At 40.9% G+C, this 72,089-nt stretch overlaps 5 protein-coding genes across 7 annotated transcripts; 3 read left to right on the forward strand and 2 right to left on the reverse strand.

Moving 5' to 3' along the window:
* The first annotated feature begins 16,109 nt into the window (after positions 1–16,109).
* On the forward strand, positions 16,110–22,969 carry LOC135623428 (CDPK-related kinase 3-like). Of its 3 annotated transcripts, XR_010491378.1 has the most exons (12): positions 16,112–16,853; positions 17,489–17,619; positions 17,995–18,036; positions 18,143–18,251; positions 18,381–18,459; positions 18,663–18,959; positions 19,134–19,243; positions 21,527–21,634; positions 21,812–21,874; positions 22,369–22,536; positions 22,617–22,804; positions 22,892–22,969. XR_010491378.1 is itself a non-coding variant. In XM_065126386.1 (11 exons), the coding sequence occupies exons 1-11, from the start codon at positions 16,299–16,301 to the stop codon at positions 22,752–22,754; spliced, it is 1,800 nt and encodes a 599-aa protein (XP_064982458.1). In that variant the 5' UTR covers positions 16,112–16,298; the 3' UTR covers positions 22,755–22,969. The 3 variants fall into 3 exon arrangements, 1 of the variants encoding a protein (XP_064982458.1); XR_010491379.1 differs by lacking the exon at positions 22,892–22,969 and having other exon boundaries at positions 16,110–16,853; positions 21,812–21,879; positions 22,617–22,756; XM_065126386.1 differs by having other exon boundaries at positions 22,617–22,969.
* Positions 22,970–26,093: 3,124 nt separating this feature from the next.
* LOC135623429 (uncharacterized) lies at positions 26,094–36,353 on the forward strand. The gene is made up of 3 exons (XM_065126387.1): positions 26,094–26,513; positions 27,676–27,824; positions 35,963–36,353. The coding sequence occupies exons 1-3, from the start codon at positions 26,328–26,330 to the stop codon at positions 36,093–36,095; spliced, it is 468 nt and encodes a 155-aa protein (XP_064982459.1). The 5' UTR covers positions 26,094–26,327; the 3' UTR covers positions 36,096–36,353.
* A 6,319-nt stretch (positions 36,354–42,672) lies between these two features.
* LOC135623581 (RHOMBOID-like protein 3) lies at positions 42,673–45,425 on the forward strand. The gene is made up of 5 exons (XM_065126718.1): positions 42,673–43,067; positions 43,801–43,964; positions 44,280–44,443; positions 44,525–44,775; positions 45,122–45,425. Exons 1-5 carry the CDS (start codon positions 42,790–42,792, stop codon positions 45,231–45,233), a joined length of 969 nt encoding a protein of 322 aa, XP_064982790.1. The 5' UTR covers positions 42,673–42,789; the 3' UTR covers positions 45,234–45,425.
* Positions 45,426–47,058: 1,633 nt separating this feature from the next.
* LOC135623430 (histone H3.3) lies at positions 47,059–47,789 on the reverse strand. The gene is made up of 2 exons (XM_065126388.1): positions 47,630–47,789; positions 47,059–47,540 (listed from the first exon to the last, which is right to left on the reverse strand). Exons 1-2 carry the CDS (start codon positions 47,699–47,701, stop codon positions 47,202–47,204), a joined length of 411 nt encoding a protein of 136 aa, XP_064982460.1. The 5' UTR covers positions 47,702–47,789; the 3' UTR covers positions 47,059–47,201.
* Positions 47,790–49,797: 2,008 nt separating this feature from the next.
* On the reverse strand, positions 49,798–52,648 carry LOC103998556 (arginine decarboxylase-like). The gene has a single exon (XM_009420048.3). It carries the CDS (start codon positions 52,198–52,200, stop codon positions 50,044–50,046), a length of 2,157 nt encoding a protein of 718 aa, XP_009418323.2. The 5' UTR covers positions 52,201–52,648; the 3' UTR covers positions 49,798–50,043.
* Between the last annotated feature and the right edge of the window lie 19,441 nt (positions 52,649–72,089).

Genomic DNA, 72,089 nt, shown 5'->3' on the forward strand with positions numbered 1-72,089 from the left:
TTCATGGATTGAAACATTGTATGCCTAAATTAATCATTCTTCTATGTTTCAAAAATTCCTTAAAAGCCTTATGTGATGATTGAAAACTAACTTGCTTTATGATGAATCACGAATCATGACTTGATTTATGATGTAAATGCTTTGAAATGATTGAAATATTTAACACTTTTATGCTCTTCCCCCTACTTTCTTCTTGTTTTCAATGATAAAATGGGGAGATGTTTTGATCATGCATGGTAGGATATAATTTGACAAAATTGATACCATCATGATATGAAACATTTATGATGTGCAATTATGCATGCAATACTTGTGCTTTCTAATTATGATGTGATGTATTGCATATAATGTAAATCATGATTTAAAATTCTATGAGTGCCAAGTTACACATTTTGAGAAGAAATTGTTATATTGAAACATTAATGTAATTATGAATGGTGATATGATATCATGCATGTAATACTTCAATAATGATGCATGCAATGATAAAATATTCATGATGAAAAATTGTGTTGACATTCATAACTTGATTATTCATCATTTGTCATGATTTTGAAATCGTTGTAAAAGGAAAAGAGAACTACAAAACTGTATTCTCTCTTTCTTTTTTACAATGACAAAGGGGGAGATAGCTAGCTTGTACAAGTCAAGAAGATGCAAAAACTTGATTGCTAGCTTGCCTATTTTAAGTAGCAAAGATTGCTAACTTGCTTATTTCAAGAAGAAAAATTGTCTTCTTGAACATCACTATCTTGAATATCTCAAGAAGCAAAACTTGCAATTTGCACATTGCAATAGGAAGCAAGAATCATGAGCTTACACAAGAAAGCTATCTTGCATTTTGCTTTCGAAATTTTTGCTAGCTTATATATTGTGAAACTTGTATATCGTAAAAATTGCTAGCTTGTTGGTCTAAAGAGAAGCAAAAAGTTGCTATCTCAAAAGAAGCAAATGTGTTATCTTGCCTATCTCAAGAGGCAAAAATGCTAACTTGCGCATCTAGCAAAGTGAGCAAAATTTTCAAGAAGCAAGAGTTGCCTTCTTGAACATCTCTAATTTGCTAGCTTGCATGATGTAGAACTTGCTATCTTGAACATTACCAAAAGTGCTATCTTATATGCTATAAAACTTGCATATCTAAAACTTGATAGCATGAATGTTCTAAGCATGATGTAACACTTGCTAAATCTTCTAGCTACAAGATTGCATGATGATAAAACTTGATATTATGATTTTCATGCAATGAGTTGAACCAATATCACACACAAACGATTAATTGTGATACTTCTCCTTTTTGTTGATGACAAAGGGGGAGAAGTATGTTGATGACATGACATGTGATGCATAAAGTTTATGCATATGTTCATGTTGACGTGTTGCAAGTATTCATGATGAATATTGCAATGACTTGAATTCAGTTTGAATTCAATGTTCTATCAATATGGCATATTGATAGGGGGAGTTTGTTTAAACTCCGGGAGTTAAGTTTAACTCCGTCATCAAGTGGTTGTCATCATCAAAAAGGGGGAGATTATTGAATCTCGTATTTTGATGATGAAACTACTTGATATATGTTTATGATTTAATCTGCGTTTTGAGTGACGCAGGATGCTTCGATCAGGATGAGACAATTAAAGCAGGAAAATCATGTTGTGCCGAAGGAACATGTCAGAAGATTGGACGTCGGGCCGGTGGATCGGTCGACGTATCGACAGAAGGCTTCGGGCCATGGAATCGGGCATCGGGCCAAGAAGAGCGGGTATTATGCCAAGGATATCGGAGTTGCGGAGTCAACTGGCCGATTGGGCAATAGGCTGCAGAAGAGGACGATGCGCCGAAGAATCGGACGAAGCGTCGAGGGACCAATGACATATCGGACAACTTGGTTAATTGCTTAGGATTAATTGTCTCAATCGAAGTTTTGTTTTAATTGTGCAGGATTGACTATGATAACGATGAAGACAAGCAGCAAGTGTTGCGCCGGAGTCAAGATCATGATCACGTTGGGAGTTCGAGAGTTCGACGGAAGTTCGGACGGTCGTCGGAGGTTCAGCGAGAACAGATCCGAGAAGTCCAGAAGCTTGCCAAGCGAAGCTCGTCGGAACTCGCCAAGTGGATCGTCGCAAAGTCCAGGAGTATGCCGGATGTCCGCAGAAGGATCACCGAGGGTTTATCGGATGATCGACGGAAGTTCGCCGGAAACTCGCAGGAAGAAGCGATTGACGCATCGGAGCATAGCTGCAGAAGTTGTCTTAGGTTTAATCGTAGTTAGCATGATGATTAAGCTTGAAAATGGGAGGTGATCCCATTAGCTTAATCTTGGGGCAATTGGGCCCCTGAAAAGATTCAAATTGGGCCGAATGGAGTGAACCATTCGGACCCTGATTGCACCAGGCGGTGCAACCGCCTAGGCCAGGAGGTGCAACCGCCAGGGCTGCGAGACTGGGCGGTGCAGACGCCCCAGCCAGGCGGTGCAACCGCCCAGAGCTCAGTCTTCGAGCTAGACTGGGCGGTGGAACCGCTCTGACAGAGAGGTAGCACCGCCTGAGCTCGGTCTTCGAGCTAGACTGGGCGGTGGAACCGCCCTGACAGAGAGGTAGCACCGCCTGAGCTCGGTCTTCGAGCTCTGGCAGAGCGGTGCAACCGCCTCAATCAAGAGGTGGCACCGCCGGGGGCTCTGTCTTCGAGCCAGACTCAGGCGGTGCAACCGCCTCTGACAGAGAGGTGCAACCGCCTGGGCTCAGTCTCCGAGCTCTGCCAGGCGGTGCAACCTCTCCAGTCAAGAGGTGCAACCGCCTGATCCCGGAATTCTGGGATTTGATCGATTTGATCGTTTTGAGCTCCAAATTTGAACTGGGATGGGGCCTATAAATACCCCACCCATTCAGCACTGAAAAGATACAGATCCACACCGAATTCTTGATCTTTTCAATGATTCTAAGAGCTCAAATTTGTGTAAAGTCCTAAAGTTCTCCTCCTTCTGTTCTTCAAGTCTTGAGTTGTAAAGAGAGGAGAGAAAGGATCTATAAAGGTTGTCTCCTGAGCCTGTCAAAAGGAGAGAAACTGTAAAGGGCAGTTAGCCTTCGCCCATTGAAGGAAGGCAGCTAGTTGACGTCGGTGACCTCGTCGGAGAAGGAAGCCAAAAGTGGAGTAGGTCAAGACTGACCGAACCACTCTAAATCTCTGGTTTGTTTTTACCTTGAGCACTTTATCATTACTGCAAACCTCCTACATTGCTACTGCCCTCTGCGCCTTTACGAACGAGTTTCTAAGCTCTGATCTTTCAGAATCTGCATTCAAACGTAAATCGTGTTTTCGTACGATCTTCACACTGCAGTTTACGCTTACATTCGGATTCCATTTATAACTGCAAATTGCTTTCTACGTAAAACGCTTTTCAAGGTTCAAAACTACTTTTAGACGCAAAACTACATTTAGACGTAAAATTACGTTTAGACGTAAAACTGCGTTTAGACGCAAAACTGCGTTTAGACGAAAACTACGTTTAGACGTAAAACTGCGTTTAGACGTAAAACTGTGTTTAGACGCAAAACTGCGTTTAGATGTAAAACTGCGTTTAGACGTAAAACTGCGTTTGGACGTAAAACTGAGTTTAGACGCAAACTGCGCTTAGACGCAAACTGTGCTTAAACGCAAACTGTGCTTAGACGCAAACTGCGCTTAGACGCAAACTGTGTTTAGACGCAAACTGTGCTTAGACGCAAAACTGCGCTTAGACGCAAACTGCACTGTGATTCTGCTTTTATATCGAAATCGTTTTTTATCGGACGAACGCAGCTTTCGTTTTTAAAATCGCTGTAAGATTTCCGCTGCACTAATTCACCCCCCCCCTCTTAGTGCTCTCGATCCTAACAAGTTTAACTCCGTCATCAAGTGGTTGTCATCATCAAAAAGGGGGAGATTGTTGAATCTCGTATTTTGATGATGAAACTACTTGATATATGTTTATGATTTAATCTGCGTTTTGAGTGACGCGGGATGCTTCGATCAGGATGAGACAATTAAAGCAGGAAAATCATGTTGTGCCGAAGGAACATGTCAGAAGATTGGACGTCGGGCCGGTGGATCGGTCGGCGTATCGACAGAAGGCTTCGGGCCGTGGATTCGGGCATCGGGCCAAGAAGAGCGGGTATTGTGCCAAGGATATCGGAGTTGCGGAGTCAACTGGCCGATTGGGCAATAGGCTGCAGGAGAGGACGATGCGCCGAAGAATCGGACGAAGCGTCGAGGGACCAATGACATGTCGGACAACTTGGTTAATTGCTTAGGATTAATTGTCTCGATCGACGTTTTATTTTGTTGTGCAGGATTAACTATGATAACGATGAAGACATAAAGCGAAACAAATTGTCGGAGTCAAGCGCGAAGGATTTGTTGCGACTTCGAGAGTTCGACGGATGTCCGAAGGTTCGTCGGGAATGCTACCGGAACTAGCCGAGAATGAGTTGGGAGCTTGCCGAAGGGTTTTTCGGAAGCTCGCCGGAAGGTTCGTTGGAAGTTCGCGGAGCTCGCCGAGAAAGATCGGAGCTTGCCGACGAAGCTCGTTGAAACTCGCTAAGATCAAATCGTGAAGTCTAGGAGCTTGCCGGGAGTCCGCAGAATGGTTTCTGAGAGTTCATCGAAAGACCGCCGAAAGTTTGCCGGAAGCTCGCCAGAAGAAGTCTTGACTTGCGGACTTTGTAATAGCTTAGAAAATGTCTTTAAATTTATAGTTAGCACGTTAATTAGGGTTAGGATTAGGTGTTAATCCTATAACCCAAGTATGGGCCAATTAGGCCCAAGTTCAGACTGGTTTGGACCAAGTTTGGAGCCAAACCAAGTGAGCTGGAATAGTGAAAGAGGTGGCACCGCCAGGGTTGGAGGTAGCACCGCCCAGGCTATGTCTTCCAGCGAGACTGGGAGGTGCAACCGCCCCAGCCAAGAGGTGCAACCGCCCAGGGCTCAGTCTTCGAGCGAGACTGGGCGGTGCAACCTCCTCTGTCAAGAGGTAGCACCGCCAGAGCTCAAGTTTCGAGCCCTGCTAGGCGGTGCAACCTCTCTAGTCAGGCGGTGCAACCGCCTGAGCTTGGTCTTCGAGCTCTGGCAGAGAGGTGCAACCGCCTCTGACAGAGGTGGCACCGCCCAGAGGCTCAGTCTTCGAGCTCTGCCAGGCGGTGCAACCTCTCCAGTCAGGAGGTGCAACCGCCTGATCCCGGAATTCCGGGATTTGATCGTTTTGAGCTCCAAATTTGAACTGGGTTGGGGCCTATAAATACCCCACCCATTCAGCACTGAAAAGATACAAATCCACACCGAATTCCTGATATTTTCTGTGATTCTAAGAGCTCAAATTTGTGTAAAGTCCAAAAGTTCTCCTCTTTCTATTCTTCAAGTCTTGAGTTGTAAAGAGAGGAGAGAAAGGATCTGTAAGGGTTGTCTCCTAAGCCTGTCAAAAGGAGAGAAACTGTAAAAGGGCAGTTGGCCTTCGCCTATTGAAGGAAGGCCTCTAGTTGACGTCGGCAACCTCATCGGTGGAGGAAGCCAAAAGTGGAGTAGGTCAAGACTGACCGAACCACTCTAAATCTCTGGTTTGCATTTATTTTTAGCACTTTATCATTACTACAAACCTCCTACATAGCTACTGCCCTCTACGCTTTTACGAACGATTCTCTAAATTCAGATCTTTCCGAATCTGCATTAAGACGTAAATCAGTGTTTTCGTACGATCTTTACATTGCAGTTTACGTTAACGTATTGATTTCATTTATAACTGCAAACTGCTTTCTGCGCATTCATAAAAACGCTTTTCAAAGTTCAGAATCTGCGTTTAGACGTAAAACTGCGTTTAGACGCAAAACTGCGTTTAGACGTAAAACTGCGTTTAGACGTAAAACTGCGTTCAGACGCAAAACTGCGTTTAGACCTAAAACTGTGTTTAGACGTAAAACTGTGTTTAGACGTAAAACTGAGTTTAGACGTAAAACTGCGTTCAGACGCAAAACTGCGTTTAGACGTAAAACTGCGTTTAGACTTAAAACTGCGTTTAGACGTAAAAATGCGTTTAGACGTAAAACTGAGTTTAGACGTAAACTGAACTTGGACGCAATCTGCGCTTAGTCGCAAACTGCGATTAAATACAAACTGTGAATCGACTTTTGCATCATAATAGATTTTATCGAACGAACGCACCTTTCGGTTTTAAATTGCTGTATGATTTCCGCTGCACTAATTCACCCCCCCCCCCCCCCCCCCCCGCCCTCTTAGTGCTCTCGATCCTAACACAACCTGGCTCTGATACCACTGTTGGGAAATCATAGGGGGCGACATCATATGCGTAGCGGAAGAACAAGAAAACAAAAATCCCCGATTCCCAAAAAGATGTTCGTCGTCGTGCGAAGATTGGTGCGCAAAAAATCCGCAAAACACAAAACTGCGTATAGAGATTGTGTTACCTAGGGAGATCGTATATCCTTGTTTCCTTGCAGATCCTTAGGAGAGGGTGAAGGAGGTCAAGCGTCCTCCTCTCTAGCGGTGATCCACACAGCAGGGTTGCGACGACGCTCCTCAAAACTCCAGGCCTACTCTGAGGTGGAGAGGGAGAGGAGAATAGGAAGGGCAAGCAAAGACTCTAGCCTATAAGGCTGTGAATCCCTCCTATTTATAGAGATCCCGTGTCAAACCCTAATGGGTCCTTCCCTAGTGGGTATTGGATCTGCATCCAATAAGACAAGGGCTCCGTCGGATATCTCATATCCGAACTTCTACTCATCGCAATGCCTACCATATATGTGTGACCCTCTAGGCCCAATATCGAGCTGGCCGTGAGTCATACCTGTTAGAACTCCTTCTAACTTAGTGAATTATTATCTCTGTAATAATTCACTCGACTCATCGACTACGGACGTACTAGGCCACTACGCCGTAGTCCCCAAACGATACAGGGGAATCCAATCGATTGGACCTGTCTGTCCTCAGTTACCATGTACCTATAGTCCCTCATCCATCTAATATCCCAGAGATCGTATATCGAGCATGGTGCTGTCAGACCCATACGGTTTCTACTCAAGTCTCGCTCTAATTGGATTCTCCCGAAGAACTCTTTCTCTCTCAACCCGAATGACCCTGGCCAGGGATTTGTCTGAGCAAGAACACAAGGGATATTCCTCTCATGACGCCGAGAGTGGATGATCCTCTGTCGACACTCAATAGCCCTCGTAAGGTCGACTACCACTCCCAATGACCAGCTGTACTAGATCTGGGACAACCAAACCTATAAGTCTGGTATCAAAGAGTGGAGCACTCATACAGGACATCCTTGGTGTCTCAAGTCTAAGGACCAGATACACCACTAGGACTACGGAATCGCTGTCTGACAATAAGGCATCATCAACCATCCAGCATTCCATAAGCGGATCAATCAGTGAACTCATTCTCCAATGAGCACCTGTACTGTATCCCTAGTGTCCCTACACGAGCAGCTATGAGACCAGCTGCATCCATCATATGGACGGGTATACAGCACACCAGTCTATTCGGTTATCACGATGTCCCTCTCGAATAACCTATGACCGGGATTATTTAGGATATGTGTTTAAAGGTGAATCGATCTCATTATCGTGATCTCATCACGATCCGATTCCCATTGCACAAATCCAAGGATATCACAATATATATATATATATGCATTTATGCAATAGTTATAAAGTGATATACGCCAAAATATAATAAGCAAAAAGATTATGTATCAAGTCACACGTGTCATCACTCACGTGATTGGCTTGCTGGACACCTATGACTAGCAATAGCCCCCTAGGCGTGGCCTCTACCTCTAGCGACTGCAGCAATATTGGTCCTGCTGCCGTCATTTTCTACGGCAACTACAGTACCTCTTCGGTGAATAGCACCTGTCTTCTCCCACTACCACTCTACACCGGTGCCTCACCTGTTGCTGTTGATGCTGTGCCAAAATCTACTGCATCACTCGGGTCTTCTCTCTGCTCATCTTCCCCTACTTCGTTGATGTCAGATCTCTATAGTTTTTCCTCTCGCTACTTCAGATCACATCCTTCACCACCGCTATCTCTCACTGTAGGCTGTCACTGCTTGCTCTTACCCCCATTGCTACCCGTCACTATTATCACTGTAGCAACAACAGCATCCAGCGACAGTAATCCAAAACTTCTACAAACCAAGTAGACAGCTTTCTGGTGAAGTCGAAGTTCTCAAAGAGCACATCAGTGCCCCCACCTTCTTCCTACATAAGCAGAGCCAAACCTTCTCCCTCGATCTCACTCGCGACCGCGTAGAAATCCATCTGCAGAAAACCATTGTCGATCGATCGCTCTGCGCCCACAGCATCGTCGGCTTCTCCCAAAACTGCAAGTTGCAGCATCTCAAAGACCTGCAAGCTGTAGCATCCCACATACCTACAAGCTGCAGCACGTTTAGCGATGGTGGTGCCACTGCAGTCATTGTTGCTTGCGGTAGCATCAACAACTACAACTACATCATGAACAGTGGTAGCATGGATCTCATTGCTTGCTTGCCATTAATGCCTCAGTGAAGACTTGTCAACGTGCAGCATCATATGGCAAATACAAGAAGACCTTTTGCCTAGAAAGTTGGCAAGTGATTAGTACAGGAGGCCTTCTCGTAGCAGAATAAAACTGCTTTTCTTCCGAGAAGTATAACTCCTCGCACTTAATCGCAGTAGTTTTTTTTTTACCCATCTAATCGTTGCAGACTCCCACCTTGCTCCCTTAAATTGGTATATATACCTAACATGTCCTCATCATTTATATCTAACATTCCAATTACTATTCCTGTAGGAAACCACGGTATCTTTTCCTCTATAGGCCTTATTTCTATCAATGCTGTCACTCTCATCCCCTTCAAATTATCCAAAGATAGTAACTACTTATCATGGCTTGCTCAATTCTCTAATCTACTATTTGGCTATGATCTTCTAGGCTTTGTCGATGGCTCTCTTCGTTGTCCATCGACAATGCTCAACATCCGAGGCGTATTCAGTCTAGTACCAAATCCGGCCCACAAACTATGGTTACGCCAGGATTGTTTCATCCTTCAAGCAATTCAAGCCTTGGTCGTTGGATCCCTCACCCCACTCATTTCTTCATGTGACACTATTATCGAAGCTTAGTGCAAGTTGCAAACCACCCTGGCCAATCGTTCCTGCACTCGCATGCTTAGTCTCCTATCCAATCTCATAAAGATAAAATAAGAGGGAAGTACTATTGCTGATTATCTACACAACATAAAGATTATCATCGATAACTTGGCTTTAATAGGTTATTCCCTTAGTGATGAAGAAGTTACTGTCCATATCCTCAACAACCTAGGAGACGAGTACAAGGAATTGGCAGCAGCAATACTAGCACGTGATTCACTAGTGTTATTTGAAGAACTCTATGACAAGTTGACTGACTATAAGATATATCTCAAGGGTGAGGACAAGTTGCTAAGACCATCTATCATAGCTCAAGTCAGTCAAAAATCTAAAAAGAAGAGCAACCGGCACAACAAGGGCTCCAAACAAACCTCCCCTCCTCAACCTTCTCAATATTTTAATTGCAACCATCAAGGCGGCTACTTCAATTATCCTCATCCCTAGTGTCCTGATCACACAAATCAATAAAGAGTTGTCTGCCAGCTATGTGACAAATTTGGCTACTCTGTAAAAGTATGTAAAACTCGACCCAGACTTCCTCCTCCATCGCATTGGCCTCATGCAAATCTTACAGCTATTTCGGCTACTGGTCATCAAAATTGGATTATGGACTCTAGCACATCTCATCACATCATCCCTGATTTACAAAACTTGTTCATCCACAAAGACTATGGCGGAAACGAAGATATCATCATCGGTGACGATAACAAACTCCCCACTACTCATACTGGTTCCATAATGCTTAATTCATATAGTACTTCATTTACGCTAGATGATGTTTTATGTGCACCCCACATTAAATGAAACCTCATTTCTGTTTCTCAATTCTATAAACAGAATAATACCTCAATTGAATTCTTTCCTAACTCCTTTCTTATTAAAGATTTGAGTACGAGGGCATCCCTGTCCGAGGCTAGAGTAAAGATAACATTTACAAGTGGCCATCAGTTCCACAAATCATCCAACCCACTACCTATTCTTCAATCACAGCTCCAATTGATGTGTGGTATCGTCGTCTTAGTCATCCCTCCACTCTTATTCAGTAAAAACTGCTTTCCTGTTATTCTCTTCCTACGCTTAAAACCAATAATATCATAACTCATTGTGATGCTTGTTTAAGTAATAAAAGTCATAGACTTCCCTTTGAAAAATTCTTCATATCCTGCTCTAAACCCCTTGAGGTTATTTGCACCGATGTTTGGGGCCTCGCTCTAATCACTTCCTATCTGCTTGTGGTAAACAACACCTCAAGTCACCTCCACACACTCCTCAACTCGTCGGCTCTGCTGAACGCAAATATCGACATATAGTTGAAACTGGTCTCACACTTCTACACCAAGCCTCTATGCTACCAACTTTTTGGACTGTAATATTTCAAGTTGTCGTCTACCTCATTAATCATATGCTCACTCCAATCCTCGAGTATGAGTCGTCATTTGAAAAATTATTTCACAAATCCCCAAATCTTCAAAAACTCAAAGTGTTTGGTTGTCTATGCTATCCATGATTGCATCCATATGCCTCACATAAGATAACATCAAAATCTAAACCTTGTGTTTTCATTGGATACTCCCTTGACCATAATGCATTTCGATGCTATGAATCCCAATCTCGAAAAGTCTTTATGTCCCGTCATATTATTTTTATAGAGACTACCTTTCCATTTCACAACCCTGAGTCTCCTACTGTGCGACCTACTCAATCATAGATATATTACTGGAGTACGCTATAAATCCTGTCAACCGAGTCTCTCATAATATCATCCAGTCCTTCTCCTCAGGATCCACACTCTCTCCTTCTCTCAGTGCAATAGCTCCTCTCCCCCTCCATTATGCCTCTCCCTTTTTCACTAGGTTCCCCTACAACTGAAGGCATTCCCTCGGAATCACAATCACTACCTTTATCCTCTCTTGGGACCAATGACATTGAAGACCACTAAACCTACCATAATTACTCAAGCCCAAAAATCTCCATACGACGTAAAGCCATGTGTGAATAATATGATGCACTCCTCTATAATTCTACATGGACCCTTGTACCCTCTCATCCCACACAAAACATCATCGGGTGTAAGTGGGTCTTTCAAATTAAGCAGAACCCAGATGGATCCGTAGCCAGATATAAAACACGTATAGTGGCCAAAAGGTTTCATCAACAACTTGGTATTGACTTCATAGAGACATTCAGTCCTATTGTTAAACCCACAACAATCTGACTTATTCTGAGTTTGGCCATCTCACAAGGCTAGCATTTATGTCAACTCGACGTTAACAATGTCTTTCTACGGGGGACCCTAACTAACAATGTCTTCATGCAGTAGTCTCTTGGCTTCATCCACCCTCAATATCCAAAGCATGTTTATAAACTACAAAAAACTATTTATGGACTTCGTCAGACTCCAAGAGCTTGGTACACCGAACTTGGCTCGTTTTTTGCATTAGTTGGCTTCATCAACTCCAAGTGTGATACCTCCTTATTTCTCCGTCACCAAAGTAGCAATATAATATATCTTCTGGTATATGTAGGTGATATTATTATCACAGGCAACAATCCTATGGAAATTAAGGTATTCCTCAAGCATTTAGCAGATCGATTCTCTCTTAAAGCTCTAGGAACCTTAAGCTATTTTTTTAGAGTAGAAGCAACATACACATCCTGGGCTCTTCCTATCACAACAAAAGTATATTCAAGATCTATTATCTAAAACGAACATGTAAGATGCAAAGACAGTTACAACACCTTTGTCTACTGGCAAGTCGCTCAAACTATATGATGGAAGCCCTGCTACAGACCAAACTCAATACCGTCAAGTCTTTGGCTCCTTACAGTACTTATCTCTCACCTATCCAGATATCTCATTTACGGTCAATAAATTATCCTAATTCATGCATCGACCATCTACTATGCATTGGTCTGTAGTTAAATGAATCTTGCGGTATCTTCATAGGACTATCAATCATAGCCTCTTTTTTCGCAAACACTCCTCCCTTAATCTCTATGCCTTTATCGATTCTGATTAGGCAGGAAATTTTGATGACAGAACATCCACGTCAGGGTATATTCTCTTCCTTAGATCTAATCCAATCAGTTGGAATTCTAAGAAACAAAATACAGTGTACATTCTACAACTGAAGCTGAATACCATGCCATAGCCACCGCTGCTGTGGAACTCAATTGGGTCATATAGCCATCGACTTTTACAAAACTATGGCTGATCTAACTAGCGAACTCCCTCACAAAGTCTATCACCCGCAACTCTTTCATCATATCGGTCCAAGATCGAGGTCTAACAACCTCACAACAGCCGAGATCTCCTCCTATTGAGAAAAATCCTCCTATGTTAAGATTGTTATCACCCTCCTCAGGTTGTTATAACAAAAGATCTTGACTGTTATCAATATGATCCCATCCGGACTCGCTTCCCCTCTTCGATCAAAGCAAAGAATCTCGACAAACTATTCAATCTAACCATGCATGCCTTTACGAAGCCAATTGGTAATGGGTGCAACGCCTCCATCTAGAATTATCGATGGGCTATCAACTCTAACAAATTCTTTGGTATTGCCTCTAATATTGGATTCGGATTCGGTAGATATAGCATGCTATAATGTTTTGTTTGTTCCTAGATTATAAGGTTGATTCCTACACTACTATGCATATAGTACATTCAATATGTTTTTATTTGTCTCTTTGAGTCACCCAATGTTATATAGTTATCCACTAAGTTATAGGAAAAGTTGAACCGAAAAGAAAACATTTTGTTTGGCTTCAGCAAGTTGTTATAGAGATGCTATTTGATTACTTGAGTTCCTATGGTGTTAAAAATTCATCTGATCATGCTTTGTTTATTTGAATATCAACATACAGGTCTTGTGTGTTTCTACTGTTTGACCAGCTCTCCATCTTTCACTGCATTCAAAGATTTTTGTATGTTGCCCAGAGTGTATGTGCCATTTCAAACATATATATTTACATGTATTACCTGCTTGGTATATATTGATAGAACTTAGATTTGAGGGTGGCTTATGCAGTTAAAACCTCATATTACACAGAAATTCCTACTAAATGAATTTGATTATGCCCTGAGTTAATTGCTGCTCCACAATTTGGCTAGTGGTTTTCTTTTTCTTTTTTTTCTTGCATGTTGAAAAATATCCTTATTTGGTTTTATTTGTTGTTCTCTTAGTCATTGGTGTGGCAAGCATTACACATTGTCTTGTTTGCAAGTTGGGATTTTTTTATAACTGAGGCAAAGAGGATGATTTAAATTAACAATTCATCTGTGTAGGAAGCTTAACAGTTGATGCAAGAGATGTTGCATTTCTCCAGCTCTCAGTTCCTGTAATTTGGATAGCACTCTTTAATTTTCTGGTGTAATCAACATTATGTTGCTCTTATGTGCTATCATAATAGCTTTAGAATACTGCTGGATTTCTAAAATTAATGTGTTATCTATTAGGATATTAACATCTTCAACCAAGATTTATAAAGAATATGGTTAGAGGGGGTGAATCAATTAGGATTAATTAGTAATGCCAGGAGAATAAAGGAAGACCCATAAATATAAATATTATTATTTTTCTATTGATTAATATGTTAGGCACTGATTTTTAAGGAAGAGATGTGTAATATTTCTTTTTCTGCAGAAAAATCTGCTTCAATCAATGAAAGCACTTGAATTAATCAAAGCAATATTGATCAGACTGATCTTTAAGGAAGAGCAGTGAAATATTTCTGCCATTTTATTTTTATGCTGAAGAAAAATCTGCTTCCTTCGATTAAAAGCACTTGAATTAGTCAAAGCAGATGATGCTTATGTTATTAGACCGGTGGAATTCTGGTTCAGTTCGTATGGGCAGATCTGATCATGGTTCGGTTCGAACTTAAATTGAACCGGGCTTAAATCCGGATTGAATTGGTACAATGACGCATTAATTTCGAATCAAATCAGAATTTGTTTGATACGGTTCGATTCAGATTCTCTTGTTTGAAAATTTGGAATCGTGACTGTTTTGGTTTCGATTTGAATCATCTTTGTAATTTTTATATTACTTTTATTATTCAAAAATAAATTTGTATTTTTTATATTTTAAATTTATTAATTAAAATAATAATGAAAAATTATCGTTTCAAAATTGATCTTTGTTGATTTGATTTTGATTCTTGATTTTGAAAGATCAGAATAGTTGGCTCAGGAATTTGGTTTTGGAGAATTGAAAATCACATTAAGATTTGTTAATAGTGTATACAATTAAAACTTGGGAAAAATATAATTCTTGAATAATGCTTGTATGCTTTTAATTAATATTATCCTCCTCTACAACTCCTAATATATCATTTGAAAAATAAATAATATTTTGAAAAAAAAAAAGAACTCGTATTATCGTCTTCATCGTCTCCTCCCTCTTTCAAGTAAAGTAAGATGATTTTGACAGTAGAACCTCATGATATAACGAAGCTCTTTTCAACTTTGTATTATCATTTTTTTCCATCAATTTTGCAGGTACCGTGACCTAATAATAAAAAATGAGAAAAGAAAGATGTTTTCTGATTAATTAATCGAATCGTAATAGGGATCATAATAATTTTCATCAAAATTGGTCAAGACAATAAATGATTGTTGACCAAATGCTTCGTGCTTCACGATGAATAAGAATAATTTGTATCTTTTATACTAAATGAGAGAGAGAGAGAGAGAGAGAGAGAGAGAGAGAGGGCATCCTCTTGTACTTTGGTCAATTAGAAATAAATAGAGGTATATGACAATTTGAATTTGACCCCAATTAGGGCAACCCTTGGAAATTTAGTTTCTCGATTTACCCAACTAATTCTTTTAACACGTACTTAAAAAGAAGAATAAAAAGAACTATTTCAAAGACTCGTTCAAATTTCTACGTTGGCATGTACAGTTCTTTTATTACATATTTAGCATTTCTCATCGACATCCTTAATAAATAGCATGGAATTTTTTTAGAAAGATTAATTACATATAAAAATAGCATCTACATTTCATTAACAAACTTGCATAATACGAGAAAAAATCATGAAATATTTTTTTTCAATAAATTATATATGTGTTCTATCTACTTAAATTATGTCGATGTTTGCGATCAGATAGATTCGAATAAAATTTAAATTTCACTTCGAGATCGAGTCTTTTGAAAATCTAAATATGTTGCTTGAGTTTAAGATTTAAGTTTATCATCCATATTTATTATGAATTTCACTTTGAGAGCATCATATTTATAATTATCTATATTAATATAAAACTATATATATATATATATATATATATATTGCTAAAATTATGATAATATTTTTTTATTTTTTTAAAACTTTATTTTAGAGGTGATGTATCAAATTCAGGATTGATGATTTAAAATAAATTTAAAAATACTTTTTATTTTTAAACATATTTACGCGTGAGTATTGGATTTCCACTCGAAATTAATTATTAATTCTTTTCGTTTTCTTTCTTTAGCATGTCTTGAATTAATCTACGCTCGAATCGACGTCGTGGATCGCGTGGCCTCTCCGTCCATCTCTTTCCTCCATTCATCATCTTCCACGTTAGCCTACGAATCAGGATGACGACGCGAGCCGTGATGTCCCTCAACAAACATTATATCGTTTCCTGGCGGTCTTGCAACAGAAGATCCTTTTTCTACTTAAGTCGACGGGTCATCGCGTAACGTCTTTACCCATCTCTTTGTTCATTCACCGTCCATCGGTTTCCTCCATTCGTCGTCTTCCACGTTTGTATCCGAATCACGATGACGACAACAAGCAGTGTTATCACTCGAGAATATTATCGTTTCCTGGGAGGATCCTTATTCCAACGTATTTTACAGATAGGCCACTCACGTTTGCGTATTGTGTTTGCAGTCCTGTGCGAGACCCCTGTTTAACAGCTAACGCCCATCTCCCTCCTCTTCCGCTCCTCCTCTTCCTCCAACGGCCCAAAGCCGCGTCTTTGACCTCCTCTGCGTTCCCCTTCGCGAATTAAACCCACGAACCCTAGCGCTCCGGTAAGAGAAGAGGAAGAAGGAGAGAGGTTGGAGAGGCGGCGGCGGCGGCGGCGGCGTCGTCGGGCGGCGGACGAGGACGGGGAATGGGGCAGTGCTATGGCAAGAACATCTCCGTCGTCAGGGACGGTGGGCGCCACCGACGGCAGACTCCGACGCACCCGGACAACGGTGTCGATGCCGGGGTTGTTCCCTCCGCTGCCGTCACCCCGCTCCGCGAAAGTAGCGGCCCCGCCACCCCTGTTCACCAGTCCTCCACCTCCTGTCCCAGCCCCAACCCCCAGGACTCAGCCGGCCCCCTTCCCGCCGGGGCCTCCCCCTCGCCGTCCAGGTCCACCCCGCGGCGATTCTTTCGCCGTCCCTTCCCGCCTCTGTCGCCCGCCAAGCACATCAAGGCGGCACTCGCCAAGCGCCTGGGCTCGGAGAAGCCCAAGGAGGGGAGCATCCCTGAGGCCGTTACGGGAGAGGCAGAGCAGCCTCCTCTGGATAAGAGCTTCGGGTATGGGAAGAACTTCGGATCCAAGTATGAGCTCGGGAAAGAGGTGGGGCGGGGGCATTTCGGGAATACGTGCTTGGCTACGGCGAAGAAGGGGGAGATCAAGGGTCAGACTGTTGCTGTCAAGATCATCGCCAAAGCTAAGGTGCGGTAGCATGATGTCTTATAAAAGAACCATTTCCTCTTTTCTCTTTGTTTTTACTTCTTATTGAGTCACCACCTACGTAGTTCTTCATAGAAATTGGAGGGTGCACAGTGCAGAGTAATTGGATTCATTGATATAGTTCCGATCCATCTTACCCAATATATTACACTCCTTAATTTCGTCATGTTTGTATCCGAGTCTGAATGATGTTTGCGTTCTATTTATTGAGGTTTCTATGGATAATAACTGCTGGATTTTATTGAGTTAAGTACAATAACACATCATTTTTGTCACAAATTTGCTATCAAGATTTTGGAGACCAAAAGGACTGCGGAGTCAAAATCCACATGGCCCATCAAGCATTTTGCAGTAAATTATGTCACACATCTTAAATTTTGGTGGTCTTGGATTTGTTTAGAAGATCTTTTCCATTCATATTAGTCACATAGCACAATCTAAGAAGTGAGAACTTTATTTTTTCAGTTAGCCCTGGTGCAATATATAGCATGGTTTTGGTTTTAGCTTCTTTACCTTTTTATTTGTTTGACATAAAAGGTGTATTTTTTTCTCAACTAGACCTTAGAGCTCCACTTAAATTGATTTATAATCATGTGGCTTGTTGTTTCTTATGGCAGATGACAACAGCAATATCGATTGAAGATGTTCGTAGGGAGGTCAAAATTCTGAAAGCTTTGTCCGGGCACAAAAGTCTTGTTAAATTTTATGATGCATGTGAGGATGACGTTAATGTCTACATAGTCATGGAGTATGTCAGTATTCATTTCTTTTTCAGTTCTTTTGTAAGTTGTTATGATATACTGGAATATATCTTCTTCCTGAATTGTGCATACAATGATATCTCTGACCAGATAAGAAAAAATGATCTGCCTTTGTTTTTTAAACGGCTGTACTATAAAAGGAAGTATTACCAGTGAACATTCTTCTTTAGATAATTAAAATTTCTAATTCCTTAGATCTATTGAAAGATGCAGTATCTTAAAAAAATATGGCATAAAATTGATCTTTTAACTGATTTTTTTATCATAGTTTTTTGAATTTTCTACTATGTTTTGGTGATTGTCAAGCCTGTTAGTTTAGCTGTCTCATAATTTTAACTAGCTCGCCCTGCTTTTCTTCTCAGATTATGTGAAGGTGGAGAATTATTAGGTAGAATCTTAGCCAGGTATTTAAAATTACTCCATTTTAGTTAATTTGTTTGCAAGAGGAACTTCATTTTTGTTTTAATTTATCATGGACTTGTGAGATCTTTAATTCCTGTCTTTCCAAAGAGGTGGAAGGTACACGGAGGAAGATGCAAAAGCAATTGTTCAACAAATATTGGGTGTAGTAGCATTTTGTCATCTTCAAGGTGTTGTGCATCGTGATCTAAAGCCAGAGGTTTACCATGAATTTTATGTTTGAGGCTTCATAAATAAGTTTGAAATTAGCTGCACCTTTTTCTGTGCATTTTCCTTTTCTATTAAACCTATATTTGTTGCTGGTGTTATCTTCTTTATGTTGTAACAGAATTTTCTCTTCACCAATAATGATGAAAATGCTCCGATGAAGTTGATTGATTTTGGTCTTTCTGATTTTACCAGACCAGGTACAACATGGCCATGTTTGTTGTATATATATTTTCTGATATTTCATGCATTAAGTCACATCTTCTCTAGCTTATTTGCCTACTCCAGTTTCAGTATCTCCTTTAGCTACCTGATTATGGTATATCAGTTATTTTTTCCCTATTACTGTACTTGCATTTCATGTCTGAGGTTTAACAAAAGCTTCCTATGTATGATCATGCAGATGAAAGGCTAAATGACATTGTTGGAAGTGCATACTATGTTGCTCCTGAAGTATTGCATCGATCATACAGTAATGAAGCAGATATGTGGAGCATTGGTGTTATAACTTATATTCTGTTATGTGGAAGTAGACCTTTCTGGGCACGAACCGAATCAGGAATCTTTCGCTCTGTTTTGAGAGCTGATCCTAATTTTGATGACTCACCTTGGCCTGCTCTATCCCCAGAAGCCAAAGATTTTGTGAAAAGGCTTTTAAATAAGGACTACAGGAAAAGAATGACAGCTGCTCAGGCTTTGAGTAAGTTGCTTGTTTCATAAAATAATAATTGGTCATCAATCATATTAAGTTACTATTTTTGGAATTCAGTATATATCTGACTAATACATGACATGTCTACTTTCCCTCTTTTTTTTTTCAATCTCTTTGTTATTTTTCCATTTGAAAGCAAATATGTTCTTCCTTTTGTGGCAGCTCACCCTTGGTTGAGAAAGGAGCAGAGTTCAATTCCTTTGGATATACTTGTATATAAATTAATCACATCATACTTTTGTGTTACACCACTGAAACGGGCTGCACTAAAGGTACATGTCATATAGTGCTCTACGATTGAATGCTGACATTTTTACTTGACTTGCCAGTTTAACTTGCTACCAAAACCTTATGATGCTTGAGGAGTTCTTCATCTTCATGCTTTTTATTTTCAAGATTTACCGTAAATTCTAAATAGGCTATCAATGTTCTGGTCACTACCATCATATACCACATTGTTACTTATTTTTCATTGTTTTCATAAAAGTTAAATTTAGTTAATAAGCCAAATTAGAACCTTAAAGATATTTGTCATAAGTCAGTGGCAAATTGTGGTAGCAACTTCATCTTTTTTCTTCTTATCTATTCTTAGCTGAACCTGACTAACTTTTCATTAAACTTTTGAAATGTTAAGATGCAAACTGAATAAAATTAAAAAGGAATAACAGAATGGGTTCAAATATAAAAGAGAAGTCAGAGTTGATGGGGAGTAACAGTAGGAGGGAGGTTCGGCCTCGATAATGAACTCAACTTTCCTTGATATGATACATCTTAGTTTGAGTTACCTTATAGTCAGGTGTTTTTGAAGGTGGGTGCAATATATGCAGCTAAGCGGGTGGCAAGCATAATGGATATATGGCTTGTGGTAAGTTGTGTGGTTGACATTTATTTTAACACAGTACACCAAAAGTAGAGAATAAAAAAAATAAAACCAAGTGATTAAGTCAGTGTATAATTGGGTCCCATAAACAATGGTGTTATTGACATGACACTATATGTTTACTTAAAAGACTGTGTAGCAATAAACATGTTTTATTTTCTGAGAGATTAAAATTTAAAAACAATATGTGCAACCTGCCCCCACCTCCACCGCCCAAATTATAAGATGATTGGTGGAAGCGAATCTCCAGCCATACATATGGTGCATCTGGATTTACTTAGTTCACTTGACAGAATATGTATGTGATCACCATACCAGCCGCATGTGGTTGTCTATACTTTTCTAGGCTTCCTAGAGAGTATTATGTACCCAGATGACTCAAATGGGCAAGTATCTATATGGTGTGGCCATAAGGCTAGAACCACATGCATGCCAACTTTCCCTTTTCTTACTATCTATTTTATTTATTGATCTATAATGCATAGATTCATTTTGAACCAACAAAAAAGGAAAAAACAACTAACAAGTTACAAGTATTTAGTTGCTTTCCTAGCATATATTCAGGATAATAAAGAAATTTTGTCTTGAGGATGGAAAACTCCTTGAATTCATAAAACATCACTTTCACATTCTTTTGCCTGGGATACATGGGAAATTAAAGATTTTCGATAAATATCACTTGTTCTTTGTTCTTTTTTTGGTGGAAGAAAGTGCTAAACAAATCACATCAGTGCGATGATTCAGGAAACTTTCAAATACAGCAATTCCATTCATGTATCCCTTTCCACAATTTATATGAATGCCACAAATTTTTTGACTGAACAGGTCCAAACCTTTTTTAATACAACATAAGCAAGATGTGATTAAAACTCAATCCACTTATTCTATCTAACTGAAAATGATATAAACTGTTTCAGGTAGAATGCTTGTTGTAACAACCCACCCTCTTTTCTAATCAATTTCAACTTAATGTGATGTGAGAAATATAAAACCAGAAAACTGACATATAGGTTTTAATATATACGTCAAGAAGTGGATCTCCACCTTCCTATATGCATTAGTTTTAGGGGATCCTTTCTCATTTGTGATATTGATGCACAGATATTTTCATGTATAACATATGATAGATCCTCTTAAGCAACTATTCCATTCCTTGATTCATGTGGAAAGCTTGTAAAAAGGAAGTTAGCCTTCAAAAGATAAGGTCATGTGAATGAAAAGGATTGAGAAGTAACATGATGACGGAGAATTTATTAGAGAAAAGCACGGGAATGAGATGTAGGAACTGACATCTATATTTGAGACTTGGTAAGTGGTATGCTTGTTTACTGCTCGGTCGGCAAGATATTAAAGTTTGGTTCATCTCTTCTGTGCTTCGGTTTTAAGTCTATGCTGTGTTTTTCAGGTTTAACAAAATTATTAATGTGTTGTCATATATAAGCAATACATGGAATGCATCTTCGATATTACATCATCTATTTCTTGCCCCTGTTTATTAATTTTCATTGACTGAAGAAAAATAGTTTCTAACATATCACTTCTATATTCAGAGTGTCCTAGATGTATTCATGCCTAACTATATTTATAGGATAGATATTAGAAATTCTAAATTCTTTTCTGATGGAACCAAGAAATCTAGAAACTTGTTTTAATTCATCCTTTTTTTTCTGTACAGGCACTATCAAAAGCTCTATCCGAGGATGAGCTCTTGTACCTACGGTTACAGTTTAGTCTACTGGAACCAAATAAAGATGGGCTCATCTCCCTTGAAAACTTTCAGACGGTAGGTTTTCATTTTTGACTTCATTAAAGTGTTTCAGTTGGATGGTACAGTGTTAGAAGGGTTAGATTGTGATGTTTCATGTTATCCATCATGTTTCTTTTCCTTTCATATTGCCTATTTTTCATGTGGTGATACATATTTGTGTTATTTTGTTAATATTACATGTACTCCACGCAGGCACTCATGAAAAATGCAACTGAAGCAATGAAGTTGTCTAGGATTCCAGACATTCTGAATGCGGTGAGGCATGTGGTCTAATGCTATTTAATAGTATGAGGTTAATTTCCTAGAAAGGATTTTACCATCTAGACATAATCATCAGCTATGTTCTCTTTATGATGTTATGATCATAAGAAGAAGTGCATCTGATCTTGCTTCTCCATATTATTGATACTTCAGAGAGCATTCATTAACAATTAAGTGACTTTCTAATGTTGACCAAAACATCATCTGCAAATAGCATATTTTTGAAGACTGCCTTGCAGTGAACTTTATTCGATCTATTTTCGTTTTCTTGAGGCTTGAGTTAGACTTTTTGTTTTTTGATTGCTCTCCTTTATGTGAAAGTTTATATGTTTCCTCGAGTCAATTTGCTATTCTGAAAATTTTGTTCATCAGTATCATTTTCTTGGTCTTGCTTGTAAGATGTCTCTTAGATAATGCTTCTGCTGCTTGTGAAAATCTTATTGTGGTGAAAAGCAACACAATTGATTTTTGTGTAACTCAAATCTCAGATGGAGGCACTATCACAGAGGAGGATGGATTTCAATGAGTTCTGTGCTGCTGCCACCAGCCCGTATCAGCTTGAGGCTTTGGAACAATGGGAACAGATAGCCAGTACAGCATTTACATACTTTGAACAGGAAGGAAATCAGGTCATCTCAATCGAAGAGCTAGCTCAGGTACTAAATACTATTCCAGGATGTCACTATATATTTCTAATTAATTTGTGTCAGTACATGATCAGAACTGCTCCATGCAGGAATTAAACCTTCCAACCGCTTCTCATTCCCTTCTGCAAGATTGGATTAGAGAAGAAGATGGCAAGCTCAGTTTTCTTGGTTACACCAAATATTTGCATGGTGTAACCATCCGCGGCTCGAACACCATACCTAATTAAATTCTGTGACCACTGATGTGATTATTTGTTCATTCTTTACGCCACACAAAGTACTGCTGCAGTTTTTCCACCAGCCTCTTCTCTTTCCTTTAAGCTTATTTGTTCTCATTGCAATTCTTTTGAACTTGGCTTTGTAGAGAATGCTTGTGAAGATTAATCTGTAAAGAGGCCTGCATCATTGATTCAAAGCTTTGCTTTCCATGGGAGCAAGAAAAGTGGATGTTGCTTTGTAAGTTGAAGTACTTGGAAATGTGAGCTATTTTCTAGGGCAAGATGTAATCAGTTTATATATATATATATATATATATATATATATATATATATATATATATATATAACGAAGACATAATGTAAGAATGAAATGTACAAAGGAACTCAAATAAATTGTAATATTCTTTTGTTAATCAGATTACATTAATTTGTATCTGAGTATCTGATTTAGAAAAAAAAATATATATGTTACTCTCATGAATACATCACAATTAAGACATCTATTAGGAATGTATCAATACAGGGATTTCAATAAAGAATAGTGGTTCGGTTCTTAAAAGCTTTCTTACCCAGTGGATCTCATCCTCTTTAGGCCATTAAGATGTAAATGTGTATATTTGCACTCCAAAATATATTTTTAACGCAAATGAATAACTTTCATGCTATCACTAACAATCATGTAATTCATGATTCACCCAATACAATACAAACAAGAGCAAGTTTTCTTTCAAAATCTATCAAACATTGAGATCTTGCCAACATAACATAACCTTTGGATCTTTGTTCTTTAGATCATACAAAAATAATAAAATTTTAAATATTTGGTGTTAACTATATGAATCTTTTGTCGTACCCTTAATCGAGTTAAAAATATTTAAATCTTTATTTATAATTTTGACATTATTTTTTTTAAATTTTTTTGGTCTCTTTTCTTTAAGAAAAAAAAGGTCTCCCACCTTACATATACACCAGAATTAATTAGTTAGTGAGGTCATTAAGTCATGCTTTTACAAGAAAAAAATAAATATTAATCTCTCCATATGTTATAATGCTTCATGTATATTCATTCCTCTAGTTAACATACAATTAAAAGATTAGGTTAACTAACCATAACCATAATTAGCACCTGAAAATTACTGTGGTTAATTGTAAATTCTGCCCAACCCAGCCAAACAATTAATTGCATGTAATGATTCTACAAAACCAAAAAGCAAAATATGTGGCGTTATCTTTTGCACGTAAAAAGATATTTTAGATCATCAGCGACTCAAAACAACAGTGCATCAATAATTGCAGATGCAGTAAAACTCCGTATTTTCTTTCCTTTTTCTTCCTATATAGCTTCGAACAAGAAAAGGCGTTCAAAGATCAAAGTCAACTGTTTTCAGTGGCATGCATCAGGAGTCAGTCAACACCTTCGAAACATGGTCACACAGCGTGGTAAGGTCATTTTCTTCTTAGCTTCCAGAGAACGATTGTTTCAGCACTTGCAGTGATCCAGAAAACTGCAGCCACCTGCACATAACACATTTTATGCCAGCAGCATTACTGCTCGATTAGCTCTGGTTTAAGCTAGCTTTGATCCCATGTCAGATCAAAGAGGAGTTTAAAGATTTAGCCTGAGATTTTCCCCGCTTGCAAAGAACAAATAGAGATCTTGTATTGATGCGAATGATGCTCTCTTTGGCCGTGCAAGACTGTCAGGGAAGTCACCTGACCTGCTGTTCTTTGACTGATATCTGTTTTTATCGCCATCACGAGCGATCACTGTTTTCTTTTTAAGTTGACACGGTGCGATAAGCTATGAACTGTATCATCTAATCGACCCAAGTCGAGTGCATCATTCCTCTTGAACCAGGGTTTCATTGGCGTCGCAGTGAAGGTAATTTATTGGGCTATTAGTATATCGGATGATATTTGATATTTCTAAAAATAATAATAAAATATTATCGATAGTATATTGTTCTTGTTAGCCTAAGACCCATCGATCATTCAATCAATCAATCAATTAGGTTGGTTGGGTCATCAATTTCGTTTAATCTAAATCACCGATAACATTATTTAAACTAAAATTGATAATAATATACTCGTAAGGAATTTTATTGATGGGGATTTATTATCGATAGTTTCGTAAGGAATTTTATTGTAATTAAATTTTTTTATTGATAGATAATTATAATTAAAATTCAATCATATTTATAATATATCTTAACAAATTTATAATCAAGTCAAAAGTCCCAAAAGATTATTAGTGTTTTGTATCTTGTTCCCTATCCTCCTTAATCTATGGGTTCTTTATGCAAAAGAATTCCAGCCAAAGAAACCTTGCGTGTTTCTTTTCTTTTCAGACGAACTCTGAGCAATGTGAATTCTGCACTATTTTCATGCCCATATAATCTAAACTATAAGATGCATTCATTATTTGCCATCCTATAACAATATGATGTAACAAAATCAATAATGGATGGTTAGAGTACTGAATGGTCTTCCCAACTAATCCACACACAATCTTATCAGCCAGTGGTTGGCAAAAGTGAATTGTCATATGCAGATAGATATAAGAAACATCAACCATGCCTATCCAAATCAACAGCTTAAATTGTTTAACCAATCTCTAAAGTTAGGAAGCAACTCCCACAAAACATTAAATTTATGTGCTAATAATGATGATTGCTTGAAGAACAAGAGTGAGGCATCCAATATAGGCTTATTTAGGTCATTAATTAAACACAAAACAAGGGTGATCTGTGAGGAGGAGGTCTCAAATTACAAAATCTACATGGATAGGAGGAGAGAGACAGATTTCCAACTATGCATTTATTTTAATTTTCGACTATGAAAAATATTATTATGAACTTTGACTGTATGTTCTGATAATCATATTTAGTCTTATAAGGTACAGAGTCACTCCTCCTTAAAGACATTTTTGAAGTCCATCCATCTTGAAAAGATAAAATTAATTTCAAAGTTCATTTACAAAATCAAATTTAAAAATATCTATAAGTTCCTGAATTTTATTTTTTATTTTTTTAAAATTTGTTTAATGTATATATATATATATACATCTTTTTATAAAATCCAAAAAATATTTAACCTCTATTAAAAAAATTATGATCATTGGACCATTAGAGCACAGACATGGAACTCTAATTAAAAGTAATATGCTTTACAATAGATTATTATGATTGTAAGAATATTAAGATTCTTTTATAGTTAACTTTAAGATTATCAGCTTTTTTTTTGTACTATAATAATAATAATAATAATAATAATAATAATAATAATAATAATAATAATAATATATCTAACTAAAAAAGTTGCTGGGAAATGGATGAAGGGGTTGGCCTTTGCCGTCTGATCTCTTCCGTTCTATTTATTGTTTTCTGGTCGCCGACGGAGAAGAGCGAACGAAATCAACGCCCTAAAAGTCCAATTCCAACGCCTTTGACCCGAATCGCTCATCGTCCTCGATCTATATTAGTCCCCACTCCCCCTTCGCTTCTTGATCGCTCGCGCTTTCTACCTCTGCCTTGGCTTGGAGTCGGGAGCAGAGCTCGAGAGGGGAACCTCAGGGCGACAGCGATGGCGAAGCTCTACGTGCACACGGTGCCGCCGCCGGATCTGAACAAGAACACGGAGTGGTTCATGTACCCCGGCGTCTGGACCACCTACATACTCATTCTCTTCTTTTCCTGGCTCCTTGTGCTCTCCGTTTTCGGATGCACCGCCGGCATGGCCTGGACCGTCGTCAACCTCTTCCACTTCGCGGTAGGTGGCCTCTCCTTCCCTTCCTCACCCCGTTTTGGAAGAGATTTGATCTTCCCCGTTTTTTCCCGTTTTGGAAGAGATATTCATACGTTCATTCACTCGATCATTTATCATTCTTTCTTTATATGATTGTGGAAGATCTCGTTTCTAGTATTGGTTTAAAAATTAGGGTTCTTAATTCCTGGTCGTTTTAGATGTGAGAAGTTGGGACTTCTATAGATCGGGCTCAGCATCTTGACTGGGGAAGTGGTGAAACTCTCTCTCTCTCTCTCTCTCCCTCTTGTGTTGAGCTTCTTCATCATATATATGATTAAATCTGGCTCGAGATGATCAGTGCGATAGCAATAAGTTATGAAAGAAGCATGTGGACGACTCCAAATATTTCCGTTGAAGATTGTCACCGTTGGCACTCTTCATTATTGAAACTTTGCTTTGATACATCAAGGGATATTTCACCAACAAACTTACTTGCTAACGAAATGACCATTAGTAACTTAGAATGATTCATTTTCTTCATCTTTGCACAGATAGTATAATTCTACTTATGTTCGAACTGATTCACTAATAGTTTACTTTTTGATGTCTTAGAATTTGACTTGATGTCGTCATTATGATTCAACACGGTTGATTTCCATGCAAGCGTTTTTCGTTTGTATGGTTGTGTCAACCATGCTCGTATAATCAAGGTTTGAATTGTCACATATAAAATTGTGGATTGAACAAATCGAATAATTCTTCAAGAAAGTTCAGCAGATGTGGCCTTTGTTAGAGATTCTAAACCTTATGAAGCCAATAAGTTTATATGTTTCTTTCTTATAATTCTGGTGAACATTCATCTCCCAGAAAGGTCAGCAGCTGTGGCCTTTGTTAGAGATTCTAAACTTTATGAAGCTAATAAGTTCGTATGTTTCTTTCTTATAATTCTGGTGAACAGTGAATGCATCTGTAAGTAAGACTGACATCTATTGCACTATCAAATTATTTTCCATGAAGCAAGAGGATTGACAGATTAAGTTAGAAGTTTGTCATCGATGTTTAAACTAGTCAATGTTATTGTGTTTCCTGGTTTTCTTTAATTATAAATTTGCATATTTGTTGGTTATATAGTTATCACATATCTGGCATTTTGTTTGTCCCAATCTTATATCTCAATTGTTTCTAGGTTACCTATTACTTCTTCCATTGGAAAAAGGGTACTCCCTTTGCTGAAGACCAGGGTATCTACAATAACTTGACCTGGTGGGAACAGATGGATAACGGGAAACAACTAACACGTAACAGGAAGTTTTTGACTGTTGTTCCTGTTGTCCTGTGAGTACTGTCCTTTTGAATATCTCTTGCATATAATTTTGATGTTTTGCTTGGACTGAAAAATCATGGAAGACAACCTTTATAAATGGATAATGGTGTGGTTTCGTAATATGGTGTTACAAATGTTAAGGCTTGGATAATTAGTCATTCTTCTTGTTGCAGCTTAGAGAGTCACACCTGGAAATGCTCTTGACATCCCAAACACCATGAAGCTTATTCCTTGCAACTAGATATGCTTATGCCATACCATTTTTCAATTGATAAAAAAAGTCACCTTTTGATGGTGGTGATTGTTAGTGACGCCTCTGTCAGCTTGACTCGGTCCTTGGCCACGTGTGTAAGAATCTAGAGATGGCTCTGAAGGTGACTCGAATGCTTGCTCGAGAGCTGACCCGCAAGAAGTTCAACGTTGAGTGGGTGCTCGACCCAATTCCTTCGATGCTCAAGTTAGGTCCGAGATAAAAAGTGAAGCCATAGGTGAACAATAACTGACTTAGGTAATAGTAAATTAGTCAGCCTTTATAGCTGGTTAAGCCCAAAGGAATATTTTATAGTATGGATAGAATATTCCCTTCTAGGCAAACTGTTATTGTTGGGTCTGGGTGATTGTCAGGTTATCCGGGTCCTACTCTCCATACCAAGCTGGTAGCCACGTTGTCACGCACTTAGCTGGTTTTGCCTAAGTCGTGCAACACTCTTGCGTGTCCGTTCGTAAAGGTCAACCTCCTATGGTCCCTTAAGACATACAAAAGAGAAAATGGGTTAAAGAAAGTGTCCCACTCGGGATCCACAAGCAATCATTTCAGTAAACACTTCATAGCCAATGTAAATTACAACCAGACTTCACAAGTTCTAAACGGTCGCACAACAAAGGGTCTAAAGTAGTCCACTACAGACCGAAATCCCCACAAGTGCCCATATGACACAACCGTTGTTTGCAAGCCTAGGACGACCACAAAATGGGGTTGCTAATCCTACTGCCAGCCCTTTACATGTTGTGTAAAGCATGAACAAAATTGAAAGACACAGACATATATGAACATTATATCAAACACTCCGTTTACAGTTTTGTCCGTGACATTCTCCCATTTATTCCTTCGACGTTCTTATCGAAGTCTTTGCAAACGCTACATATTCTCGTCTTTGTTGAGTCTTCAATCTTCTGCTCTAGTTGCAATGCGCCCCTTGGCTCCCAGTTGGACTCCGTTGCTGTTGTTGAGTAGTCGAACTTTGATCCGCCATGTTGCTTCAACTCGCCAATGAGTCTGACTCTGGTGTAGGGTCGACTGAGTTGTGCTAATCCCTGTTGTTTCCTGTGGATCCCTCAGATAAAAGAAAAGACCATCCTTAGTATGTGCCAGTCTCTCAAATACCTCGTGCCGCTTGAACTAGGTGGATGCTTGTTGGAGCTTTAACGAGCATTCCCTTGCCGACTTTAAAGTTTTTTTATTCTTCCTTCGTATAATTTATCAATCGATTCTTCTTTCACTTAGTTGTCACTTCCAAGTAGGTTCACATCACTTCCGCTTTCGATTGACATTTTGTTAGGAAATGAAACGGATAATCTACTCTCAGTAGCACTAATCACTATTGATGAGAATTTGACAACTATTGTTTTCCATTCGATTTCTTCGAAGGATTTTTGAACTTGTGCAGAGCTCCTCTACTGGATAGATAAGAGAATTGAGATACTCGGTTCGCTCATTCTCTTAAGAGTTGAGAAGGCAAAGGTTACTTGACTTCACCCGCCTCCTCGAGGGTTGTACTCCATGTATCGAGCTGGTTACTAGCCTTCGCCTGCTCTTTGCTCACACTTTTGAAGCACTTGAAGTGTTTGCACTCTTTGCGTTGAGTTAGCTATTGTGATTCACCTTCTCAATACCATCAAACTTCTGGAATGTAAGAAGTTTTCACCCCAATTTGGAGCAAGTCTCTAGTATTTTTGGTCACCTCTGGGATTGTACCGTCTTCTCCATCATCTTTACCGCCTACTCTAAGTTGCAAGGGTACAACATTGCGTACTGTTTACTTTGTTCCTTGGTCAAGCACTCTTACATTGACCCAAAGTCCTTCACTTTCGGCTATCTTGATGAGAAGTTCGTTGACACCGGTTTTACGAAGTTCCTTAGCCTCTACCCTTCAGCTTTGTCTCGGTACTTGGAGTTTGCCTTTACATTCTCTACTCCTTCGATCCTTTTCACGACCAAGCGCTCTCCCTCCATGAGAGCAAGGGATCGATGACTTCACGGAAGTCCTGCTTTTGTCGTACCATGCCCATGGCCCTACTATCCGTCGCCTTGCATCTGTGTCCCTTTCTTCACGATCGGTAGATATGCCTCTATGGCATTGTGGCACTCCTCCGAGTCCACCTCCATTCTAGCCGTTACTTGGTTTTGCGTAGTTAAGTTTCTTTGGACTCGTTGTCGCTTTCTCGTCCTTTTCGACCCTTTGCTTCAACACTCCTGTGTTCTTTGAGCAGTTCCCTTTAGTCGATGGAAAGACATATTGCGATTCCTATGCATAGCCTCTGCCATCATGTTGCAAGGTTCGCGCTGATTCTATTCTTCCTATCTTCCTTGGTAACAATATTCGCTTACTTAGCCTTGTCCTCTAACTTACCAGGCTCCCTTAAGCGAATATGAGCTCTGGAGCAGTCCAAATCTCCAGTCGTTCCGATCATATCTCTACATGATCAAGTCCCCCCCCATGGGACTCACTAGTTTTTGGGTAGCTAAGTCCTTCCGGACTCATCGTCGCTTCCTCGCCCCTTTCGACCCCCTGCTTCAACACCTCTATGTTCTCTAAACAGTTCCCCTTGGTTGATGGAAAGACAGACTGCAACTCCCATGTATGGCCTCCGCCATCATGTTGCAAGGTTTACACCAATTTTGTTCTCCTTAGCTTTCTTGGTAGCAACGTTCGCTTACTCGACATTGTCCTTTGACTTGTCGGGCTCCCTTAAACGAATATGTGCTCTGGAACAGTCCAACTCTCCAGCCGCTCTGATCATACCTCTGTATGATCAAGTCCCTCCCCCCCCCCCCATGGGACTTACTGGTACTTGCATTCGATATTCTCCCTCGGTAATGCACAACCCCTATATGCTGATTACCAAGGCTTTTATCTGATGCAAAATTCGATGCACGCACAGAAGACTCGCCTCTGCGATACTATGACATTCGCTCCTTGAATCCATAGCCTTTCTTACCGTCGTGTTGTTCATCGAAGTGGAGCTCCCAGTAGCTCTCGATCATACCTTCGTATGATCTAGTCCCTCGCAGGACTAGTTTTGTGTGTATCGCATTGTCACGAATTGTTCCACCACGATCCATTGCACCATGTCGCCTCTTAGTGACATCTCCATTGCATTTTGATCATTGGGGAAAAACTCAAATTGTGATCCCTCCATGTGTGGTCTCAGGCAACACATCGTAGGGCTTCTTCCACCTTCGAATGTGTTCGCTCCTTTGGCAATCAACCTTCGTCCACCCACTCTCGGGTCACACCTAGACGAAGCACCGCTCTAGGATAGTCTGTCGCCTAGTAGCTCCCGAAGTCCACCGACTTTGCTAAAAATGGTGCACCATTGTCTGGATCTTGGGCCTTTGCCCCCACCAGCACAATCTCCGCTACGTATTACTTCCTTTATGGCAACTTGAATGGCAGCACTGTAGCATATTCTTTAAGAGTACTCGTCTCTACGTCCTCTTGCCCCGTGCCAAGGCCTTCTGAACCCAACTTCGCCTCCGCAAATTGAGTCGCCTTGGTTCATTTGTCAAATGCTTCTCTGAGATAATATACATATGCCTCGAAGCTCCCTTTGTCTTTGGCACCATGTAGAATGAGTTTGTTCCATCAGAACGAGGGACCCATGGAATAACATGATTCCGTACTTGCCTCTGCAAGAGTTTATGTCCTTGACCTTTGTCCAAGAAAAGCTTCGTGCCTCCGCTTCATGTTTAATCTTCTATGCCAACTCCCTTCATGTGGCTAGGGTCCTTCATTACGTTGCACCCAAGTTGCTTCGCTCCTCGATTTGCATTGAGTTGATGGTGGCGCTCGCACCCATTATTCCATGGGTTAGTCCTCCATCGAGTCTGATCTCCATATCAATACCTTCATTTTTTGTTGTCTCGAATCACTCCCCCACTTGATCTTGTAATGCATCCATTAATGCATTACCTCATGCGAGATCATGCGATAACTCCTTGTTGATAACTTCTCGCCACTCGCTCAGTCAACATGTGCGGTCCGTTGTCTTGAGGTTGTTGTCATGAGATAATGCATTACCTCATCCACTCATTTTTTGTGGGGTTGTTGTTTTGAGGTACTCCTCTTAAACATGTGCGGTCCGTTGCATATGATTCTCTCTTTGGAAAACCGAGACTTATCCCTCCAAAGGTATCTGTCCTGTTAGAACAACTTCTCTCTTCATATCATTCCCTTTAGAATTTTCGGAGATCACTATCCCCTTAGACTACTCCACCCTGCTGAACCAACTATGTATTGTTCTGCCCCCACAAATGCACTTGCTAGATTGGGACTCCTCGCCAATACAGTCTCTACTGCACCCCTCAAGGCCTAGCAACATACTGAATTCGCTACACACTTCGCCTCATACGAACGTATCCTTCTCATACCGAAGAGAAAGTTTCAATGTTCCATGGCGTCGAGTTTCAGTCGTCTTAGGATGGCCACGAACATTCCATCGTTCGTATACGAGCCCTTGCATGAGTACCGAATTCTTTAAGTTAGCAATTCCTCTCACCTCTGTGAGCTTTGCATAACTCTTTCGGTCATTGAACAACCCATTCCACCTTGCATGGTCTCATCCTTTACCAAGCGCCTCGCTTGCCTTGAGCACCATTAAGTACGGTTGCCAATGTCGAGCTAACTCAGCCATCCCAACCTTTGTGCACTATGCATTCTTCCCAGCTTGCTTGTCTTCGTGGTGCCTCTTGCGCGAAGGGTTGGCCATTCCTCTGAATGTCAATCTTAGATGCCCGCTCCTCTGAGCGACTCTTTTTCCCTATATCTCAATGCAGCCCCGCTAGGTTCCCTATGTTTGCATGCCAAATGTTTCTATGAGTGCCTATCCCGCTTTGATATCATATGTCATGCTTTAGCTGGTTTTGCCTAAGTTATGCGGCACCTTTGCGTGTCCGTCCACAAAAGTTAGCCTCCCCGAAACCTTCTATGGTCCCTTAGGACCTACAAAAGAGAAAATAGGCTAGAAAAAGCGTCTCACTTGGGATCCATAAGCAATCATTTCAGTAAACATTTCATAGCCAATGTAAATTACAAACAAACTTCACAAGCTCTGAACGGTCGTACAACAAAGGGTCCAAAATGATCCACTACATACTGAAATCCCCACAAGTGCCCACATAACACAATCTTTGTTTGCAAGTCTAGGACGGCCACCAAAACCAAAGAAAATGAGGCTGCTAAGCCTATTTCCAGCCCTTTACATACTGTGCAAAACATGAACAAAACCAAAAGACACGGACATACATGAGCATTACATCAAATACCCTGTTTACAGTTTTGTCCGTGACAACGTGACGAGCTACAATTGGGGGGGTGAGTTTTCTCCCGTCACCTATGTATCCAAAATATGTGCACAATAATACCCATGATCTTTCTAGCAACACTTGCGTATACTGCTTTAGAGCATTTGGTGTTGCTCTTGATTTGGGAATTTATGCTTTAATTAATTTGTTATACTTGTGCCACTGGTTATCATAATTTTTTTTTTTGACCTTACCCACCTTGCTGAAACTTAAGCATGCCATCATTCTGTTCAATTTGAAATTTGATTGGATTTGGTTGAGCCTGTTCCCACCAAAAGGTTTTAGTCTTGTCATCTTCTTAAGATTATTTTCTTGACTTATCTCTATTCATGCATTCTTCAATTTACCTATTCTCCAAACAAGGTTTTAGTTACACTGCAATTTTCTTTTTCTATTTCCCCCTGTGCTATGAGGAACTTGTTGTTATATCACTCAGATCATGATTTCTCTTGCATTTCATTTATAAATTTTACAAATATGTGAATGCTCTTTCACTTCAAGAATCAGGAGTTTGTTTTTGTTGTCATTATAATCATGTTTTACTGATATAGTCCAGATTTTATGTGATGTTTATATATTTAATTTGAAAGAGTAAGATGGCACATAATGGAGCTTTCGAGATTCACTTGTTTGTTTAGAATTCTCTTATATCTAAAAAATTTTGGCAATGGTTTTGTGATCCTTGTAATTTTTTTTCTTCGCATGAAACTTAATGCTGAGTTTTCACATAATTGTCGGATCAAAGGTTTTAGTTAAGAGTTAGCAATACCCATGTGATCAAACTCCGTCTGTATCCACATGAATTTAGCATCCATACAGGTTCGACATCTACTTTAGAATCTAGCATTTAAGCATTTTTTTTATCAAGGATCACTTATAGTAATTATCATCTTGCATATATCATATTAATACAGATTCAGAATAGAACATAACTTGAAAATGAAAACGCTTATTTGATAAGTTTTTGACCTATTGTCAATCTAACGGCAACTTGCTAAGTTGATGCTGAAGTTCCAACACAGGCAAATAAGTCAAGGACTTGCTGTGGGGTTTAAAAGGCTAGTTGGTGGATAGAAAGATCTACTTTATGGATCAGGGTTTAAGCTCAAGCAACAGTACAAAATCCTCCTAGATCTAGGATGAGTCTAAAGCCTGAGGAGCTAGTCACCTGAGACCATTATTTATTATAATGTCATGAATTTACAACCAAGAAGTGTCTAGATACTTTTGGTGAGATTGCAGTTAGAAACTGCTGAGACTTAGATGCTCAGCCTTTTGCCATGAGTTCTTTGCAATAGTTTGAAAGACCTTGATGGGCCTTAACATCTGGGTAACTCTAATATTTTAAAAGCACAAATTGCTCGTTCTAGAATTTTGAAGTTATGCATATTCATTTCTAAATAAAAAACTTGAAAAAACAGTAAGTTGAAACATAGGAATTCACATTTGCTTCACTTTTCCGTTTATATTTTTAAAAGGATTAAAAGAAGATCCAATGTTTTATCAGAAAATGGTTGTATGTAAGGTTCGCCGTACCGTACCGTACCGGCGTTTCGACCCAGGCTCGGTACCGGTACGGTACGGTATACCGCTCGGTACACCCAGGTGTACCGAGCGGTACACCCAGGTGTACCGAGCGGTACACCCAGGTGTACCGAGCACTGTACACTGCTACAGTGTTACGGTACACTGCTACAGTATTCGATACGGTACGGGGCGGTCCGCGTACCGCTAGCCTGTTGGACCGGTACGTACCGCCCGTACCGGACGGTACAGTCCGGTACGGCAAACCTTGGGTTAAACATCCACTACTAAAAAAATAGTATTGAAATGTAAGTTTTTAGTTGATAATGTGGTGTTTTGTCAAACCAATCCCTGATCAGACCAGGGGACCCCCAAAATATTACAAGATTTAAAACCATGGTTGAACATCCGTAAAGCCAGCCTCACATCTCCGAGAGTTGGAGAGAACATTTTATACATAGTGTTGACAAAGTATTGAAGCCCAATACCACGGTCTGGTACGAATAACGGACAGGTTACAATTTCTGTAATGGATGATATAGATAACTAAAAGGTAATTATTGCTGACTTTACACTAAGGCTAAAACTAACAGTTGTTCCTTTGAGATATGTGTACATTTTTGACATGATGAAATTTTTTTTTGTCACTTTCATCTTTTTTATGTAAAAATCAGTAGGTACTCTGTGAAACATGTATAAAACATGCTGGATTTCTGGCAATTATTTTGTGGGCTCAATTGAAGCTTCATATGTACATGACAAATTAATTGTATCAGCATAGACCGAAGTTTCTCCAGTAGTCTAGTACAATACATTTTGTTTTGTGGCATATTGTATGCTTAATGCATGACTTTCCTATTTTTATTTTATCTTCTCATTGTGATTTATACCGATACAGTAATGCTATTCAGCATATCTGTAATTGTTCTAAATAAGCATCTTTGTGTTTTAGCATTTTAAGGTAAATTGCTGAAGTCTGCTTCAATTTCTTGCATCCATATAAAATGGTTTTTCTACTAAGTGTATTTTGTTTTCTGGCAGGTACTTGATAGCCTCGCACACAACCGACTACCAACACCCTATGCTTTTCCTGAATACAGTTTCAGTAGCTGTTTTGGTGATTGCCAAGTTCCCAAACATGCACAAGGTTCGCATTTTCGGAATCAACGGGTAAGCAGCACCTCACATGAAAGATTACTTGGTCGTGATCTTTTTTCATCAATCGCTGGATCGATAGGTAGACCTTATACACCTAGTAGATAAAACCTAATCCTGCATCGATGCATGGTGCCAAAGTCATGGTTTGTGATTGTGTACAGAACTACTAAAGAATGTAGAAGCGGTTGTTGTGTTGCTTTTTGCTATCTGTATTCTATCTATGAACTCTTATCCATCTATTTTTATGAGTATAAGCAAAGTGGTGTATTTTTTAGCTGTTAGTCTACTATTCTGGTTTGTGCTGTTCACCATAGATTATGGGTTGCATATTTAGAACTAGCACAAGGTTAAAATAGAAAGAAAAAAAAAGTCTAATCCATGAGTATGTTTCCTCAATTTGGATTGAGTGTCCGGAGATGGTATGTTTTTACTTGTGATGAAGCCCTGTTACTATGTAAGTCAACCTTGCTAAGGTTGACTCAATGTTGACCTACTGTTTTCCATTGCTAAAATATCAGCCTAAGTAACAACAATCCATGGAACTGGTGTTAAATTGGGGTTTGGAGATCCCTAGCCAACATCAAGTAGCTCTGGGTTATTTTTTAATAGAAGATAAGGTTTTCACAATTGCCTAAGAAAATCTCTAATAACTAACTCATTTGAGAAAAAAATTCTTTCTAACGTGTATAAATAGAGTTTATGTTAATGAAATTTGACAAGTTTATTTTTACCACGTCTTAATTTATTATGGTATTAGAGTCATCTCTTGCCTTAAGTAATATTATCTTTTTCTCCTCCAATGATAGTAATTATTCTGATTTCCTCATTGATTGCCATATCCATGCGGTCGTTCTTCCTAACTCTGAGTTAGCTATCGGTTGTATCCTATGACATTTCTCCCAACTTTGAAGTCGACCATGGTCGACGCATTCTGTCGTATCCTGTAATTATCGTCGTCCACATCTTGGTGAATACCTAATCTATTAGTGGATTTGAGGGTGTGACCAAAGGTGGAGCCAAGGCAAATGAGGAAGCTCGAGGGGGTGGAAAAGGGGCTCATTGTTGCTAGCAAGGATGATGCCGAGGTGAATATCAAGCCATAACATCCTGTCTCTCATTTTATGGGACCTCTTGTTAACTCAACTCTAATGGATCCTACCCTATTGGGTACTAGATCTTTATCTATTTACTCAAGCCTATTAGATTAGTGGATCTCTATCCAATAATCTCTTATTAACTCTTATTGAATCTCATTCATAGGATCAAATAATTCAGGGGTTTATTGGATATCCAATAAGATAAGAGCTTCGACGGATATTTTATATTTGAACCTCTACTCGTTGCAACACCTACCATATGTGTGTAACTCTTTAGGCTCAATATCGAGCTGGCCATGAGTTATACTTATCAGAACTCCTTCTGGATCAGTGAATTATTATCTGTATAATAATTCACTCGACTCATCGACTATAGACGTACTAGATCACTACGCTACAGTCCCTAGACGATACAAGGGAATCCAATCCATTGGACCTGTCTGTCCTCAGTTACCGTGTACTTATAGTCCCTCATTCATCTAATACACCAAAGATCGTATATCAAACATGGTGCTGTCAGACCCATACAGTTTCTACTCGAGTCTCGCTCTAATTGGATTCTCTTAGAGAACTCTTTCTCTCTCAATCTGAATGACCTTGACCAAGAATTTGTTTGAGCAAGAACATATGAGATATTCCTCTCATGACACTAAGAGCAAATGATCCTCTATCGACACTCAATTACTTTCGTAAGGTTGATTATCATTCTCGAGAACCGACAATACCATATCTGGAACTTCCAAACCTGTAAGTTCGGCGTCAAAGAATAGAGTACTTATACAAGACACCTTTGGCGTATCAAGTCTAAGGATCAGACACACAACTGAGACTACGAAATCGTTGTCTAATGTTAGGTATCATTACTCATCCAGCATTTTATAAGCGAATCAATCAGTGAACTCATTCTCTAATGAGCACCTGCACTATACCTCTAGTATCCCCACACGAGCGACTATGAGACCAGCCGTCTCCATCATATGGACGAGTATACAGTGCACCGGTTTCTTTGGTTATCTCGATGTCCTTCTCGAGTAACTTATGACCGGGATGATTTAGGGTTTGTGTTTAAAGGCGAATCAGTCTCATTATCGTTATCTCATCATGATCTGATTCCTATTGCACAGATCCAAGGACATCACAATATATGTTTGCAATAAGCAATATAAAGTGAGAAAATACTATAATAATAATAAGCAAAAAAACTGTATGTCATCACTTACCTGATTAACTTGTAAGGCACCGATTGACACATCAATCCTTAATATCCAAGACTAAACTACAAAAAATTATTTATGAATTTTGTCAAGCTCTAAAAGCCTGGTACATCGAACTTGGTTCATTTTTGTCATCAACTAGCTTCATCAACTCTAAGTCTGGCATTTTATTATTTCTATGACAATAAAATAGGTACAATATATTTATTGGTGTATATGGATGATATTATCGTTATAGCCAATAACTTTATGGAGATCAAAGAATTCCTTAAGTAATTGGTAAATCAATTCTATGAATCTTGAGCTACTTTTTGGGAGTGAAAACAACATGCACATTTTTAGGACTATTTCAATATCAAGGAAAGTACATCTATTATCAAAGACAAACATACAGAATGCCAAAAAGATTGCTACTCCACTTTTTATTATTGAATCTCTTAAATTATATAATGACAGCACTACTATGGATCCTATACAAATCGCTAAGTACTTGGCTCCTTATAGCACTTATCTCTTTCACGTTCAGATATTTCATTTGCAATCAATAAATTATCATAATTCATGCATAAGTCATCCATTATATATTGGTTTGCAGTAAAACGAGTCCTATAATATCTCAAAGGGACTCTAAATTATAAATTCTCTCTATAAATACTATCACTTCATCTCTATACCTTTGTCAATGCTGATCAGGCAAGAAACATCAATAATAAAACATCTATATTAGGGTATATTGTCTTTCTTGAAGCAAATCCAATCAATTGGAGTTTAAAGAAGTAGAAGATAGTCGTAAGGTCTATAACTGAAGCTGAATACTAAGTCATCGCCATTGTTGTTATAGAACTCAATTGGGTCACAAATCTACTAAAAGAACTTGACATCAACTCCACCCTCACTCCTATAATATATTTTGATAATATCGGAGCCACCTACCTATGCACCAATCCAGTGTTCCACTCACGTATGAAACATATTGTCATCGACTTCCACTTTGTTCGAGATCAAGTTGTTAGAAATTAACTACATATTTTTCACGTACATATGACTAATTAACTAGCAGGTTCTCTCACATAGCCTCTTCGTAAAATATTTTTATTTCATTGGTCCAAGAACGAGATAGTTGATAGGAGCTCAATCTTATAAGCATATAATAGAAGATAAGATTTTCACTGCATGAGTAAATCTCTCCTGACTAACTCATCTTGATAGAGAAATTTTTTTCCTCTGACATGTATAAATAGAGTTTATGTTACTGAAACTTAACAAGTCTTTTAGTCTTAATCTATCACTTTCATCCTACTGTACTATCCAATTAGCAACTCTTCTAAATATCTCAAAATCTCAGAAGTACTAAGTTGGAATCTCAGATTCTTGTGATTCTGGAAAATCTAAATCCAACTACAGGAGAATCAAGAATAGAGAGCTCTCTCACTTTTTTTGGCTTAAGAATACTCATTTTAAGAACAAGTAATTGTCCTTCTCTAACCTTTATTGCCTAATCAAAGAGAGACAGCTAATGTGTTTTACTTATTGAAAGAATAGGATATATATATATATATATATATATATATATTATATTCATATATATATTCAAAAAACCTAAACTACATTTAATGTTCAGTTGTTAAGCATGAAAAATATATTAATAAAAATAGTAGAAGGGTATTAGTAAGTACAAGGGGGAATATGTTAGTTTTTAAGTTCTATATAGGAATACATACTAACTTAAATTTAAAGAATCAAATAAAAAATCACTATCTTTATAGGGAACTCATATGCAAATATTCCTTTTTAATAGGATTAAACATTTTTCCTAAAGAAAAAGGAATAGAGAGTTGATTGGAGATTGGATCCTTGAAATCCTTAAAATCCTAATAAGTGGTTTATGTCATGCAATTAATGTTAACATACCCCTCAAGAGCGTTGTTAGAACAATTGTTTTCTTTCATCTTCTTCATCAACCCAGATGATCTGAGATGGATTATTAGGTCACCAATTAAATACAAAACAATAAAAATGATTAATTTGATCCCATGGCCTCTATTTCAAAGCCAACCACAGTAGACACAAGAGGAAGCAGACTCGGAACAGTCCACAGACAAAGAATCAAACGGTTAGCTGCTCGCCACTCTCTCGCTGAACTCAGGACGAGGAACTCCGACGAGCCCATGGCGGCGGCGGCGGCGGCGGCGGCGGAGGTCACGGGTCGACTCGGTGGCGCTGTCAGGGAGGATCCAGTCGCCGCCGCAGCCGCACGGGAGGCCCCATACAAAGGACTCCTCCAGCCAGTTGAGGAAGGAGGCGTGCCGCTCCTCCGTCCAAGCCCAGCCGCAGGAGCCTCTCGTCACCATCCTCATCACCTCCTCCGCATCCATCGATGCCACGAGGCCAACAGCTTCGAGCTGTACGTGCAGGGAGGAGAGCTACGAGCTCCGACTTCGGTTATAGAGATGGCGGGCAGGTAAAAATATCTTGGGAGTGTCTCTTGGTCGGCCGCGTGGTTAGTGGGATAGATATGTTCCGCAAGATGGGATGGGATGGGATGGGATGGGATGGGTGGAGGATGTATGTAGTAGTCCATGGAAATTAAAGATATCTGCATGGAGAGTGAAGATATCTTGGAAATCTTGAGCTAAAATCACAAGATCAGCTAAATGTCATTTTTTATCACAATAAACGACAAAAGAAGGGATGAAATGAAGACATCTTTTGTTTGGGTTGGAGATCTATAGTGAATCACAAGAACAGCTGATGCCATTTTTATCACAATAAATAAATAACAAAAGATGAAACGAAGATATATTTTGTCTATGGGGCCCATTAATCTTCCAAATGTTTTGATTTTTTAGTATATGTGTACTTGGGATCCTTTTAGTGGAATGGATAAAAACATTATTGATTCATGTTGATCAATTATTTTTGAAAAAAAATTGTTAGTATAGAAAGGTCATAAGACAGTAGTAACCTTTTTAGCTGTATATCTAAAATATTCCTTCAGATTTATCATATATATATAATATATCTATCGATTTAAATTTATTCTTTGGTGAAAATTAAAAAATAAATTAGATATTAATATTTTTTTAAAAAAAATGGATGCTGATAGTGATTATTAATCTAAGTTTATTCAACGGATGTTAATGTGAGCAATATATTTGCGGGATTTAAATGTTTGAAGGATGTGCATGAAAGATCTAAATATTTAGAGAGATATGTAAATATCATATTAGATTATGAAGAATCAAATGTATATATAACTTTTGGATTTCTAAAGGATAGATATGTAAAAAGCCCCATATATAATTTATATGGGAGTTGGAGTTACAGTTGAGCAGTTGTAATGATCACAGATTTATATGATCAGGTGATGAGGAGGAGTTGGTATTTTCCGAATCCATTTTTGCTCGTTTCTCTCTTAATTATTAGTCCCCCCAGTAAAAAAAATTACCCACCAAAATCATAACAATTACAACAACTATAATTTCTTAGATTTTGATCCCTTGCCCACCAACCCGTCCTTCCAATGTTAACAATGAGAGAGAGAGAGAGAGAGAGAATAAATTTTAAGAATTACAATAATCTATTAATATTTGTTGAAACTTTAGGGTCATTGTGTTGCTGTAATATGCTAATATTTGCTCGCAACCAAATTATTTTAGTGATTAACATATTATACACACAGTTAAATGATTGAAGTTTTAGTACACAATATAGACAATAACAAAAGAAAGAGGTGTCTAATATTAAAACAAAAAAAACAAAATTGATATATTTAATCCTCCACCAAATGCAGGAATTTCTAACTATTTATTCCAAAACTAAATCGAGGTTTAGAGATATAATAATAGTGATTAGCATATTATTTATACAATAAAATGAACAAAGGGTTTGAGTTTTATTATGACTGTTGTATAAAGAAATAATGAAACTAAAAAGATGCTAAAAGCAGAGAGAGAGAGAGAGAGAGAGAGACAGCGATGGGAAGGGGCCAAACCGCAAAACAAAAGAAGCAAAGAAAGTTTTAATCTTACGATCAAAGAGAGAGAGAGAGAGAGAGAGACAGAGACAGAGACAGAGATGGGAAGGGGCCAAACCGCAAAACAAAAGAAGCAAAGAAAGTTTTAATCTTACGTCCTTTGATCGAGTGCGGATTGTGCGTCAACAGATGGATGAAACAACGATAAAATAGAAATGGAAGGGGCAAACCGTAAAAGAGCAGAAAACAAAATTACGATTACGTCCTCCGCCTCCTCACACTGCTTCGTGAGTTCTTAACCTCCACCAGCTCACATCCTTGCAAGCCGAGCGACCCCCGCGGTCAGCCACCCACACCGTGCGGCCTTAAAGGCTCCACCTTTGAGCGCCGGAGAGAGAGAGAGAGAGAGAGAGCGTGACCGGTATGGCTGACGTAGAGACGGACAGGGACGGCGCCGGGAAGCGGCCGCGGGGCGGCCGAGCGTATGGTCATGGGCCGGCGGAGGCGGCCGAGAGGGCCTGGACGCCGTGGCTGGTGCCGGTCCTCTTGGTGGCGTTCGTGGCGGTGTTCGTGGTGGAGATGTACGTCAACAACTGCCCCGATCACCCCCAACCCTTTGGCCGCTGCGTCGCCCGCTTCCTCCACCGCTTCTCCTTCCAGCCCATCCGCCAGAACCCTCTCCTCGGGCCATCCTCCTCCACGTAAACCTCACCTACCTGTTGCTGCCTCCTTGGTATTTTGATTAAAGTTTGGATTTTTATTCGCTTGCGAGCGACATTTTTGCCAGTCTGAACGGACGAAATGTTCGATTCCTCTCTCTCTCTCTCTCTTCCTTGTTGATCGGGTTCAAATGTTAGTCTTCAAAATTTCTCATACTCATATGCTAATACTTGGACATGGTGATGTTATTCTTGGTGATCCTCCTAGTAAATCCTTCTCTTGCTCTCCCCGTCCAGTGTCCTCTATCCTTTTCCTTCGCTTTTGGAACTTTAAATTGCTCGGTGGACTTCGAATTTTCGTACCACCTTTTTCCTTCCAAGTTCTTTAGTTCAAGTATGGAAAGTTGATTGCTTTCTACTGCACCTTATGTTTGCTTGTTGACTTTTAGTTTCTTTTCCTTGTCTATAAACATGATTTGGATTTTTATGCTTGGCTAGCTTATAGCACTCGTTGAAGTTCTTTACTTGAATGTGTGTAGGTGTACCACTTTTTCCTTTTTAAGTTGTTTAGTTCAGGTATGAAAAGTTGATTGCTTTCTACACTTCATGCTCTGGTTTTTAATGTTTAGTTTCTTTTCCATATTGTGGATTTTTCTGCTTTTGGCTAACTTTTCTAGTACTTTTGAAGTTCTTTGCTTATATGTTGTGTAGCTGCTGTCTCTAGTTCTTCTGGTGCGAACTTGTTCTTTCCCTCTTATATACTCGTCCTTTTCAGCTTGGAAAAAATGGGGGCTCTTCAATGGAACAATGTAGTCTATCAGAATCAAGGCTGGAGGCTTGTTACGTGTATTTGGTTACACGCAGGTCTCATCCATTTGCTTGCAAATTTGTTCAGCTTGCTCTTCATCGGAGTTCGTCTCGAGCAGCAATTTGGATTCGGTGAGTGTTGGTATTTAATTCATTGGATCAGCGCATGTTTGTGGATTGATTACCTTAGTAGCCTCTTCTTGTTTTGGTCACTATAAGCAAGAAAATGCAGCTACCACCGTTTGCTTCTCAGAAAATGGATTCAGGTTCTTTTCAGTTGGCTATCGTACGTACATGTCAAATACACAAGTTATTCAGTGCTAACTCAAAATTTGACGTTGGAAATGGAAGATGATGATCCTATGCTGTCTCTGAAACATCTAATTCTCTGTATTTTGTGAATGTTCGTTTAGTTGTTCTTAGCATGACAAATTTTATGCCATGCAGTCCCCATTGGGGTAATATATCTGCTGTCAGGCTTCGGTGGCTCTGTTCTCTCAGCTCTTCTCTTGATGAATAGCATCTCTGTCGGTGCTTCCGGGGCTTTGTTTGGACTTCTTGGAGCAATGTTTTCAGAACTCATTATAAATTGGACAATCTATTCCAATAGGGTGATTATTATCGGGCTTGTATCCTTAAATATTTCAGCTTAGTTTAGCACCACAGACGGACTAAAGTTATCTCTTCTGTAGGTTGCAGCCCTATTAACGCTTTTGGTCATCATTATCATCAACTTGGGTATCGGCCTATTTCCTCATGTTGATAACATTGCGCATATTGGAGGGTTCGTATCAGGTTTCCTCCTGGGTTTTGTCTTATTAATCCAGCCTCGGGTTGGATGGATGGAACGCGATGATCTGCCCCCTTCAGCTCAGGTTACGTCCAAGTACAAAGCATACCAGTGCGTCTTATGGGTGATTGCGTTGCTTTTGCTGATAGCTGGGTAAGAATCCTTCACAAGTTTCTTCCAAGGATCCCATTTTATGCATAAAATTGCATCATCTAGCATTGCATTTACAAACGGCAACGTCCTTGTGTTAATGTTAGCTGCTTCACGGTTTTGAAAGATAGTAGCAGTTGACAAATTTTGCTATATTTTTTTGAAGTTCATTTCGCTATCCATCAACTGTCACTCTTCTTTGACAATTACCGATCGACGACCAACTGTTTGTCAAAATAAATACGGTGACCATGTTGGAAGCTTGAATTTGGCACTGCCGCTATTCCAACCGTAGTCTTAGTTTCTCCGGTACTCGCAATTCTCACCGCATGTTTTGTTTGTTCTGCAGATTTGCAATTAGCTTGGTCATGCTCTTCAGGGGAGTTAATGGAAACGACCATTGCCACTGGTGCCGCTACTTGAATTGTGTGCCAACGTCAAGGTGGAGCTGTGAGGATTGAACAACAATGAGCTTTTGCAAGGAAACAAAGGATGAGTTTTGGGAAGGCAGTGAAAGTATCAGATGTTTTGTTTGCTTGTACTTTAGATACAGCTGTGAATAGCTAAAATGTCAGTTGCCATATTGTTTGCTCATCGATAATGCAGAGAATATTACTTGTTTTTATTGGTGATCATAGTCTCACTTGTTGGAACTCTTCTTTTGACCCTCCTTCCTCATACATAATCCCTAACTTGATGTTAGATCACCAGCAATCAGCAAAGGAACTTTACAGATCTCATAAATATTGAGCTGACATTCTTTTTAATTAACATAGAGCTCAATCATAGAAAGAAAATGATTATTCTTATATTGCATCATCATCACCCACAAGAGAGTTGAGATTTCCTCTCTGAGTGAGCCTACTAAAATTTATGACAAAGGGTATGCACTACTATTTGCATCAATAAATTACAAGCTCACAAGAATCTTGGCTGGTTGCACTTTTTTTGATGTATACATGTGAGAGATGTTGACAGGCTAAACTATAGAGCTCCTCCCATGACAGATGGGCAAACACAAGCCATTGGCTTTGGAGCCTATTTAGTGACGAGCACTTGCAGCATTGCTTTACGGTGAATGAAATCCTCCGGTATGGGATTTTACACATTAGAGAAGTTGAGGTTAAGAAATATTATTGCTGGAATCGTTGCAGTTTACCCAACAATATCTACCATAGCCATCATTTTCTATAAATTCTCGAGCAATGTGATCGATCCATTCTCGGGGCCAGTCGAATTTTGAGTCAACATTGGTGCCACCGGTGGTGAGATTGCCGGCATTGGAAGTCAATTTGAGACTGTTACCGTCAGTCATATTTGGTATCGGTAAAGCCTTCGACGGAACAGCAAGCCACCGGCCTTCCGTCGATCGGCATGGGAAGATCAAAATTTAGTATGGTGGGAGTACGTGTTCCCTTTACGATGGTGGGTGGGCTTGGCTCAACGTCACATGGAAGCTTGACCTCGCTCCTTCCTCATGCAAGCTGTAACGTCTGTCTGTCTGTCTACTTAGCTGATGGACAAAGTAACAGCAATATCTTACGGAGATGACGTTTGAGTTATGCGTAACATATCTTTTCGTGAACGATGTAAAGATTGGGGGGTTGACAGCCATGGAAATTGAATGGTTACAAAGATTTAAGATTTTAAACCACTGGTGGAGATGAAAATTGCAGAAATGCAACATCAAAATTCTTATCGACGCTAACGTTCCGAGGATTTCAAAACCCAAAATTAATTCAACGGTGTTTTTTTTTTTTTTTTTGTTGAACATGAAAACTTCACAAGTGCAATGTCAAATTTTTATATATATAATATCAGGTAAAGATGGAAAAATAAAATACAATAAAATAATTAATTAGAATAAAAATAAAAATAATTTATGCTAACTTTGACTCTGTGGGTACGCGATAGGAGGAACAACTTCGCTCTCGTCCGAGCGGGTGCCAATAGCAATACGAGACGCGTAAACCCACGATGTTGTATATGTTAGGCATGCGGCAACGGTGGCAGGCGTCGTTTCATCGAGCACCTGGCAGGCATTGGAACGAGAAAAGGGATCAAATACAGCAAACTAAACAGCAGAAACAATCACGAGTCTTCACCAAGATCGCTCTTGATTTGCTTCCCATGGTTCCAATGCCATCTCTATAGTAATATCCGCATGCTCCCTGCTCTTAATAATCCAATAAGGCTTCCATTTCAAAACGAGGGGCGGCGCATGATTTAGAGTCGTCGATCGGAAAACCCTAATCCTTGATTCAAGAATCATCTACACATGCACAATTCAATTAAAATAGTTACCGATAAAATAAAGATGGACACATATACCATTCGATCGGCAGTCCTATATGATCTCCTCTAATTTAACAGGTCAAATCTCTTGAACAAAGATGCTAAGATTAACCAAGCGAGAATCCACGCCGGAATTAGGCGCGTTCGCCGCGGATGCGGCGGGCGAGCTGGATGTCCTTGGGCATGATGGTGACCCGCTTAGCGTGGATGGCGCAGAGGTTGGTGTCCTCGAAGAGCCCCACCAGGTACGCCTCCGCCGCCTCCTGCAGCGCCAGCACCGCGTGGCTCTGGAACCGCAGGTCCGTCTTGAAGTCCTGCGCGATCTCCCTCACCAGCCGCTGGAACGGCAGCTTCCTGATCAGCAACTCCGTGCTCTTCTGGTACTTCCTAATCTCACGCAGCGCCACCGTCCCGGGCCGATACCTGTGGGGCTTCTTCACGCCGCCCGTCGTCGGCGCCGACTTCCTCGCAGCCTTCGTCCAAGAAAAACAAGTTAACGAAAGACGCCTTCGAGATAAACGAAATCGAGAGGCGGATCGGCCGGCGATATGAGGATGCGCACCTTGGTCGCGAGCTGCTTCCGGGGAGCCTTGCCACCGGTGGACTTACGAGCGGTCTGCTTCGTACGAGCCATCGAGCGCCGGAACGGAGGAGAAGACGAGACCTAGGGTTTGACGATCCCAAACTACAGATCAAGCAGAATAATACGTCGTGTAGGAAACTAATAGGATTAGGATGTATATTTATGGAGAGAGAAGGTCCGTTCGCTTTGCCCTTCCGCGAGTAGGATGGGGATCCGACGGCCAGTGATGGGTTACAGGAAACACAGGATCCGCGTGATTCGCTGTGATTGGCAATCGTGCTTCAGACCGAGATCGATGAGCTGTCACATTTGGTTAGATCGAACGGCCCAAAACAGCGATCATTGCGGGGATGGGTTTCCTACCCGTGGGATGAGTGGGGTTGGGGAAATCTCGATCGCATTCTGACTCGGATTCCTAACGTCGGTTGACACAAAATCCAATTTAGCTTAAATCTGATCGAGTTTGATCGAATCGTAGTATAATCTGATTTGCCAATATAAGATGAATACCTTATGCGTTACGAAATATGTTACCATGGCTTTTATATAGTAGTACCATGGTTAACGTGATATCATCAGACGTTACAACTCCATACACGACAATTCAAGTAATATAATGTGAATAGTTTGATTGCGTAACTCTTTTGACTAGAAACAAGTTTGAATAGTTGACTGGAAACAATATATTCATATTGATCGATTGTGACTCTTTTGACGGTCAATGATATTCCTGACCACATAAATCGTTATCGCAGCAGTTGACAGACTTTGAAACGGATTCCATCAAGTGCTATGGCCGTCGACAACTTTCTAACCTTTTTGCCGAAGCAAACACTCGTCGAGGCTTTGCCTCTAATTAACCTGTAGCTTGGGACCAACGGAGTTGCTCCACGTATACAAATTGTCCGATCTCAGCAACGTAGTCCTGTCATCTTCTGCCTTGGGACAATTGAGCTCCGGCCGCGTAAAATGATTCAAAACTGTCGGCAACTAAACCTTTGCACATATATATATATATATGCTTAACTAACTTAGTTTGTAAAGATTTTAATATATTATCAAAAGATATTTATTTTGAATCTTATTTTTACCTTTATTTTTTTATTAAAAAATGGCAAGTAAACAAAAAAATGACAATAATGAAAAGAAATACTATACATGGAGGGTGAACTCAATTCGTGCTTAAAGTTAATTAGTGAGTTATTGATTAAATAAATTAAATTATTATATATATATATATATATATATATATATATATTATGAGTAAATTCTTTTTAAAAAAAACTCTCATTTTAAGCTTTTTCCAGGAAGTAACGTTCGTCCCTGGAAATTCCTTAATAACATTCTTTGTTTTTCTAATATCTGAAATACAACACTTGACATAATTGAGAACACTTTCTTTTTATGGTTATTACTAAAATCATTATAACACAATGTATTGATACTGTAATTGTATCAATTCACTCTATAGATCAATCTATAAAAAAACAGACAATTATGATAATATATATTGTATATTATGAAAAACTCATAAAGGTAATTTTATTTCATCCAAATATTATTATATTAAATATTTTTTTTGTAATGAGTAGAAAATTAATAGTATAAATGGAATATATTGAAAGGATGAAAGATTAACAAACATAATAGAATTCTTTTTGTCTTATGTTATTGTGATATACGATTTAATTTAAATACGGAAACAATTTAATTAGTGAACCGACTTGATAAAAAGGATTTAGGTTATGTTTTTTACCAAGCGAGATAGGTAGAATCGATCAAGGAAGTCGACTCGGATCGAAACGAAATCTCGAGTCCGAGAAAATCCTAATGTCTTGAACCGATCATTCGTCCGTTGTATCGTTTTGATTTTGGTGACCGCATGCTGCACCATCTGATCGTATTTCCAACGCCTGACACGTTCCATCATCCACGTTTCGAATTCTCGTTGGTGCGGTTGGTCAGCCAGACAAAGCTGCGACGGTATTCGTTTGGGTTGGAGCGTGGCATACATCCAAATGCGTGCTGCACCGCCCCCGCAGTCCGCTCCCACATGATTCGCCGGTCAGCTGGTGGGTCCCTGACAGATTCCCAAGCGCGAGACTCCTCTTATTCCTCCGCCGGTATATTCACATACCATGGAAGCATAACACAAGCAAAGCAACTTGAATAGAAAGCAAAGCAGGACACGTACCGCCCCCCCTTTCTCAAGAGGAGGTCGGAGCGCATCACCATCACCAAAATCAAAGTAGATTTGGAATCTAACACAGCGACTACGACGAGAGAGAAGAAGAAAAAGCTGACAGCACCAAAACGCGAAACACTCCGACGACCACCACCACCACGACTTGCCTTGACATGTTTGAATGGAGCGGCAGCAACAGACCGCCCATTCACACGTGCAAGCAGCGCATGAACTCCCACTCCTCGTCCTCCTCCTCGCCGCACCCGGCGCACCCGTCCGAGTCGCTGCTCATCCCGTCCGTGCCCTCCCCGTCGCTGGCGGAGACGCCGGCGGCGCTGGCGGCACAGACGAGGTACGGCATGGAGTGGAAGGCGAGGGCGAGAGCGCGGGGCACGGCATCCCCGGCCGCGCACTCCGCCGCCCGGTGCTTGAGCGCCTCGAACATCACCTCGGGCTCATGCTGCATCGCTCGCAGGACGTCCGCGCACGACGGGCCGGGCACCGCCAGCGTCACCGCAAAGCAATGCGACCCGTCGGCCTGCGAGACCCGCACAACGCTCGGCCCCCCGAACAGGTTGTGCAGCCCTCCGAGCGCCTCCTGGTAAGCCCCTCCAAGAAACATTCCCAGGTAGTATCCGCCTCCCAAGCCATCTCCTCCCCCGAGCTCGTGAAGCGGCAGGCTCGACTGCCCGCCGATGAACCGGTCGACCTTACCATCGCTGTCGCATGTCAGATCGGATAGAATCCCCTTGATCGCCGGCCGCTGGTCGAGACGATGAATTGGAACGATGGGGAAGAGCTGCCCGATGGCCCAGAAATCAGGCATCGAGGTGAAAAGCGACAGATTGACATGGTAAGTCTTCACCGGATCAGCCACCCCCAACTCCTTCGACACGAGGTCGCAGAGACCATCAACGGCCGCCAGGTGCTCGAGGCCGAGAACACCGTCTTTAAAGTGGTCGATGCACCTCCGTTTCAGCTGATCGGCGTACAAAGCGCAGGTCTCGTACTCGCCGCCCAAGGCAGCGGCCATTAAATTGTGGTAATCAGACCGAGCATCATCCGCAAGCTCATCCAGGAAGTAAGCGAGGTTGGAACCAATGGACGGCAATGGCTCAGCCTTCGTGGTGCTGGATGAGACCGCTTCAAAGATAAGCACCGAGTGGTGGGACACCAGAGCCCGGCCACTCTCGCTACAGATGATGGGGTGGCGCACATGCTTCCGGTCGCAGGCGGAAATCACCGCCCGGACCACAGCACCGGCGTATTCCTCGAGTCCGTAACCCACTGACATGTCGGAACCACAAGAGTGAGAGCCATCATAGTCGATGCCGAGACCACCGCCGATGTCGATCACGCGCATCGCCGCCCCAAGCCTCGCGAGCTCGCAATAGATTTGGGCTGCCTCGCCGACGCCATCGGCTAGGAGCGTCGTGGACGGAATCTGCGAGCCGATGTGGAAATGCAGGAGCTGGAGACAATCGAGCATCTCGAGACGCTGGAGCTTCTGGGCTACGGAGAGGATCTGCGTGGTGGTTAGCCCGAACTTGCCCTTCTCTCCGGAGGTGGACCCGAAATGACCAGAATGCTTGGTGCGGAGCTTGGCCCGGAGGCCAATCACCGGCCGAACGCCGAGCCTATGGCTGGTCTCGACCACCGTGTCGAGCTCCTCCTCCTGCTCCAGAACGATGACCGTGTTGAGATCCATGCTACGCGCGACGAGGGCGAGGGCGATATACTCCTCGTCCTTGTACCCGTTGCAGATGAGGAACGCCTCCGGGCTCGCCCTCGTGAGGCAGTTCATGGCGAGGAGGAGTTCCGCCTTCGATCCGGCCTCGAGGCCGAACCCGAACGGCGACCCGAACTCCACGATGTCCTCCACTATGTACCTATCCTGGTTGCACTTGACAGGGTAGACACCCTGGTAGCGGGAGCCGTAGCCGTTGGATCGGATGGCGAAGTCGAAGGCGGCGTGCAGGGACTGGAGCCGGTGCTTGAGGACGTCAGGAAGGCGCACGAGAAGCGGTAGGCGAAGACCGATCCCGCCAGCGGACTTGGGGTCGGAGGCCTTCTTCACCACCTTCATCAGGTCGATCTCCTGGTGGGGGAGGGTGGCGGCGCCGTGTGGCCGGACGGCGATGTCGCCGGCGGCGTTGACGCAGAAGTAGGGAGCGCCCCACCCGTTGATCCGGTAGAGCGCCGCAGAGTGGTCGGTGGACCACGGGGAGGTCCAGTCGGAGGTGGCACCGCCCGCCGTCGTCGGAGCGCCGCCGGGGAATGCCCCCGGCGCGGGAAGAGCGCCGCCCCACGCGAAGCCGTAGCCAGGAGGCGGCACTGCAGCATCTACGCACGCGAGGGCCGGCATCTCTTCCCGTTCGCAGCCGCAACCAAAGATAAAAAGAACGCTACGCCTTCAGATCTCGATGTCAAGATGGGGGCTTTGCAAGCCGCCGAGGCCGGAGCCCCGGCCACCCCCCCAAACGAAGCAGGAAGGGTCTGTTATAAAGAAGAAGAACCCTGGCGCGACCTCAGACGACCACGGAATCCCCACGCCGGTCCGTCAGAACACGGGGGAGGCTAAGAAATCGATCAAACGCCCACGCGAAACGCAAGCCGCAGAGGTCGCTGGGTATCCGCGAAACCAACCACGGTCGGCCCAGCCACAACCTCAGATGAATGGACCGAGGGAGGCGGAGCAATAGAAGGAGACGGCGGAGGGTGACGGAACCCTAACGAGAAACCTAACGGGGCAGAGCTATAAATAAGAGTAAGAGGGAGGGGAACCGGGCGAGAGTCGGAGGCGAGGACGGGGGTGTTTATATAGGAGGAGGCATACGATATGTTGTGATTTCCTTTTTATTCTGGCCCAAAAAAACGGTAACGAAAAGGAAGAATATCCAACGATATAATCATCGATCTATCGGGAGAATATATCGTTTTTTCTCGGGGCGCTCGGATCCGCGCCTATCCGCGTCGAGTTGCCGCGTGGCGGCGCGTGGGACCATGCGACTCTACAACCACGCCGAGGCGGTCGTCTCGCGAGAACATCGCGGTACATCGTGGGTGACGTAGATAAGGGTGAGCGAGATGGATCTTATCCAGGGGAGGAAGGAGTCCATGCACCGTATCCACGGACGGCCGTGATGGCGCCACGGTGTTTCCGCTACCCATCTCTTTCCAATATTAACGCGTTCTTCGCCTTTCTTTCCTGGCGAACGACGTCATCATTTACGCGCGTCGGGGGGACGAATACTTTCCTTACCCCCACGCCTCGTTACCCTTTCCCACCTCCGCTGTTCTTACCTTCGTCATGATTGGTGATCAGTCCTGGGCCCACCGATACTTCTTGCAGCAACATGCAGGGATTTTGCTGATTAGTTTTATCTTGTGTAATCTAGATATGTTTTGCACAGTTGTATTTCGAGTATTTATTGCAGACGCTATTAGTTTGGTAGCAGATTTAGAAATCTTTTTGGGGTTATGATGGACTTCCTCTCCAGTGCAGAGTGGAGGTAAATGCATGCATGCATGCACATGCACTTTTGAAGAGGAGAAAGGGGAGGGAATTGCTTCCAGGGAAGGTGAGGTGTGGCGTGGTGTGCGGTGGTGTGGTGTGGATGTTGAAAAAGGAAGAGGTTCCATGGCACACAATCTCAGCCATTGGAATCATGCAGCTGTGAGACATCTGTTTAAAGAGAAGCCATATTGGACCGAAGCTTTTGCTGAAGAAGGCGTTGTGGTTTGAGTCGGTCAGCCACCAACTCCCCTCCCCTCCCCTCGGATCACCATAACCTAAAAACAAGCCCTCACCAATTTCCTCAAGGAAAGGTTTAATGGCAGAAAAGCTTACTCAACTCAAGCCAAGTGGAAAGCCGACTGCATCTATCTTTGAATTTATTGCCATTTTCTATGATATCATCTTTTGAATCCCTGAAACAATTATTGCTGCCGTTTGAAAGAGAGAAGTTTTCTTTGAGAGGACCATAATGTGTGGCCAGTGCATCATCTATGATGGATTCAAAAAGCTGTGGGGAAGTTTCCTCGGAGGAAGTGGCTGAGCAGAGTCCGTCTTATTATACCTATTGTTCAGTTAAAAGAAAACAAAATATTGTTACACATATAATAATGTCATCATGTAAATAGCAAAAAAAAAAAAAAAAGAAACGTAAGGAAACCCAGAAAAAAAAAAGAAAAAGAAAAAGAAAATCAAGAGCTTCAACAATAAGAAAAATAGGAGTTAGAAAATGCATATAAATCCTTAATTACGAAAAGAAACATTTTTTATTTTCTTGAAATAGAGGTATGTAGTTTTTTTTGCTATTAATATATACATACAAAATTTTTAAACAATTATGATTTATCAGATATGTTTATTTATTTTTGGTTTAATTTAATCAAAATTTGATTGAGCCTAAAAGTATTATGAGACTGGTGAGTCCAAATTAAGAATGGCTTATTTGACTTAACTTCTTTCTTTTCTTTTTATATAATTTTTGTGACTATTTATTGTTGGGAAAATATCAAAGACATGGGAAAAAGTCACGAACAAATATTATTAATTAGTAAGACTAAACTTCCCATCAGATCAAAAATTAATGGTTTTGCCAACTTTTGGGTTATTTTATGGACTTGAGCGTTGCAACCTCAGCACATAAATCATATTAGTGACTTGTGCCCATATATAGCTCTAGTATTTTTCCCTCCATCAGTAAGTTATTGCTTTGACCTTTATTGTTCTTCAGATATACACTCACATGTTCTACAAATAATATATTTCTAAATATTAATATCATTCATTCATTCATATATATATATATATTCTCATTAACATTCATCCTAAAATCTCAAGTTACTCATATATGCAATTTGAATTTCTATACATAATAAAAATATATATATATATTATACTCATTATTTTTATTACAATCAACTATAGGTTCACTCAGCACTCTTTAAAGGGTATTAACATCAATTAAAGTTTACTCAAGGATAAAAGATGATCATGGAGATGAATCTATAGGATACAATCAAATTATACATATATATATATATATATATATATATATATATATATATATATATATATATTCCTTTTTTTTCCTATATGGAGAGACAGGTATTCACTTGTCCACCCAATTTTTCCCAACTAGCTAAAATTTGGGACCATTCATCTCTCTCTCTCTCTCTCTCTACGTGCCTCACGTTCCTCACCCAGTGTCATGTTCTCTCCAGTTGCAGGTCCAGGCCACTGCCATTTGCCTTCTCATGGACCATCGCAACATGCAAATCCGTGACTCCGTGCCTATCCACTTCAACATGAGCCTTTCACCACCTTTCGTTTTTAATGATCCTCACCAATCTGCACTCAGATAATACTCAACATATATAGATCTAGAGAGCAATGAGAATTGTTGAGACCGCATTATTAAGGCCATGCAAAACCTGCAGTGATATGAATGGTGTATATAAAGCCAGCAAGTGGAACATTGTTAGGTTTCTAAGGCTCTAATATTTATCTAAATTTATTCTACGATGCTGAACTAAAAATCTCAGAATTAGGTTTCTAAGGCTCTATTTTCGAGAAACAATTATAATTAGGATTCCTATTATACTAGAATTTGAGTAGCATGCATGGCTTTCTACGTAGCAACATGCATAGCATACCGCTCACCTATTTCGTACCCAAGTATATGAAGCCTGCACCAGCAGCTGCCTTCACTGTCCCATTCAAATAGATGTTGAAACTGTTGTCATTAGCACTTGTCGGATGTTTTGGTCCTGAGAAGATAAGAAAAGACATGTTAACATGCTGCTGCATGTGGAGAGGATGGCCCATCAATGACTTCAAAGTTGAAAGAGAAGCTCCATCGTTTACTGGTTTGCTGTTCAAGGCAGGAATCTGGATCACCTGTCCATCATTATGGGATCTATTCCATAGATTGGAATGCGCTTGGAAGAGTAGGGCATGTCCCACAAATCTTGAGGCCTCCTCAGACCCAGTTCTACAAGGCATATAGAGGCATCAAAAGAAACAGTGAAGAGAGAAAGAGAGAGTGAGAGAGAGAGAGGAATTGTACTCTCGCCTAACATGGAGACATGCCCAACAATGTTCTTGTATCATACTTGATGAGGCCAGATTACAACGGTACTCTATCTGATACGAAAGAATGGAGTTGATCTGATCCCTTTTCTCATGTGTCGATGCTATAGTTTTGGAAAGATTTTGTCAAAAGTTGCAAGGAGATTGTCGAACCATCATACAGAAGAAGGTTGCTTGTCAAAAACTTGTATAAAGAGGTAAAGGATTAAGGCACTATATGGATCGAAGATGTAATACTCATAATAGCATTCTGAGACTACATCTCCGCATCTAAATCTTAATCTCTCTTCAACTGTCCTCAACTAGCTTATAAACCCTTTATCTCTTCAAATATAATATGATTTAAGCATCAGAGGAGTTTCCATTCGACAAACCCTTTGTACTCTTTGTTTTATAAATCATGGGCATATCACAAGTGATGTTTGTACTCTTCATGACAATCTGACGATAACCTGAAAACTTCTAGCATGGCTTGGCTTTTGGTATTCCCAAAATTTACAATATCAACGAACAAGAAATAAAAGATTCAAATTGGTTTTATCAGTCTCATATCAAAATTTGATATCACCAATAGTTACTACATTAAGACTTACATCACTATTTGTCATCATCGACGCGAATACAAAGGTTCGTGAGGAATTATCTATTTTGGATGAGCTCACATGATTTTACCCTTTTGGATGAATCCTTTACTCTTCAATCTATGACTGACACTTATAAAACTTTTATTCCTTTACTCTTCAATCTATGTAAAACCAAGCATGTCTAATAGAGGAGCTAAGTCCTTCTTAGAAAACTTGGGGAAGCATTATATATGTAGCGAAAAGTAAAAATAAAAACTGGTTTTCCAAAATAATTTTATCAAATCATCTTGCGAAGATTGAGAGCGTAAAACTTGAGAAACATAAAACTGCATAAAGGGCATGAGACGTTTTCACATAGGAGAACTCGTATATCCCATAATATCACATATCCTAGTCCATGGATAAATGAATTCTCATAAACTCCTTTTTAGCGGTGACCCACACGATGGATGCAGCAACGATGCACTTCCTCGCGCAAAACATTCTTTCCTCATGATCGTGCACCACCATGCAACAACACACAAGGAGGGATTGGTCCCTCTAGTTGTCCTCTCACACGAAAGAGGAGCCAATCGACTGAAGGAAGAAGGGGGGAGGAGATAAGGAGGGTGGCAACAATAGGGGTCTAACCTATGACCCTTTTAGTTCCAACTCCTATTTATAGAGAGCTTCTTTTAACTAGCCCTAATGGATCCTTCTTAGTGTGTATTGGATTCTAATCAAATAATCATTGGCTTAATGAATATTAGATCCCCATCCAATAACCACTCTAAGCTCTATTGAGTTTTTATCATATATCTCATATTCAATCCTCTATTCATTGAATTGTCCATCATATGTGTATGACCCTTTAGGCCCAATACTGAACTGGCCGCGAGTTGCATATGTTATAACTCCTTCCGATTTAATGAATTATTATCTTCATAATAATTCACTCAACTCATCGACTATAGACGTACTAGGCTATAGTCCTTAGACAATATAGGAGGATTTAATCTATTGGACTTGTCTGCTCTGAATTATTGTGTATCTATAGTCCCTTATCGATCTAATATTCTAAAGACCATATATCAAACATGATGTTGTCAAGCCCATACGGAATCCATCATAGTCTCACTCTAATCGGATTCTCTTGAAGAACTCATTCACTCTAAATTCGAGTCTCGCTTTTATCAGATTCATCACAATCTGATTGGCCTTAACTAAAGATTTTTCTGAGTGAGAGCACATGAGATATTCCTCTCATGATACCGAGAGTGCATAATCCTCTATTAACACTTAATTACCTTCGTAAAGTTGCTCCTATTCCTAATGATTGTTTGTACTATATTCAAAACTTTCAAACCTATAACTTCGGTATCAAAGAATGGAGTACTCAAACAAAGCATCCTTAGTGCCTCAAGTCTAAAAATCATATATATAATTAGAACTACGGAATCACTATCTAATGATAATGTATCATTAACTATCCAACATTCCGTAAGTAGATCATTTATTAAACTTATTCTCCAATAAGCACTTATACTATATCCCTAGTATCCCTATATAAGCGGCTATGAGACTAGTTGGCTCCATCATCTGGACAGATATATAGCATATTAGTCTGTCCGGTTATCTTGATGTCCTTATTAAGTAACCTATGATCAGAAATATTTAGGGTATGCATTTAAAGGTAAATTGGTCTCATTATCATGATCGTATCATGATCCAATTCTCATTGTATAAATCCAAGGACATCATAATATATTCATCATCCAATATAAAGTGAGAAAATATCATAATAATAATAATGAAAAGAAATTATGCAGCATATCACACGTGCCATAACTCACGTGATTGGTTTGCAGGGCACTTGTAATTAGCAATCTCCTATTTGACTTAAAGCCAATCACCCACATGCTTGATCCCTATTAGGTCCTAATGACGCTTTAACATAATATGAGACAACAACTTTGTTAGTGAATCTGTAATGTTATCTTCAAATGGAACTCTTTCTACTACTACATCACCATGGGTTACAATCTCTTTGAATAAGTGGAACCTCCTCAGAACATGTTTATATTTCTGATGAGACCCAGGTTCATTCACTTGAGTAATTACCTTATTGTTGTCGTAATATATGGGAATCAGCTCCTTATTGCCTAGCACAACTCTCAGATCTACGATAAACTTCTTTATTCAGATTGTCTCCTTTGTTGCTTCTGCCACAACAATATACTTCGCCTTAGTGGTTGAGTCAACAATAGTATCTTGTTTGAAACTCTTCTAACTTATTGCTCCTCTATTCAGGGTAAACATATACCTTGAGTTTGACTTGTTATTATCAACAATGGATTTGAAACTTAAGTTCATATAGCTCTCAACCTTGAGGTAACCTCATTCGTATACTAGTAAAAGATTTTTAGTCCTTCTTAAGTACTTAAAGATACATTTTACTACCTTCCAGTATTCCAAACATAGATCCGCTTGATACCAACTCGTACCACTTAGAGCATGTGTTATATCATGTCTCGTACATAGTATAGCATACATAATATAACCTATCGCAAAGGTATAGTGTATTCTATTTATGTCTACCATTTCTATATGAGTCTTTGGAGATATACTCTTGGAAGTGATCTTCTATGTCTCATTAGTATAAGACATCTCTTGGAATGGTATATATGTACCTAAATTGGGACAAGTCAAGCATCATCTTGGATCTATCTCTATAAATTTGAATCATCAAAATGTAGAATGCTTCCCATAAGTTCTTTATGGAGAAGTATCTAGCCAAACCTTAACCGTGCAGAGCATTCTTACATTATCCCCAATGATTAGGATATCATCCATAAATAGTACCAAGAAGGTGATAGTGCTTCCACTTATATTCCAATATGCATAAGACTCATCTTCATTCTTAATGAAGTAATAAGATTTGATTGCCTAATTAAATCTTATGTTTCAACTTCGGGAAGCTTACTTTAGTCTATATATGGATTTAAGCAATCTGCATACCTTATGTAGACTTTCCTTAGATACGAATCCCTCAGGCTGTATTATATACACATTCTCCTTAAGGTTGCTATTGAGGAACGTGATTTTCACATCTATCTACTAGATCTTATAATTATAGTATACTATAATAACTAACATGATTTAGATGGATTTTAGCATAGCCACATGCGAGAAGGTTTTGTCATAGTCAACACCTTGTTTTTGATGATATTCTTTCGTCACTATTCTTGCCTTATAGGTTTTTACCTTTCTATCTACTTCGATCTTCTTTTTGAAGATCCATTTGCAATCAATGGATACAATACTCTCAGATGCATCAACTATGTTCCAAACCTTGTTGGAGTATATTGAATTCATCTTGGAATTCATAATCTTTTTTCACTTCCTGGAGTCTATGCTCATAATAGCCTCCTCATAGGTCTAAGAATTGATATCCTCAATGTCATCACCATTGATATGTTCCATATATCTCTCAGGAGGGTTAGACACTCTATCAGACCTATGAAAAGTTGGAACTTGTGTACTAGATACCTAAACAGACTCATCCTACAGAATGGTACTTGAGCTAGGTTCTCCAACCTTGCTCAACTCTATCATGCTCCCACTATTTTCATCAAGAATTTATTCTTTCTCAAGGAACATTGCGCTCTTCGCAATAAAGACCTTTTGGTCCTCAAGGTGATAAAAATAATACTCATAAGTCTCCTCAGTGTATCCCACAAATTTGCACAATCCCGTCATTGATTTTAACTTATCGGGATTGTGTCTCCTAACGTGGGTAGGGCAACCCTAAATTTTAACAACCTTGATATCATGCTTCTTCCCTTTCCATTTCTTATATAGTGTAGGCACTATCGCTTTAGATGGAATTCTGTTTAGAAGATAAGTTGTAGACTTTAGGGCGTAACCCCAAAAATAGATAGGTAGGTCGACAAAATTCATTATAAACTGCACCATGTCCAATAGTATATGAATTTTCCTTTCTAATACACAATTGAGTTGAAGTGTATAAGGAGGAGTCCATTGAGATATGATCTCATGGTCTTTGAGGAACTAATACTCACCTTCTTGATTTGATCGAAGAGTTTTGATATTCTTTCTAATTTCGTTTTCTACCTCATTCTTATATTCCTTGAATTTCTCAAGGCTTGGACTTATACTTCATTAAGTACACATGTCTATACCTAGAGAAATCATCAATGAATGTAATGAAGTATGAATAACCACATATAGCCTTAGTTGACATAAGACCACATACATCAATATGTATAAGTTCTAGCAACTTAGCAGCTCTCTCTCCAATTCCACTAAATGAAAAGTTGGTTAATTTTATTTGAAGGTAAGACTTGCGGGTTGCATAAAATTCATAATCAAATAGATCTAAGTATCCTTCCTTTAGCAACCATTGAATTCATTCATCGTGGATATGACCCAACTTATAATATCATAGGTATGCATCATTCACCTTATTTCACTTCCTAGTAGACATACCAATATTCATGACATGTAGAGCAATATCTAACATAAATAAATTATTATTTAATATTCCTCTACTAATGATCTTATCATCTAAAATTAGTTAACAACCATTATTCTCAAAAACTAATTTGTATCAATTATTTGTCAAACAAGAAATAAAAATAATATTTTTGATAATCGAAGGAATGGAATAGCATACATTTAATGCAAGAATAGCTCCACTAAGCAACTACAAAGTTGCTGGTCATAGGTTCCCTACAAGCCAATCACGTGAGTGATGATACGTGTGACATTATACACATTATTTTTGCTTATTATATTTTGACATATATATATATATATATATATATATATATATATATATATATATATTGTGATATCCATGGATCTATGCAATGAGAATCGGATCATGATAATGAGACCGATTCACATTTAAACATAAACCCTAAATAATTCTAGTCATAAGTTACTCGAGAGAGACATCGAGATAATCAGACAAACTGGTGTGTAGTATACCCATCCATATGATAGAGGTAGATGGTCTTATAGTTGCTCGTGTGGGGACACTAGGGCTATAATGCAGGTGCTCATTGGAGAATGAGGTCACTGATTGATCCGCTCACTGAATGTTGGATGGTTAATGATACCTCATTGTCAAACAGTGATTCCGTTTTCCTAGTGGTGTATCTGGTCTTTAGACTTAAGACACCAAGAATATCCTGTATGAGTACTCCACTCTTTGATATCAGATTTATAGGTTTAGAAGTTCCAGATCTAACACAGCCGGTCATCGAGAGTGGTAGCCAACCTTACGAGGGCTATTGAGTGTTGATAGAGGATCATCCGCTCTCAATGTCATGAGAGGAATATCGCATGTGTTCTTGCTCAAACAAATCTCTAGCGAGGGTCATTCAGACTGAGAGAGATAGAGTTTTCTAAGAGAATCCAATTAGAGCGAGACTCAAGTAGAAACCGTATGGGTCTAACAACATCATGCCCGGTATACAGTCATTGGGATATTAGATGAATGAGGGACTATAGGTACACGGTAAGCAAGAGGGTGGGGCGGTAACGTTGTGTCGCCTACCTACGGTCGCCCCCTTTACGGTTGTCGTTGCAAGCGGCTGCATGCACGTAGATGACAACAAGTTGCCATCTGTGAGGGCAGCAAAGGCAGCAATAGTTGTTGCCCTTTCTCAAAGATTGTATTACACATCATATGAGCAATCACACCAGATGATCATGGACCATAACCTAATGTGATCAAGCCTGAGACAATGAGCATAATCATTCACATCAAGATCTATGTATGCAATGGTGCATCTTCATATACTATGATCATCCATCTCACCCTTATCGGTTCTATCGGCATTTCGATGCATTTTCATGCATCACGATCATCCGTCTCGGTCTTGTGGGTCCCGCTATCGTTTCTACGCTCCTACTGCACCTCCTTGTGTAATTATAACTTAATCATAAGTACGTAGACCCGATAATAAAAAAGAAATAAAGTGGAGTCTCGCAAGCCTCAATAATAACAATAATCACAAGTGCACATACATCACATAGTACAACATTCCGTGAGCAGATCAATCAATGAACTTATTCTCAAATGAGCACAGGCATTGTATTCCTAGTGTCCCCACATGAGCAGCTATAAAAACAATTGCCTCTATCATATGGATGAGTATATAGTACACTAATATGTCTGGTTATCTCGATGTCTCTCTCGAGTAACCTATGATCGGGATTATTTAGGGTTTGTGTTTAAAGGTGAATCGGTTTCATTATCGTGATGTCATCACGATTCGATTCCCATTGCTCAAATAAATGGACATCACAATATATATATATATATATATATATACACACACAACAAGCAATATAAAGTGATAAATGTCAAATAAAATAATAAGCAAAAAGAGTGTTTGTCATGTCACACATGTCATCACTCACGTGATTGACTTGCAAGGCGCCTATGACTAGCAGTAATAGCATCCTCATAGGTTTAAGAATCAATATCCTCAATATCATCTCCTTTGATATATCCTACATATCTCTCAAGAGGATGGGGTACTCTATCGGTCCTACGTAAAGTTGGAACTTGTGTGCTAGGTACCTAAACAAACTTCGTGTTGGGACCCTTTTATTTTATAAGCTTTGAATAATGTTTATTGAGTCTATTTAGTTCAATTAGAGTCGGGTAGAAGTTTACTTAATATTTATTTATTATTAAGAGTCCAAGTCCTGGTGGACTCTAGGTGGAACTCTATAAATAGTGATATAACCCTTTCTTTAAATCAATCAATCAATCAATGAAATGTTATTCTAATATGTGGACAAACCCTAGGAGGCCGATCCCCTCGAAGCGATCATTATCATTTCCTTTTCTCCTTTTTCTTCCACAATAAGACCTTAGGGTCTTATCATTTGGTATCAGAGCATTTTATGATAAAACTTTAGGGTCTTACTATTTGGTATCAAAGCATTTTACGATAAGACTTCAGGGTCTTATCATTTGGTATCAGAGCCTTATCATTTGGTATCAGAGTCTTCATATTTGGTATCAGAGTAGCGATCCTTGGAGTTCTCGCTGTAGTGTTGCCGTAGCTATTAAAAAAAAGAAAAAAAGAAATTTGTGTGAGGAAGGGTGAAGACGGTAGCCACGAACGTCGATCCTTCTCAACCGAGAAGGAACCTTTGCGTCTCGGCCAACAACCATCGTTGTCACTTCTCCACCACCATCGTTGTTTCCCAACCAGCAGCCACCACCGCCACCGCTATCCCCTCGCTATAATTATCTTCATAAAGAGAGAGAGAGAGAGAGAGAGAGAGAGAGAGAGAGAGAGAGAGGAAGAAGAAGTCACAGCCACGCACCCCTGCTTCCGGCCAGCCATCGTCGCCCGCCGCTGCAAGGTGACTCCACTGCTACCGCTACGCCCTGGCCGCTCGCCACTGCTCGTTCACTATCAGCCGCCTCCCTGCCGCAATCCTAAAAAAAAAAAAAAGAAGAGAGGAAGAAGAAGCCGCAGCCACGCACCCTTGCTTCCGGCTAGCCCACCCGCCGTCGCTGATCTCCAGTCAGCGATCACTGTCGTCGTTGCTTCCTGGCCGAGGGACCACCACTACCGCCACTATTGCCCAGCCAACAGCCACCACCACCGCCGCCGCTACCCCCACCCGGCCAGCGACCTCTCCTCCTCACTTCCCCATCTCGCTTGAGCGATAAGGACCGTCAGCGTCGTTTCCCAGCCAGCGGACCACCCCATTACCGCTTCTACCATCGGCAATGCTGCCCTAATCCACCATCGTGCCCGCCCCCCCTTGGGTCGCAGCCGTAGTTGTCGGTTGTCGCAACCCCTCCTTGCAACGGTTGCAGAAATAGAGCTTCCTCTATTGCCTCCTTCTCCACCGCTGCTACTGCTTTTTGACCGCTCGACCACCGCTGCCATTATTCCCCAGCCAACAACCTCCCCTCCTCGCGGTGACCAAAACAGGGCAACCGAGAAAGGGCTGCCTCCGCCATTCCCGGCCAGCGGACCACCCCCTGATAGTGGCTAGCCTCGGCGACCCTTTGGTGCTCCTCACCCTCGACAACCTTGCTCCCAGTCGCACTGCCACTACTACCTCTCAACCTTGGCAGCAACCTTCCCTTCTCGCAGCAACAGAAACAGAGCATTGTTTCCTATTTCCAATCGCACCACCACCGCTTCCTCTGCTTCCGGCTAGCGACCACCATCACTGCTGCGCTCCGGCCAGCGACCACCGCTGCCACATCTGCCCTCCAGCAGCACATACAGTAACCGCAGCAAGTTCTTGTGTGGCACTACCTCAAACCTGGCAATGCACACACTGACTCCTCTTTTCAACCTCGGTCACTTCAACGCCGCCCTCCCCCGCTGCTGTTTCCTGACCAGCGGACCAAACCCCTCATTGCTTCTACCGTCGGTGACATTGCCCCCAACCATGCCACCATTGCCGCCTCCCCTTGGGTCACAGCTATAGTCGCTCGACCATCCCTCCTTGTGGTGATCAAAATAAGGCAACCACGACCGCCACAACCACCATCGTTTCCTCAACCGCACACGATCCCTCGGCATCATTAGTGCCTCCTTCTGCAGTGCGATAGAGACAAAGCAATGTTGCCTTCCATCCATGCCATTGCAGCCATCGACGCTCTCACCCCACGCAGATGCAACCACACCGACTTAGTCGCCTTCCAGCCCTCGACACTCTCACCCTACACAGTGATCAAAATAGGGCAGCAACTCTTCCTCCAACATCGCGACCGCAACACTACCCTTAACGCCTGCTTCCTCAGTAGCTTCGCATCGATAGTGTTGATGCCCTTGACCAGACATCAGAAACAAGAACTAGGGATTACAGATTTGTAGTCTTACGTAATGGCCACCGATAACAGTGAAAGCACAAATTGAAGCATTGGAAATCAGAATTGAGAACCAACTATAAGAAACACTTAATGATTTCAAAAAGAGCATACTAGAGAGCCTCAACAAATTTCAACAAAATGAGGGCTTAAGTTCTATGTTGCACAGATATGAAAATACAAGAAAAGGGCCCCAAGATTGTGACATAAACTACTCACACATGAAGGTGAAATTTTTGAGATGGGAAGATGGAGATATGACCAGTTGGATCTCTAGAGTAGAAATTTTTTTTCATTTTCACAGAACCCCAGAAGAATCCAAGGTAGAAGTGGCCTAAATTCAACTCAAAGGAGATGCAATCCAGTGATACGATTGGTATGAAACTTGTCACGGAGTTCCGTCGTGAGAGTAGTTCAAAAGAGGACTTCTTGTTCGCTTTGGCCCATCCGAATATGAGAATGTTGATGGCTAGCTTATCAAATTTTGTTAGAATTTTACAGTATTGGAATATCAGAGTAGGTTTGAAAGATTATTAAATCAAGCTAGAGATTGGTCAGAATGATAATTTTTAGGTATATTTATTGAAGGGCTTATTCCAGATATCCAGTGTGAAGTTAAAGCTCATCAACCCCGCACTATGATAGCTGCGATATCATTCGCACATCTACATGAGAAAAAAATTAGCAAGGAAAGATCAGCAAGGGGTTTGTACTATGATGAAAAGTGGAGTATGGAGCACCGATGTAAACAAGAGCAACTTCTGATGATTAAACCAATTGGAGAGGAACCGAAAGCTAAGAATGTGGACTCCAATCATGAAGGTATAAATTCTAATGAAGATGTTGGACCTACCATATATACAATGCATACATTAGCCGACTATTCTATTGCTAGTCATAGGTGCCCAGCAAGCCAATCACGTGAGTGATGGCACGTGTGACTTGATACAGAATCTTTTTGCTTATTATATTTTGGCGTATATCACTTTATAACTATTACATAAATGCATATATATTGTGATGTCCTTGGATTTGTGCAATGGGAATCGGATCGTGATGAGATCACGATAATGAGATCGATTCACCTTTAAACACATATCCTAAATAATCCCGGTCATAGGTTACTCGAGAGGGACATCGTGATAACCGGATAGACTGGTGTGCTGTATACCCGTCCATATGATGGATGCAGCTGGTCTCATAGCTGCTCGTGTAGGGACACTAGGGATACAGTACAGGTGCTCATTGGAGAATGAGTTCACTGATTGATCCGCTTACGGAATGCTGGATGGTTGATGATGCCTTATTGTCAGACAGCGATTCCGTAGTCCTAGTGGTGTATCTGGTCCTTAGACTTGAGACACCAAGGATGTCCTGTATGAGTGCTCCACTCTTTGATACCAGACTTATAGGTTTGGCTGTCCCCAGATCTAGTACAGCTGGTCATTGGGAGTGGTAGTCGACCTTACGAGGGCTATTGAGTGTCAATAGAGGATCATCCACTCTCGGCATAATGAGAGGAATATCCCATGTGTTCTTGCTCAGACAAATCCCTGGCCAGGGTCATTCGGGTTGAGAGAGAAAGAGTTCTCCGGGAGAATCCGATTAGAGCGAGACTCGAGTAGAAACCGTATGGGTCTGACAGCACCATGCTCGATATACGGTCTCTGGGATATTAGATGGATGAGGGACTATAGGTACATGGTAACTGAGGACAGACAGGTCCAATGGATTGGATTCCCCTGTATCGTCTGGGGACTACGGCGTAGTGGCCTAGTACTTCCGTAGTCGATGAGTCGAGTGAATTATTACAGAGATAATAATTCACTGAGTTAGAAGGAGTTCTGACAGGTATGACTCACGGCCAGCTCGATATTGGGCCTAGAGGGTCACACACATATGGTAGGCATTGCGATGAGTAGAGGTTCGGATATGAGATATCCGACGGAGCCCTTGTCTTATTGGATGCAGATCCAATACCCACTAGAGAAAGGACCCATTAGGGTTTTGACACGGGATCTCTATAAATAGGAGGGATTCACAGCCTCATAGGCTAGAGTCTTTGCTTGCCCTTCCTATTCTCCTCTCCCTCTCCACCTCAGAGTAGGCCTGGAGTTTTGAGGAGCGTCGTCGCAACCCTGCTGTGTGGATCACCGCTAGAGAGGAGGACGCTTGACCTCCTTCACCCTCTCCTAAGGATCTGCAAGGAAACAGGGATATACGATCTCCCTAGGTAACACAATCTCTATACGCAGTTTTGTGTTTTTGCGGATTTGGCGCACCAATCTTCGCACGACGATGAACATCTTTTTTGGGAATCGGGGATTTTTGTTTTCTTGTTCTTCCGCTGCGCATATGATGTCGCCCCCCCTATGATTTCCCAACAGTGGTATCAGAGCCAGGTTGTTCGTGCGAATGATTGGTTTTTTGAACTGCGTGTGTTGTGTTTAGGAAGAATATTGACGTCAAAATCGTTGACGCAAAAGCAAGGAAGGGCAGCAACAGTTGCTGCCCTCGATCTGCATGCCTGCAGCCAGCCGCAGCCGTAGCCAGGCAGCACAGCGTCGGCGCATGCGCAAGCGCTGTGCCTGCAGCAGCCGGCCGGCGGTCTGCTTGCAGCAGGCTTGCGGCCGGCGGGGCTGGCAGCCCGCTCGGTAGAAGCGCCTGCGGCCACTGAGCCCGCGGGCAGAGGCGCCGCGGGGCAGCAGCGCGGGCTGAGGCACCGCAGGGCAGCGGCGGCCGCGGGAGCGCCCACCTGCAGCGGTAGCGACCCCAGCGGGCGTGCCACCTGCAGGCGAGGGCAGTGCCCTCGCCCTTGCCGCACAGGCCGCCGCCAGCAGGGTGGCGGCGGCGGCGGCGCAGCAGCAAGGGGGAGAAGGGCATTAGGGTTTTCTGGGCAAAAAGACAGTTTTGCCCCCTCGGAATTTGAGAAATTCCAATTTCTGTCTTTTGTCCAAATTACGAAAATACCCTTAGCAATTGAGAAATTCCCTATATATCCCTGATTTCAGAAAATATTAATTAATTAAAAGGTTTAGTTGATTATTATTTTTATTATTATCTAGTAGTCCTACATGATGATGATTATTTATACATGTGATGTATGATGAGTGGACGGATGATCATGGACCGTGTGATGTGTGTACTTGTGATTATTATTATTGAGGTCTGCGAACCTCCATTATATTTCTCGTTTATTGTCGGGCCTGCGTGCCTATGATTAAGTTGTAATCACATGAGGAGGCGCAGCGGGAGCGTGGATGCCATAGCGGGACCCACGAGACGGACGATCGTGATGCATGGAGATGCATCAAGATGTCGACGGAACCGACGAGGACGAGATGGACGATCACAAGGCATGGAGATGCACCGTTGCACACATAGATCTTGATGTGAGTGATTAGGCCTACTGGCTCGGGCCTAATCATATTAGGTTGTGGTCCATGATCATCTGGTGTGATTGCTTATACACATACTAGATATGTATATATATTTGCATGCGATGTAGATATATATTAAATATGCATATGTGTGACATGTCATATTAGGAGACCAAATCATAGAAACATCTCTCGATAATATTAAGTCGGTAAACGTGAGGCAATTAGATTGACCCACGTGGCCTTCCATCGTTATGAGTAGGAACCGAATCCCGGTGTAGGTTGAGTTGGTCGAGTCCCTCGAGACTCACCTATATCGTGATTCGCTATCTTGCTTACGACATAGAGATGTCACCGGTGACCTGAGGGCATGATATGCTTGGTCGAGTCCCTCGAGGGTATATCATCAAATCAGACTCATCTTGTAACGAAGGTGTTGACTTAACCGAGCATCATGGTTGGTCGAGTCCCTCGAGGCCATGGTGATTCGGAGGCCGAATAGGACGGGAATCACAAGGAGTTGTGATCGGCAAGAGTTGTCTACCTTTTAGGCTTAGTGTGATTGGTCGAGTCCCTCGAGGTTACACTAAGACGCTGATTGGATCCTGATCCCCACTAGAAGTCTGCCGGAGACTTCCGTTTCACGTGTTGAGGGTGTCGCGTGACTCGTTAGTAAAATAGTGGGAGCATATTAAGATAGAAGTCCATATCTTGATAGTTTATTTCTTGCAAAATCTGCATGTTATTCATTTTTGCTACATCTTTATTTTCAGAAAATGTCGCTTTCAAATCCCTTACGTGGCATACTTGATGTCAACCGCCTCACTGGTCCAAATTATACGGATTGGCTCCGTAACTTGAGAATTGTTCTCACAGCGGAGAAAATCGTGTACGTCCTTGATACAGTGATGCCTACGCCCGAAGAAGGGGCAAGCGAGGATGAGATCGCTCGCTACGTGAAGTACATTGATGACTCCACTCTTGCTCAGTGCTATATGTTGGGCTCTATGACTCCAGAGTTACAGAGACAACATGAAAAGATGGATGCCAGATCCATTCTCCTACATGTCCGTAAATTGTTTGAGGAACAGGGAAGGACTCAACGATATGAGATATCCAAGAGCCTTTTCCGCGCTAGGATGACTGAGGGGACACCGGTTCAGAACCATGTCCTAAAGATGATTGAGTGGATAGAGAAACTCACAGGTCTAGGAATGGTCCTAGAGGATAACTTGTGTGTGGACATTGTGCTTCAGTCCCTACCAGATTCCTTTTCACAGTTCATAATGAACTTTAATATGAACAAGCTTGAGGTGACTCTCCCAGAGCTCCTCAATATGTTGAGGGAGGCAGAGAGTACTATTAAGAAAGAGAAGCCAGTTCTCTACACTGGTGAGACCAGAAAGAAAAGGAAAGCAGAAAGGTCCCTTAAGAAGGGAAAGGGCAAGGGCAAACAAGGTAAAGCAAAGGTTGCTAAGAAAGACCCAACAAAGGACAAAGGCCAGTGCTTCCACTGTGGTAAAGATGGGCACTGGAAGAGAAACTGCAAAGAGTACCTTGCAGAAAGGGTGAAACAAAAGCTTGATGAAGCTTCAGGTACATTCATGATCAGTCTCCATTTGTCAGACTCTTATGATAACACATGGGTATTAGATACCGGTAGTGCTTATCATATATGTAATTCGTTGCAGGTTCTGGCAAGGCCTAGGAGACTAGAGAGAGGCGAGATGGACCTCAAGATGGGTAATGGAGCAAAAGTTGCTGTATTAGCTGTTGGCGAGGTCGCCCTACATCTGCCTAGTGGAGCTTTTATTGCATTAGATGCATGTTATTTTGTTCCTTCTATTATCAAAAACATTATCTCCATTTCATGTTTAACAGTTAGTGGATATAAATTTGTTTTTGAGAACAATGGTTGTTCGATATTATTAGATGATAAGATCATCACGAAAGGAACATTGCATAATGGTTTATTTATGTTAGACACCACTCCACATATCATGAATATACATGTGTCCAAAAGGAAACGAGATGAGTTGAACAGTGCATACCTGTGGCATTGTAGGCTAGGTCACATCCATGAAAGAAGGATTCAAAAGTTGCTAAATGATGGATATCTAGATCCATTCGACTATGTGTCATATGCAACTTGTGAGCCTTGCATTCGTGGAAAACTGACCAACTCTCCATTTAGTGGAACTGGAGAGAGAGCCACTGAGTTGTTGGAACTCATACATAGTGATGTATGTGGACCCATGTCAACTCATGCCATTGGAGGTTACTCCTACTTCATTACATTTACTGATGATTTCTCAAGGTATGGATATGTGTACTTAATGAAGTACAAGTCCGAGGCCTTTAAGAAATTCAGAGAGTATAAGAATGAGGTGGAGAACCAGACTGGAAAGAGTATCAAAACTCTTCGATCAGATCGAGGAGGTGAGTACTTAAGTACAGAGTTTACTCACTTCCTCAAGGACCATGGGATATTATCCCAATGGACACCTCCTTATACACCTCAGCTCAATGGTGTCTCTGAAAGGAGAAATCGTACATTATTAGATATGGTACGATCCATGATGAGTTTCGCTGACCTACCCATCTCATTCTGGGGATATGCCCTAGAAACCGCAGCTTACCTTCTGAACAGAGTTCCAACTAAGTCGGTGGTGTCTACACCATATGAGATATGGAAAGGGAAGAAGCCTGATCTTAAAGTAGTTAAGATTTGGGGCTGCTCTGCCCATGTTAAAAGACACAACCCCGATAAGTTAGAATCAAGGACAGGGCGATGTAAATTTGTGGGATACCCCAAGGAAACTTGTGGGTATTACTTCTATCATCTCGAGGACCAAAAGGTCTTTGTAGCTAAGAGAGCAGTGTTCCTTGAGAAGGAACACATTCTTGACGGAGACAGTGGGAGAATGATAGAATTGAGCGAGGTTGGAGAACCAAGCTCAAGCACCACTCTACAGCCCGAGTCTGTTCAGGTATCTAATACACAAGTTTCAACTTTACGCAGGTCTGATAGAGTATCCCATCCTCCTGAGAGATATGTGGGACATATTAGAGCAGAGGATGTAGAGGATATTGATCCTCAAACCTACGAGGAGGCTATTATGAGTATAGACTCCGGGAAGTGGAAAGAAGCCATGAATTCTGAGATGGATTCTATGTACTCCAATAAGGTTTGGAACCTAGTTGATGCACCCGAAGGTATTGTACCCATCGGTTGCAAGTGGATCTTTAAGAAAAAGATCGGAGTAGATGGAAAGGTAGAGACCTATAAAGCAAGGCTAGTGGCTAAGGGGTATCGTCAAAGGCAAG

Source organism: Musa acuminata, chromosome BXJ2-9 (assembly GCF_036884655.1).
Source record: "Musa acuminata AAA Group cultivar baxijiao chromosome BXJ2-9, Cavendish_Baxijiao_AAA, whole genome shotgun sequence".
Classification (NCBI taxonomy): Eukaryota; Viridiplantae; Streptophyta; class Magnoliopsida; order Zingiberales; family Musaceae; genus Musa; species Musa acuminata.

Bases quoted from the DNA above. Each gene is read 5' to 3' on its own strand.
- LOC135623428 (XM_065126386.1), top strand. From the start codon at position 16,299: ATGGGGCAGTGCTATGGCAAGAACATCTCCGTCGTCAGGGACGGTGGG. The intron at 21,635-21,811 runs GTAGGTTTTCAT...TACTCCACGCAG, and splicing joins CCCTTGAAAACTTTCAGACG to GCACTCATGAAAAATGCAAC. The intron at 22,537-22,616 runs GTACTAAATACT...TGCTCCATGCAG, and splicing joins CAATCGAAGAGCTAGCTCAG to GAATTAAACCTTCCAACCGC.
- LOC135623429 (XM_065126387.1), top strand. From the start codon at position 26,328: ATGGCGAAGCTCTACGTGCACACGGTGCCGCCGCCGGATCTGAACAAG. The intron at 26,514-27,675 runs GTAGGTGGCCTC...AATTGTTTCTAG, and splicing joins TCAACCTCTTCCACTTCGCG to GTTACCTATTACTTCTTCCA. The intron at 27,825-35,962 runs GTGAGTACTGTC...GTTTTCTGGCAG, and splicing joins ACTGTTGTTCCTGTTGTCCT to GTACTTGATAGCCTCGCACA.
- LOC135623581 (XM_065126718.1), top strand. From the start codon at position 42,790: ATGGCTGACGTAGAGACGGACAGGGACGGCGCCGGGAAGCGGCCGCGG. The intron at 43,068-43,800 runs GTAAACCTCACC...CGTCCTTTTCAG, and splicing joins CTCGGGCCATCCTCCTCCAC to CTTGGAAAAAATGGGGGCTC. The intron at 43,965-44,279 runs GTGAGTGTTGGT...TATGCCATGCAG, and splicing joins CGAGCAGCAATTTGGATTCG to TCCCCATTGGGGTAATATAT.
- LOC135623430 (XM_065126388.1), bottom strand. From the start codon at position 47,701: ATGGCTCGTACGAAGCAGACCGCTCGTAAGTCCACCGGTGGCAAGGCT. The intron at 47,541-47,629 runs GTGCGCATCCTC...TCTTGGACGAAG, and splicing joins GGAAGCAGCTCGCGACCAAG to GCTGCGAGGAAGTCGGCGCC.
- LOC103998556 (XM_009420048.3), bottom strand. From the start codon at position 52,200: ATGCCGGCCCTCGCGTGCGTAGATGCTGCAGTGCCGCCTCCTGGCTAC.